The sequence below is a fragment of the Myotis yumanensis genome, unplaced genomic scaffold (assembly GCF_028538775.1).
Source record: "Myotis yumanensis isolate MYYU_CA2020_CCGP unplaced genomic scaffold, mMyoYum1.0.hap1 SCAF_4, whole genome shotgun sequence".
Classification (NCBI taxonomy): Eukaryota; Metazoa; Chordata; class Mammalia; order Chiroptera; family Vespertilionidae; genus Myotis; species Myotis yumanensis.
In genome coordinates, this window is record NW_027223755.1 from 80,950,687 (window position 1) to 81,011,634 (window position 60,948).

The following is a 60,948-nucleotide window of genomic DNA, read 5'->3' on the forward strand; positions in this document are numbered from 1 at the left end:
ATGATGGTCTTGCAAACTCAGAGACCTAAAGTAACCACAAAGGATGTTCTGAAATTAAACTTTATCTAAAAGCAGTTATGGTGGGTAGTCATGTCCTAGGCCAGTATCTTCTCTGACAAAGGTTAAACTTTTTTTTCTTCTTCTTTTTAGTTTTTGTTTTGTTTTGGCATATATATATATATTTCAGAGAGGAAAGGAGAGGTAGAAAAAGATAGAAACATCAATGATGAGAGAAAATGATTGATTGGCTGCCTCCTGCACGCCCCCAACTGGGAACTGAGCTGGTAACCTGGGTATGTGCCCTTGACTGGAATCAAACCCAGGACCTTTCAGTCCACAGGCCGACGCTCTATCCACTGAGCAAAACCAGCTAGGGCAAAGGTCAATCTTTACTTAACTGAGCCTATTGTCTTTTTGCATCTACAATATCAATATTGTTGGTGAAAGGGTGAATCAAGATACAGGGCTCTACTTTAGTAGAGGCTAATAAGAGAAAGCTCGCTCTGCTGGCCTAAGCCTTGCACAACATGCTCCCCTTAGGTGGTTATTTTACAGAAATTCCTGAAGACCATAACCCCTGCACAGCCCCCTGAGAAAGGACGTCTGGCGCCAGCAGAAGGACAAAGGGCGACTAAGGTCCTGATACGTGTGTCCAGCCGAAGCCCCGTCTGCAGCTCTCCCTGAGCATAAAAAGCCTGCTCCCTCCCCAGTTCGCCACTGGCTCTTTCTCTCAGGCCACCTGCGCCCAGGTGACAGGAATAATTATCATTTTGATTACACTGAGCCTTGAGTCTGTTCTGTGTGACCCCGGCCCAACCCCGAACTTTTCAGGTGGAATTTCAAAGTAATTTTCCTTTTTCCAGACCCCTCAAAGTACAGGCACCATGCTTCAGAGACCACAAATCCTCTCATTGTTATTGAGTTCATTGTTGACTGTTAACTATCCTGCGCCCACCTGAGTAAAAGAAGTACGTGTCTATCATTTTACTTTTTATCCAATCCAGAGGTTTCTCCACTTTGCTTTCTCCCGCCTCCCTAATCTATCACCAATGGAGTTCATGTAACCCACTAGCGCAGTGGTTCTCAGCCTTGGCTGCACATTAGAATCACCTGGGAATCTTTTTAAAATCCTGATTCTGGGCCTCATCCTCCAGAAAGTCTGTTTCTTTGTTATGGGGTGAGGCCACAACATTAGTACAGAGGGGCCTTGACTTACGAGTTTAATTCATTCTGAGACCGAGCTCGTTAAGGAGCTCGTTAACTCAAATTACTCTGTCAACTCAATGCAAAAAACCAGCCGAGAGACAGCTGGTATCTCAAAAAACTCTTAATCGGGACACTCATAAGTCAAGGCCCCACTGTAACAAAGAAAGAATTTCCGGAGGCTGAGGCCCAGAAATCAGGATTTTAAAAAGATTCCCAGGTGATTCTAATGTGCAGCCAAGGTTGAGAACCACTGCACTAGCGTCTCCTCTTTTGATTGTAATGTATAAAACAAGGTGAAAAGACCACCATTCTCCGGAGCATTATCTTAATTTGTTGAGATTCTGCTTCCCGGACATTGTCGATAGTTTGGCTCAAATAAACTCACAAAAATTCTTTACAGGGTTGAATGTTTCTTATGTTAACATTACATGTAGTATGTATGCTTATATAATAGTTTTTTTTTTTGTTTTATTTTAGAAAAAAACACAGGATTTTATTGTTCTCATGTCAAAGGCAGGTCTTTGCAGGACGAGGGAGTGAGTTTTGACAGCAGGGAGCAAGCCCCTACTTGCCAGCGATGAGTGGGTTCCGCAGGACCAGTGACCGAATCCCCGACAGGAATGTCTTGAGATGAAGCGGTCCTTGCTGACTGGCTGGGACTTCTTCTTGCCCTTGCCCCGCTTGGGGACCTCGGCCCACATCCGTCACATTCCCCAGCGCCATGTTGCAGCGCCTGTCGAAGCCTTCACCCGGCCGGGAGCTTCTTGTTGCGACAGCTGATGAGCACCTGGTGCTGTTCTTGACTGACTGCGTGAGCACGGAGAGTGGGTTCGTGGTAAACTCTTCCTCCTCCTGCTCTGCAGCTCCTCCGGGGTCACCTCACTCTTGGGCTTGTCCTCCGCATTGTGTCGGCCTCTGAAGAGCTATAATAGGTTTTTATATATTACTTTTAAAAAATCCTCAACCTCGGAGTGAGGATATTTTTTCCATTGATTTTTAGAGAGTGGAAGGGAGGGGGGAGCGGAAGAGAGAGAGAGGAGAGAGAGAGGAACATCGATGTGACGTGATAGAGACACATCAATTGGTTGGCAAGGATTGAACCTGCAACCGAGATATGTGCCCTTGACCAGAAATTGAACCCGTGATCCTTTGGTCCGCGGGCTGACGCTCTAACCCAGTGGTTCTCAACCTTCTGGCCCTTTAAATACAGTTCCTCATGTTGTGACCCAACCATAAAATTATTTTTGTTGCTACTTCATAACTGTAATGTTGCTACTGTTATGAATCATAATGTAAATATCTGATATGCAGGATGGTCTTAGGCGACCCTTGTGAAAGGTTCATTCGACCCCCACAGGTTGAGAACCGCTGCTTAACCACTGAGAAAACCAGCCAGAGCTATAGTACATATTTGTATGTAATAATATTAATATATATTCCCTGCTGTGTCCTCTCTTCCTGCTCCTGATGTCCCCAGCCCAGTGGGTGCCAGTGTGCCAGGGGTGGGCCCAAGATGCTCAAAGAGGCCAAGGTGGTGGGGAGCATGCCAACCCCTGGGAATATAGTCTATTTCTAAGGACCTTCTTTGCTGTATAACTTAGGGTGACTCATGGGACAGGGTGGGGCTCCCACTCACCCCCTCACATAGAGCAGCCAGCAAAAGGCTCCCAAAGGCCCACCCAGTCCTGTGTCACCAAACAAGGCCCAGACTCCTGACAGCCGTCACACCCTGTCCTCAGGAGGTGCACAGGGCAGCGGAGCAGGGCTCTTCCTCACCCTTCCCCAGCACAGAGAAGCCCCAGATCTGTGGCCTCAGACTTTGTCTGGGTAGAGAGGGGAACTGCAGGTGACCCAGTCCCTTCCTCCTCCACTAGCTTGGCCTTGGGGTCCCTCACCAGACCCTGACAGAGACCCATTTGTGCTAATATCAAGGGGAAAGACCTCACAGTTCATCCACCCTGCCCTGGGCCTGACTCTCTCCTGCCTGGTGGTCAGGCCCCTTCCCTGTGTGTTTGTACACTCCTCTCGACAGGCAGCTCACCACCTCCCCAGTCTAGTTAAGGCCTCATACACATGGAATCATAAACCAGAAAATCTCTTAAGAGGTGAAATCTCACAACGTCAAGGCCATGAAACAGACAACCCTGGCTGGTTCCTGATCCACCGAGCCTGGAGCCGGATCCTTCCTGTCCTGAGCCTGCATCTCCCGCTCTGGATACTGGGAGCTGGAGGTCAGAACACTGAGACCTTTTCAGCTGTTCCATTTAGTTCAGCTGTTCAGTGAGGGTCTGCTATGTCCCAGGACCGCTGTACACAGTGGGCATGGGCTTCGGCAGGGCAGAAGCTCTAGGGGAGAAGTGGGGGTGGGGAAAAGGGCAGGCACTTTATCCATTTATTCCTCTAGCACAGCGGTTCTCAACCTGTGGGTCGCGACCTCTTTGGGGGTCGAACGACCCTTTCACAGGGTTGCCTAAGACCATCGGAAAACACATATATGATTACATATTGTTTTTGTGATTAATCACTATGCTTTAATTACGTTCAATTTGTAACAATGAAATTGGGAGTCACCACAACATGAGGAACTGTATTAAAGGGTTGCAGCATTAGGAAGGTTGAGAACCACTGGTCTAGCAGGTCATGATAGAGCCCCTGTTCTGTGCCAGGCTCTGGGGTACCTCCGGGAAAATAAACCAAGTCTGACATCCTGGTGGGGAGGGACAGGCAGTAAATAAACAAATACAGGTATGACAGAAAGTCTGGGAGTGATACGGCTGCAAGGAAACAAAAGTTGGAGGTTAGAGTTATAGAAGAGGGGCTGTTTTAGGCAGGGAGGTCGTGGAACCCTCACAAGGTGACATATAAACATAACCTGGATGAACCAGAAGAGGGCGAATCATGAGACCCCTTGAGAGAGTACTCTACGGGCAGAGGGGTCATCAGGTGCAAAGGCCTGGGGGTCAGTTGTCTATTGCTGTGTAACAGATGCCTCCAAAGCTCGGAGGATTTAAACAGCAGCCATGTAATCATATAACAATTCTGTAGGAGGGCTGGGCTCAGCTGGGAGGTTCTTCTGCTCTGTGTGGCGTCAGCTGGAGTCACTCATGTGGCTATGGCCAGCTGGGAGCTCAGCTTCATTCACATGTCTTGAGGGACTGGAACAACTGACCACTGGCTGGGCCTCTCCTCTGTCTGCTCCCCTCCCCTTTATCTTCCCTCTCCCTCACCTCTCTCTCCTTTCCTCTTTTTCTCTCCATGAAGTTGCTCATTATTCGGTGATCCAGTCTAAGCGTCTTTACATAGCAGCAAGAACCTCAAGAGGGCAAAAATGGACACTGGCAGGCCTCTCAAGGGCTAGGCCTGAACACTGTACAGCGTCAGTGCAGCCCCATTCTAGGACCAGAACAAGCCAGAGGTCAGCCCAGGGTCAAAGAGAGGGGAGGGGATGTCACTTGGAGGGAAGTGCAACATCCACACAGGGATGGCGGAAATGCCAGTGCCGTGATGGAACAATCCATCATGGGCCCGAGCGGTCACCCTGCAAGAAGCGGGGGGGTGTTCATGGGAGACCCTGTCCCCCAAGGCCCAACTCAGGCCACCTCCCTACTCTGCTCATCTCTCCCTGCCGCTCACTCCACCGAAGGCCTTCCTAAAACCCGGTCTGCCCCACCTCACTGGGACATCTCTGCATTGCTCAACTCCTCCGCTGGTATGCAGGGCCTTCCACGCCTTGCCCCGGGCCATGTCTCCCCACTTTTGATGTCCCCAGCTCCACACCTCCCTCTTCCCGGCCACCTGAGGCCCTTGACACACCTGTTGTGCTCAGACACCACCTCCTTCAGGCAGTCCCCCGTGTGCCCCCACCCCATGTTTGATGCCTCCCTCAACCCTAACTCTAATCCTAATCTTAACCCTAACCCTAAACCTGTCTTGTTGCCCCCACCACAGGTCCCCTCCCCCTGAACTGTACTTCCTGTGCCCAGTTTTATCTGCACCCCAGCTGTGTCCAGCAGAGGACCCCACATGGAAGAGGCGCCCATAGATGTCTGATGACCTGAGCCCACTCTCAGCTTCCCACCCTTCCTGCCCATCCCCCCACCCTTAGCCCCCATGTCCATCCCACCTGCCCTGGGAACTCCCACTGCCCTGGTCCCTTGGAGTTAGGGCTCAGACAGGGACAGGGCTCCATGCACAGGGCTGAGAAAGCAGAGCTGAGCCTGGAGTTTTCATGAGTTACTCCTGGGGGCTTTGGGCCTCCTCCACGAGGAGCAGGGAGGGGTGGAGGTGGGGAGGGAGAGGCCAAGATGACTAATGGGACATTCTTCTCTGTCCCTTAGAGGGAGAAGTCAAGAAGAATGGTTGTCAAGGGCAACACATTCTTTCCTGTGGCTGTGGGTAACTCTGGCCTGCGCCACCCACAGGGAGTGGGGTTTCGGGGAGCTGGGGCTGGAGTAGTGTCTGGGCCGAAGGAGCCTTGAGATCTTCCCTCACTTTACAGAGGGAAAGCTGAGGCCGGGAGGTGAGCAGGGCTCACAGCAAATGAGGCATAAAGGGAGAACCCTGGGCTCCTGTCTCAGTCCTGGGGCCGTCTCCAGCGTTCAGGAACATCCAGGCGGAGGTCTGCGTGTGAGACAGCAGAGGTGGGCCAGGATGGCTGCAGTGGCTTCTGGCATCTCTAGCTGCAGGGAAGAGAGAGAGAGAGCAGCCCAAAAAGCTGGGCCGAGGGTCCAGTGTGAGCAGGGCCAGGGCCAGGGCCAGAGAGCAGGCAGGCTCCAGCCTACACTCGTCCAAGTCCATTCTGAAGGCCTTAACCTGCCCAGGCCCTTTCTTACCCCCGAGCCTCTGTACAAGCTGTGCCTGCTGCCTGCAAAGCCCCGGCCCTCTGCCTGCCTGTGGGCTCTGTCAAACATCTCACCGCTGACCACCTGCTCTGTGCCTGCCGCCCCCATTACCACTCATGCCCATGACACCACAGTGGTGGGAGGATGGCTCTGATTGGGCTGCCATAGCAAAATGCCACCGACCGGGCGGCTTATGCAACAGAAATTTATTGCTCATTGTTCTGGAGGCTGGAAGTCCACGTTCAAGGGGTCGGCAGGGTTGGCTTCTCCCAAGGCCTCTCTCCTTGGCTTGCAGGCAGCTATCTTCTTGCCCGCTCTTTGTGTGGCCTCTGTGCTTGGCCCCTGGTGTCTCTGTGTCCTAATCCGTTCTTGTAAGAGTTTGGGTTGTTGTCTTAGGGCCCAGCCCAAAGGTCTAAATTTACTTAGTCACCTCTCTAAAGGCCCCATCTCAAATACAGTCACATTCTGAGAGGGGATTACGGCTTCAATGTAGGAATTTTAAAGAACACGATTTGGTCTATAACAGTGGGTGTACCATCCTAGTGAGCGGGGCACTTTCTGAGAACAGGGACTGGACCTGAGCCTCTGCATGGCCTGTGGGTCTCTGGGCCAGGTCTCTAGGCCTGTTGCCCTGCCCATAGTGGGTGTCCAGCAACTGCCCCCTCCTCCTGATTCCACCCCATTCCTCTCCCTCCCCCACCTCTGGGCAGGGGTGGGGTGGGCAGGCCGAAGAGTGCACAGTGAGGTGTAGCTGTGTCCCTTGGCTCCTGTTTCATGCAGGTCCCTCCTGAGAAGGCGGAGCCTGCCCGCCCTCCACCACAGCCCCTTCTCAGAGCAGACTCGGCCCCTCATCCACACCGGGGCACCCTCGTGCACGGCCCATCTCTCACTGCAGCAGTCAGGGTGGGTGACTTTCCAGCCTCTGATGCAGCCAGGGTGCCCACCAGTCATGCATCCACACCAGACAAGGAAGTGGGTGCCATGGCCAGTGCAGCGGCCACCATGCCCAGCTCCCAGGGGTGACAGAGCTAAACACTCCCAGGGTGGGACCTGGAAACGCAGCTTCGTGTGGTCTCCAGGCCCTGCTCTTGGAGCCTTCAGGAGCTCCCCGATCTCATCCCGAAAGTTCCTTTCCCACCCAACTCTCCAATTTGCAGCTGAGAATACAAGGGGTGGGGGTGGAGGAGGGGTTGGGGCCCCTGAGGAGACTGAGCCCCCGTGATAGTTGTCCTGTGTCCTGGGTGAAAGAGACCCTATTTTCCCAGAGGCCGGACACTAGGTTGCAGTTCTACCCAGTAATAAAGGATTAAGAAACAATTCAGCCAAGTGAGAGGAACAGCGAGTGACAGGGCCCACGACAGCAACGCCAGGGCTCCTGTTCCTCCCCCCCCCCCCCCCCCCCCCCCCGCCAAATTGTGCTCAATGACACGAGCCAGTCACAAAGGATCACATGTTATGTGATTCTATTTCTATGAAATGCCCAGAAAGCAGGCGAGGAGTTACCAGGAACGGGACTAAGGGAGGTTGGAGAGGAATGGGGAGTGACTGTTTAATGGGTACAGGGTTCCTTTTGGGGTGATTAAAATGTTCTAAAGTTGATAGTGGAACAACTCTGTGAATACTAAAAATCATCGAATTGTACACTTTAAGTAGGCATATTGTGTAGTATTTGAATGATATCTCGATGAAGCTGACATTTTAAAAAGAGTGTAAAATGCCTTTGATAAAACATTCAGTCAACAGTTATTTATTAAGCACCTGCAGGGCACTGTGCTGGCTCTGGGAGCACCCTGGTGAGCAAACCAGATCTGGTCAGTCCCTTCCCTCCTGAAGTTCACAGTTTACTGGGGAAGATGGAAAAGCTCACCGTTTTACATGTCTGATTGCAAATGGAAAATGTGCTGTGAAGAAAAGGAACACAGTGTAGGAGAGCTGAGGGATCAGGAAGGGCTTCCCTGAGGAAGGGAATGGGCCAGAGGGAAGGGAGTGGAGGAGTGTTCTACATCGACAGAAAAGCACGTGCAAAGGCCCTGTGGCCTGTGTGGCTGGAATGTAGGGGATAAGGGATGGATCATGGGACCCCACGACTGAACTGTTGAATCCAGATTCTATGCTTATAGTAGGAAGTCTCTGAGAGCTGTGAGCAATGGTGTGACACCTTCAAGTTTATAATCTGGTCCCTCAGGATGCTGGGAGGAGGATGGGGGTGGGGAGCAGCAACACTGGTGTGGGGAGACCAGCAAAGGGCAGCTACTGACATCCCAGCGAGAGACAAGCTGCCGCGTCTCCACCTGCTGTCATTCTGATTCCTTTGATTTCAGGTCTGATGAGTCACCTGTGAGTCATCACACCCACAATGATTGCTGTGTTTTCCTTTTTAACAATGAACTTGTTTTTAACCACTGAGCCATTATGTTACGGGCCAATGGAGTCCCCAGATACAGCCCTGGGGAGAATTTTAAATGCCACTTAACAAAAGAGTCTCCAAAACTCCATTTAATAAACAATTCTGAACAACACGGCTGTCGTGGTGCACGCTGCTCGGGGCCGTCATGAGCTGGCCCAGGAAGGGCTGGGTTCGGCTGATGACCCTCTCGAGCGTGACTCTGGGCAGAGGGCCCTGGCGCAGCCGCCCAGGGCTCAGCGTGACGGTGACAGTGTGGCCATGTGCGGTCCGCTGCCCCCGCTGTGTGGATTCTGTGACACCCTGGCATGCTTGCCAGCACAACCCTGGGGCAGAACCCCCACAGTTATGTGGGCTCACAGGGTGGCCTCCTGCTGACCAGGGTAGGCTTCCATCTTTGTAAAATATTAACCATTTGTTGACGTGCTGTGGACTCACCCACCTGCTAAGACGAGGTCCTAGGACTCCCTTTGCTGGGGATCCGCTGAGGCAAGTTAGGGTGATACCACCACATACAGGCTTCCATTTTGTATTCACACCCATCCCCATGTCAGAAACCCAGGCATAGCCTTCTCCTTCTGCCTCATCTCCCACACCTACTAGTAAGTCCCCAGTTCCTCCACCACCTCCTGAATATTTCTGAACTCACTTCTTCCTCTCCACCCCCTTTGTCTGCCCAGGTTCAGGGCCCCAGGACCTGCTCCCCCCCCCACCCCGCCCCAGCACCATCTATACCACCAAAGGACAACATGGTCTCCTTTCTCCTTTCCTGTCTACTTGACTAACTTCCACTTACCTTTCAAGACTCAACTCAAGGGCACATGCCCGGGTTGCGGGCTCGATCCCCAGTGGGGAGCGTGCAGGAGGCAGCCGATCAGTGATTCTCTTTCATCATTGATGTTTCTATCTCTCTCTAACCCTCTCCCTTCCCTCTCTGAAATCAATAAAAAATAAAATAAAAAAAGAAAGATCAGCACAGAAATCACCACTAGGAGCCCCGTGACCCTCGGGTGGGTTCAGCTGCCTCCCTGGGCTGTCCAGCCTCGTCACAGTCTTCTCCCAAGTGTTGCAATGTCTGTTTGGAGTCTGTCTCTCTGCTCAAGCCCCAGCAGCCAGATGGGGTGAGAGCGGCTCCTCAGAGGGCGGGGTGGGGGCTGTTCAGGAAGGAGGGGCGTCCTAGGCGTGCTCAGCCTGTCACGGGCTGTGCCTGGGACCAGCGCAGACGCTGGCACTGGGAACAAGCCGCAAGAGACCCCGTGACTTGGAAGAGCCCGGAGCACGTCCCCTGGCCAATCCCCCTGCCCGGAGGGTTTGCTCATGGTTTCACTCAGCAAACACCAGCAGACGCTCTCCCTCCCCACCGCGCCCTCCTGGCAGGCCCCAAGTTGGGCATCCGGGGCCTCAGCACCTCCTCATCTGGAGTTGGAACCAGGGCTGGACAGGACAGTGTGAGATAGACTCTGCCAGGGGCAGCTGGTGAGGGGGAGGTGGGGGCATTTTGAACCCTCCTCCAATTCCAGGTCAGGAGGGACCTGGGCTCTAAAGTAGTAGAATTTCAAAGGAGGCTGCCCAAAGGGGCTGGCTCCCAGGAGCAGATGCTACACAGGACACCAGGGCCTGAGCTCCTGGCTGCATCTGACTGCTCTGTCTGCGCCTGGAGAGGGTAGTGTGGCTGGTGGGGTGCAGACAGGATAGGGGTGCAGGCAGGAGAGGGGAAAGACCACCTTGGAGCCAGGAGTGCATGGGTTTTGAAAGCAAAGCCTCCCCTGAAGTGTCTGCCACAGAAATGGCTTAGTAGCTGGTTCCTGGCCCTGCAACACATGGGTGGGTTTTCCTGGGCCTGTCAGGAGATGGGGGCACCCCAAAGCACAGTTAGGTCTAGCGATCAAGGGGACAGGCTCAGGGCAGCCCTGGGCTGGTGGCGGTGGGGCTGGACAGAGCACAGCCAGGCTGGACCCCAGGCGTACATGCTCCTCTTCTGAAATCAGCACAGGCACCACGCAGCTGGGAAAGCCAGACAGCATTTATTCACCTCGAAAGAGAGGGCACCTGTGCCCGCAGGCCCCCGCAGGGCACCGCAGTCAGTCTAGAGTGGCCAGGGTATATGGGGTCAGGTGGCAGTGGACAGAGCACAATGGGCAAGTCACTGAGCCTCAGTTTCTCCATCTAGGGCTGTGTGGATTGGAAAGCACACAGTGGGCCCTCAAGCGGGAGCGTGGCTGCTCATCCCTCTGGCTCGGTGGAGATGGGGCCTGGAGCCCTGACCTCCGGCGACCCTGCTGAGGCTCCAGGCCGGAGCCCTCCGCCCAACAGAGCCCTGCTGGTCTGTGAATGGGAGTGAGCCTGCGGGGCTGTGCGGCAACAGCTGCGGTGCACTGGCGCCCTCGTGTGGCCATGGCGGGTACCACAGGTTCGTGGGCCAATGGACGCGGGGCGGGGGGGGGGGGGGGGGGCGGGCGGGGAGGGGAGGGGATGAAACCTGTCCACCAGCGAGGGCTGGTCACGGAACCCAAAGAGCCATTGGGGTGATTGTCTGGGGGAGTGTGAGCCCCAGGGTATGTGACAATCTGAGGGCGTGACCACCTCCCAGTGACAGGTCACACCTGGACATGAGGTCATCTGAGGTCCCCAAGATTTGTCTGAGGCCCCCGGTCTAACACTGTGCATGGCATGCAGCAGGCACTCACCAAATGTTTGTGGAGTAAGAGTGCGTAGAGCAGTGTGTGAGCCCTCTGTGTGTGCAAGGAGGTTGGAAGCGGTGGCCCAAATCAGTGGCCGGATGGTCATACATGCACCTACGCCCCATCTGACCTTCTAGCCACCCCCAGGAAGGGCCTGTGCCCAGGGACAAGGAAGGGGCCTCTGGAGACTTCACTGCAGCCCCAGACACTGGCAGGTGGGACAGAGGGACAGGGAGGCTCAGGCCTCACAGCCTCAGTGATGGGCTCAATTCAGCTCCCTGCACAGGACAGAGCAAGGCCTGCTCCTGGGGCCTGGCAGCTTCCAGCCAGGGTGGCCTTTGCACAGTACCTCCAGCCTCAACTCGCAAGAGGAAGGGATGGAGGTGGGGGGCTGGGTACCCAGCTTGACCATAGCCTTCGCCCAAACTCCCCTGCATACAACTTCAGTTGCCTGGAGAGAAGGGGGAGGGTTGGGGGGGGTGGGCAGAATGGGACCGCATTCCAGTAGCTAGTGGTGGGATTTCAGGGAGGGGGAGTGTGATGGGTGGGCCATGTGGGTGAAAGGGCTGAGAAGGAGCACTGTACCCTTGTCTCCCCCTCACCCCCGCCCAGTGCCCCAGCCCCAGGCACAGAGTCCAGGCTAGGGACTGAGGCTGGGGAGGGGGTCCAGGCCAGGCTCGCAGCCCACAGGCAGGGTGGCCACTTCACTGGGCGGGATGTGGTGGGTCATGTAGCGCTTGCCCATGAAGGAGCCAATCCGAAGCTGCTCAGGGACCTCCTCAGGCCACCACAGGCTGGAGCTGGACAGGGAGAGGAGCAGCGGCGTCACTGCTGGGTGAGGCTGGCTGCCACTTCAGGGCCTCCTCCCCACCCCCCACCCCTCCTCCTGCCGCCTCTGATCTCCCTGCCCTCCCTTCTAGAACAAGCTGGAGGCCTGCCTCCTCCAGGTGGCCACCCTGATTACCCCAGCATCAGTTCACTGAGAAACCAAGGCCCAGGAGGACAAGGGCCAAAGCAAAGGACACATTGATGGACAGGAGCAGAGCCAGGTGGCCCCTTCTCTGAACCTGTGGTTAGAAGAGCTGCTGGACCACCTCTCTGACCGCCCAGGGGAGAGACTCAGGTGGGAATTCTCTGCACAGCCCTTCCAGGGAGACTTCCCAGCTCAAAACCACAGGGTTAGGGAGGCTTTCCCGGCTCAGGGGGCAGGGACAGGGGAGGGGTTCCAGGTGGGAAGGGGCCCTGGGAGTGTCACCACTCACAAGCGCACAGTGGAGGCAGCCAGGAAGGCCAGGAGCAGGAGGCCGGCCAGAGAAGAGAGGATGGAGGTGATAACGATCATGTCTCCACTCCGCCGCCCCGGCCACGTGTCGATGGAGCCTGGAGACTTCCCTGCACACACAGCGGTGCTCAGAGGCTGCCCTCGGACCCCAGGGCAGTTGCCCTCACCCCTGCTCATACCAAGGCTGGGCTCTCTCCTCCACAGACATCTGTCCATCTCAGAGGGCATCTGTGCCCTGTAGCCTGGACCACCCATCGCTCCAGCCTCCACCCTAGCCTCACCTTCTAGGCTGTTCCCACCAATGTGCCCGCCCCTGGCACACCCAGCAGCGGCAGACCTGAAGACTGACCGTGTGGCTGCCCTGCTCCCTGGAGCCTGGCATACAACAAGCGCCCGCCCCATCCCCGGCTCCTGCAGCCCATCTCCCAGGCATCGCCCACACCGGACATCTGGTCTTCACACAAGCAGTGTCCTTGGCCTGGTGACTCATGCTGGCTTCCTGGGGCCCTGCTGAGGGAAGCCTCCCAGAACCCGTGGCCCTGACGACTGCCCTCCTCGCTTTGGCCCTTCTTCTCACCCAGCAATGCTGGGCCCGGGCTGGCTCCCATAGGAGGGGAAGGCTGCTGCTGCCCATGACTGAGCTGGGGCCTGGGCACCCAAGAGTGGCAAACGTGGGGCTGGACAGAGCCAGTGCCCCACCCCAGCACCGGTGTCTGTGTGGAGGGTTCGCCAGATTTGAACACTGCCACCGGGCACCCAGTCCCACGGCAGCGGGGGGTGGAGGGGGCAGCTGAGCACAACCATTTCACCGAGTGTAAGGGACAGACTGGAGCCAGGACACCCCCTCCCCAGCGTACCTTGGTGGAGAGTGATGGGGCCAGACCAGCTGGTCTCCGCCTGGGGTGAGCCCCCAGCGTCCATCAGGAGGAACTTCACCCTGAGGAGAGGAGGAGGGGTGGGGCTCAGAGCCTCAACTGCCCTAGGCCGGGCGCCCAACACAGCCAGACTCAAGGCAGCTCTTCTGGGCCAGGCTGTGAGCCTTGGCTCTGCGGGGAGTATGGGCTGGGGCTATAGGCCTCCCAGGGGAGAGGTGCTGGCCCATGGAGTCTCTGAAGCCATGAAAGCCCCCCCAATAGGGGCAAGCACCCCAGATAAAGGCCTAGAGAGGGAGGGGTGTGTTGAGAGTGCATGCAGAGTCCAGGATCACAGAGAAGGGCAGCTGGCACTGAGGGCACCAAGGCTGTGCAGAGGAGGTCGTGTCTTTGAGGGACTGGGGAACTCTGGGAGGTTTCTAAGCATCAAGAGGCTTGGGCAGCCCAGCCAGTGTGGCTCAGTGGTTGAGTATCGGCCTATGAACCAGGAGGTCATGGTTTGAATCCCAGTCAAGGTACATGCCCAGGTTTCAGGCTCAATCCCCAGTAGGGGGTGTGCAGGAGGCAGCCTATCAATGATTCTCATCATTGATGTTTCTAGCCTTCTCTTCCTCTCCCTTTCTCTCTCTGAAATCAATAAAACCATATTTTTAAAAAGAGACGCAGGCAGGCTGGCACTGAGGGAAGCTGGCTCTGGTGGCTGCTAGGGATGGAGGCCAAGCCAGGGAGTGGGCCTGGGTGGGGGAGGTGGACCTGGCAGGGCTGGGTGAGAGGGCAGAGGGAGGCGGATGGAGATGCTGGCCCAGCGCACAGCACACCACCTTCCCTGCCCGCCTGCGAACGGTTCTCCCAGTCGGACTTGGCCTCCCTGAGGACATCTGGCCTCATCCTGTGGCCCGGGGAGCCCACGTCCGGACACCTGCTTTGCTACCCCGGCTCTAACCTGACCTCGGCAAGCTGCTGGGCGCTTCTGTGCCTCTTCCTTTGCTTCCCCACCTTGTACCCACTGACGGGGTCTGAACTCGGCCCTGTGCTTACTCTCCCACCAGACCTACCCAGGGGAGAAACAGTGGGCCCAGGAGTGCAGCCCTGCCACCCCACCCCACCCCACCAGCTCTTCCTCCTGGGCCCACCTGGAAGCTGGAATTCTGCCTGCCCCAGCTGTGATGAGCGCTGCTCTCCCCCATCCCTCCCAACCCAACCCCAGAGGAAGAAGCCAAGGTTTGTGAATGGAAAGGGCCTGCGAGGCCTGCAGCCAGGATGGGGCCTGGGGAAAGGCCAGGGAGGGCAACCCTGATCCCCGAAACCTCTCCTCTCCCAGGCCCCACCCCAGGCTCCAGGCAGAGAGACCCACCTGTAAGGTCCGGGGCCAGGGAGGGGGGTGTTGCAGTAGGACGGCTGGTGGAGGTCAGCCAGGCAGTCAGGGTCGTTGCCCACCCGCAGCACGGGGATGTCACCCACGGGATCCTCGCAGGGCAGCTGGTCCAGGGACAGGGGCAGCGTCATGTAGTGGCCGTCGGTCAGCAGCTGTGGGAAAGCTGGGATCTCAGCCAGTGTCTTGGGGTTCTGGAAGTCCCTGGAGGCTGTGGAAGGGAGGGACAGACCGATGGGGCTGGTCAGCGAGTGAAGCCAGGCCTTCCTCGCCACAATCCCCGGCTGGGTCCAAGGCCTGCAGCCCTGGCCCTTCAGCACCCAGAGGGCCCCTGTGACACAAAGCAGGGCTTGTCACCCTCTCAGAGGCCCCTCTCCATACAGCCCAGCTCCCAATCCACACCCAGTTGTGGAACATCACAGTGAGGGGCTCCCAGACCCGCAGCTTTCCTCAGCCCCACCCCTCACCCCAGGCCCACACCTGCACTGGGACGCACCGTTGCTAAAGGCCACCACCAGCCAGACCGTGTCGGCAGCCCTGGCATGACCGTCCAGCACACAGCGCGGCTGCTCCAGGGAGAATGTGGTGGCCGTCACCTTCCCTTCCAGGTCCCCGGGTGTTATCTGCGGCGTGTAGGGGATCAGCTCTGTGGCCATGGAGAGAGGAGTGAGGGTCCTGGGGCTGCCTCTCCCAGTTAGAGGATGTGGGCTCCCAGGGTCCAATCACACAAGCAGGTGCCCCAGACCCTTGGGTCTGGGTAGGTGCACCCAATCCCTGGACCCCCACTCACCGAGGCTCGTGCAGGGCTGGGGCCAGACCAGCGCCACCAAGAGGCACAGCAGCCGTGAGTGAGGCTGCCTCTGGGGGAGCCCCATGACCGCCACCTTCTACCACAGCCACAGCCTGGGGCTGGGCTGGCTGCCTCCTGACGCGCCCCTCCCCCAACACCTAGGCCTGGAGAAGCTGGTTAGTCAGGCTGTCAGGCTGGCCAAAGGCTGGAAAGACCTGAAAATATGAATGCACCCAGCCCCTCCCCTCAGCCCAGTCCCCCACAGGGAGGGGCCTGGGCAGAGCACTAGTGTGGGGCAGGCCAGGGCTGAGGGAGAGGCCACTGGAGCCCAGAGCCCCATGTCTGCATTTAGGACCCACCCAGCCTCCCAACCCTGGGGAGGAGGACCAATCTCTGGAACCTTGGGCTCAGGGCCACATGCCTGAGATTCCTGCACCCCAGGTGCCAGGAGACAACCTCTGGCCTTCCATCCCCACCCAGGAGCAAGCCTGGGGCAGCTCCAACCTGTCCAGCTCCAACCCCCTCACAGCCCGCCTGGCCCCGCAGCCATCTTGTGCCGCACCCTCCCTCCTGGGGCCACATCCTCCCTGGTTCTTCAGTTCCTTTGTCCGAGGGAAGAACTTAGAGAAAGGTGTGTAGAGCCCTTGACAGCTGACAAGCCCCCCACTTACATTATTCCCTTTGGTTCTCACTACATACATGGGTGGGGCAAAAGTAGGTTTACAGTTGTTCATCAATAGTTAATACAAGAATAAACTGCTTTGCTCACTCACAACTGTAAATATATAAACCATATATATTTTTTACTAAGATATAATCCATCCTATATAATAAATAGGCAATACGCAAATTGACCCTCATTCCGCCATGCCATCACAAGATGGCTGCGCCCACAGTGAAGGCAGGGTTCTCGTAATGAGCCTTAAGGAGCGATCAGCAGGGACCTGAGGCTGTGCCCGTGGCCCAGCGGGGCTTGAAGGGTGACTTCGGGTCACATCCCCTGCCCGGCGGGGTTTGATGGGGGACCTGAGGCTGTGCCCCCCGCCTGGTACCAGGCCAGAGGACCTGAGGGTGTGCCCCCTGCCTGGCAGGACTTGATGGGGGTGGTGCTGGCCAGGTCTGGATCTCACCCAATGGGGGTGGGGCCGGCCGGGTCTGGGTCTCGCGCAATTTCAAGGTGCACGCAGGTGGGCGGGGACTTGACTCTGGGTCCTGCGGCGTGCCCCAGACTCTGACAGGAGGAAGATTTTCATATACATTTTACTAATTTTCTTTCATCTCTGACACTTCTATTATAGAGAAAGGGCAAATAGCAATATTAAAATATTTCCTCTAATTCCCCTTTAATGTGCATGAATTTTATGTACTGGGCGGTTAGTGTATTATAAAATTCACCCTTTTAAAGTGCACAGCTAACTGGTTTTTAGTATATTAACAAGGTTGTGCAATCAACATTAATTCCAGAAATTTTTCGTTTCAAGAAGAAACACAGTACCCATGAAAAGTCACTCCCCCTCCCTCCCCTCGGGGAACCACTCCCACTTTCTGCCTGGATTTGCCTATTCCAGACATTTCACATAATGAAATCACACAGGATGCGGCCTCTCAGGTCTGGCTTCACTTGGTATCATGTTTTCAAGGTCCATCCATGCTGCCGTAGGTCAGTCCTTCATTTTCAGGATCATTCCACGGTACGGACAGACCACATTTAGTTTCGCCATTCATCAGCTGAGCAGTTGGGTTTCCCCACCTTTTGGCTGTTATGAATAATGCTGCTAGGAACACTCGTGAACAAGCTTTGGTTTGGACATGTTTTCAGTGCTTGGATGTGAACCTAGGAGCGGGATGGCTGAGTCACATGGCAACCACTTTCTGAGGAACTGCCCAACCGTTCGCCAAAGCAGCTGCATTTCACATCCACCAGCAGCAAAGGGCTCCGGTTTCTCCACGTCCTCCTCAACATTTGCTGTTTTCCCTTTTCTTTGTAATAACCATTCTCATTGGGCTTGACATGGTATCACACTGTGGTTTTGTTTCCCTGATGACACTGAACATTTTTCATGTGCCTGTCAGCCATCTGCATCTTCTTTGGAGAAAAGTCCTTTGTGTTTTTGTTTTTTTTTTAAAAAAGGGTATTTTTCTTCTTGTTGAGTTCCTTATACAGTCGGGTACCAGACCCTTATCAGGTAGATGATTTGCAAACATGTTCTCCCCTTCGGATTCTCATTATACTTTAACGGTGGGAGTCAAGAGGGCAGCGGCACGCAGGTGCCCATCCAGCTCCCGAGCCCTGTGAGTCTGTGGAGTGGGTCTCACTGTGAAACCAAACAGGTTGGGGGGCAGCCAGGCCTCCCTGCCCTCCCTAGGACCAGCTCCCCATTAGGCTCGTGGGCACTGCCCAGGGCCCACAATACATTCAGGGACCCAGGAAAAGTCCTAGTTTCTTTTAAAATCAGAAGGGAACAAAATAAACTTGTAAATGGAAGAAAATGCTCAAACATATTTTCATCTTTATATCAACACATCATAAAACAGAATTTAACTTTTCTTTTTTTAAACACATTTTTACTGATTTCAGCGGGAGAGGGAGAGATAGAAACACCAATGATGACAGAGAATCATTGATTGGCTGCCTCCTGCACACCCCACACTGGGGATCGAGCCCACAATCCAGGCATGTGCCCTGACTGGGAATAGGTTCAAGGTTGATGCTCAACCATTGAGCCATGCCAGTCGGGCACAATTTTTCTTCTTCTTTTAATCTTCACCCAAGGATACGGTTTTATTGATTTTAGAGGGAGAAACCCACAACCTAGGTATGTCCCTCGACTGGGAATCAAACCCACAAGATTTTGGTGTATAGGACGACACTCCACCTGACCAAGGCTAACATTTTTCTTATAAAGGAAGGATCCACAAAGGCAAAATTGGCCCTGGCCCAAGTGCGGCTGTGTGTGCCTCCAGGCTCAGGCCACAAGCACTCCACCCCACCCCACCCCCGGCAGACAGCGAGTCTGAGAGTATTTGATCCTCTTTCTGAGAGGGTTCAGAAGGATTATGACTTTGAGGATGATATCAGACCAATCCTGTCCCGGATTCCAGCTCTGGCTCTACCACTAGCTGGGACCTTGGGCCAGTCACTATATCCTTGAACCTCAGTTTCACCATCTGTAAAATGGAGGCAGCAGCACCTGCCTCCTATGAGCAGTGCTCCCCAGAACTTGGGGAGGTAACAGGATGGTGGGCTCAGAGTTGCTGGACTCCACAGTGCAAGGACCAGAGTGGGGGATGGGAAGCAGCACAGGACAGTGCATGGGCTCTCTGGCTCACTGCAGCCTGTTCCTTCATTTAGGAAATGGGAGCTGCATGGGCAGCCCATAAGGTCCTTTCCAGCAGGACACCTGTGCGTGGGCCTTCATACATCTCGTACGCACATGCACGAGTGCACACCTATACACACACATCGTCTCCACTGACAAACACACTAGGGCCTGCTGACTTTGGCTATTGGACATTTATTGCAAACAGAACATCTGAGGTATGAGAAGCTGACCCAGACCCATGCCTGCCCCTGGCTAGGGGTGGGGCAGTCTCTCCTCAGCCCATGCCAGGCCCCCAGCACTGAGGTAGCTGCATCTTAAGCCCCCACAAGTACAACTCCCCAGGCTTGTGGATTCCCATGCAAATCCAGGCCTGGAGGGGAAGAGGAAGGAGGAAAGGCAAACAGGAGAGGCCCCAGCTTCGGTGGAAAATGCCCACCCCCGATAAACATGTCAGCTCCTGCGGAAAGCACCTTCCTGCCGGTCCATCTCAAGAGCAGCCCAGCCGGCAGTGGGGATGGGCGGCTGGCTGCCAGCTGGTGGTCACTGCTGCTCCAGGCAGTCCTCGGTCACTCCCTGGGCAGCCAGCTCAGCCAGCACATTCTGCAGGTAGTTGGGGTCAGGGTAGCCATGGCCCGTCACGTTGCGGTCCATCTCTGTCTTGTGATGGATCTCGTTCCACACCACCGTGTCCGTCTCGCCTGTGGTGCTGGACGTCCCCACCGTGAAGATCAGTCGCCTCTTCCAGGCCACCTTCAGCAGCTCCAGGACCTGCCCCAGGAGGAGGAGGAAGAGAAGGAAGAGGAAGTGAGGGGGAAGGAAGGGTGAATAAGCGCTGGCCTTCACAGGTTTTTCCACCCTGGGGAAGAGTTTGCCAGGAGACAGGTGGGAGCACCCACTGCCCTCCCCTAATTTGCCCCAGTAGTAAGGATGAGGTCAGCAGCACCAGCCACCCAATGTCAGCTGTGGGCTGTGTCGGTGCTGCCTGCTAGGACCTTGGTTCATTCAACATGTGCCATTAACCGCCAGCAGGGTCCCTGGGAGCTGGGCCCTTTCTCCTCTCCATTCTGTTCTGTTGCCACCTTAAGTGGTGTCATCCACAGTCCCAGATGAAATCCCATCTGTGGGGGTCCCCAGTTTTTAGCGCTAACCCTGACCCCTCTGGAATGCCAACTGCTGTTCTGACAGCCCAATGGACCTCACACTGAGCACTTCCATGACTCAAGTCTTGGCCCTCCCACCTCGGACAGTGCTGCCATTTACTCAGCCCCTGACACCTGATTAGTCTCTACTTCCAAGTACATCCTGGATGAGCTTCCTTCTGTCCCTCCTCATCGAGTCCAGGCTCCCTGCTCTCTCCCGTTCCTGCTGCTCTCCACGTTCAGCCACCTGGAGTCCATCCTCTCACAGCAGCAGAGAGAGCTTTCTCAAACCTAAAATCTGTAGCTTTTACAGCTCTTCTGACACCCTCACCTCATGGCATCATGCAGTGCTTAGAGCCCCAGTCCCACAGGCCAGCAACCACCTTCGCTCCTTGTGCACCTCACTCCCCCTCACCCACTTGGTCCTCCTTCAGGCTCCTCACATCTGCCCAGCCTGTTCCCATCTCAAAGCTGTCACACTAGCTGTTCTGTCTCCCACAGGCAAGGAAGTCCTACCTCGGGTATCAGTGCAGAGGCACAGCCTGGCCCACTAGGCTGCTCGAAGACAGTCTCTCCTCCCCACGCCCCAGGAAAGTATGACCCGGTACTCCCGGCACCTTGAGGATGCCCAGCCCACAGCAGGGTTCCTGGGAAGGGAGTGGCCTTGCACTGGACCAGCACTTGGCACAGGCCTGCCAGCAGGCAGCCCTTCCCAAGAGCGGCATGGGGCTTTACCTTGCGGCCCTGGGCATTGTCGGGAAGGTAGCACTGGCGGGGAAACCCTCTGGCAGTAAACGGCTTCCCGGGGTTGGGGTGCTCAGGGCCCTGCAGGAGGAACACAGACAAGGAAGTGGGGCTGCTCTGAGAGCGGCTCACCCACTAGAGCTGCACAAAACATGCAAGGCCCAGCCTCGCCCCTTTACCCTCCTGGCTGGGGCTGTTCCTTAGCTCAAGCGGCCAAATAAATGGCCGCCTCTCTCAAATCTTGCCCCTAGAAGACCCAACGTGAACATGGCTGCCCTCCCTGAATGCATCCTACTCCGCCTGGCACCAGACACTCCTAACTTCTTCTATTTCCCTGATGAGAACAGAACCCCTCAGAGGCTGGACGGAGGCTCCTACTTCCTTCGGCAACCCTCCAGGCACGGGGCTCTCTGGACTGGACAGCGCGTCTGCCAGCCTTCAGGACACCCTCACTCCAGCACAGAGGCCCCTCCAGTCTTCACTTTAGAGGTGGCTGGAGCAGGGCCCTGAGACAGTGGCCGTGGTCTGCACAGGAGTGTGGTCTGCACAGCCCTTGCTCCTGTCCTCTGACACACAGTGACGCGTCGCGTATGGCAACAAGTTTCCCTCTGGCCCTATGGTTCCAACCCTGTCTAGAATGCTTTAAAATTTCACTCTCAGCCAAAGAGAAGAAGTAGAAGGCAACCAGGGAAGAGCACATGATTAAATAAAATAGAGGGATGGGCCCCCTCGGTCTCCTGGTCCCCACTGCCCTGCATCTTTCCAAACTGCCCCAGGCTCTGAGATCAACCCTGGCCCACGGAAGGAGGCCTGAGGGGCCAGTGCTCCTATCTGGGTCTCCACTGGGACCCTGCGGCCTTCTGCTAGGATCTTTGTCTTGTTTCTGACATCGAGACTCAGCCCTGCCACTCCCAACCCAGCCTCATCTGGCTACTGAGCCGGTCTCTCCATCAGTCTTCACTGCTGGCACCTCCCCCGTCCTGTCCTGTGGCCCCAAGAGGGTCCTGCCCCTCAACACAAGTGTTCTTCCTGCTTATACACTTGACCTTCTGCCAAGTACAGATCCAGCTAAGACGTCTCTGCCTCCAGGAAGCCTTCCCTATCTCAGGAAAGAGCTGAGGGCCATTTTTGCTTCCTAAGAGCTTGCTGTAACCCCCTGCACTAGTGCCTCCTGGTTCCTGGAGGCCTGAACTTGGCAACCCGGACATCCCCACAGTGACAGGGGACAGACTGCTGGGACAGGGCTGATTCCAGGCAGATCCCAGGAGGCTCCTCTTTGCCAGGCCCTTACCTGAATGCCATGAGGAATGTTGTAAACTATGAGTATTGTCCCGCAGTCCTCGTGGCCAGGGAGGGATACCTGGAAGCTGAACACCTCCATCTTCCCCCGAGGCTGGGTCCCAGTTTTCTCTCCATAGATGGTTTTGCAGGAAGGACACTGTAAACTTCCATCCTGAGACAAGGCAGAACGCCACACACTGAGCTGGAGGCCCCGAGGGAGCACCTAGGCACAGCCACCCACCATCTAGATGGGAAGGAGGCCTGCAGGGGGGCAGGTCGGCTGGTATCACACATCGGGTCTGGGCAGGTGGCCCAACTCCCAGGCAGCCTCCTCACACAGAAACTTGATTCCAACAGCTTCCTTAGAAAGGCAAGTTTTGTACCAGAAACTCGTTATATAATTTTCATTAAAGGAGACTGGCATCAGGGAGAAAAATCAGGTTGATGAACAAAAGTCCCCACAGTCTATTCACATTTCAAGTCAAGCAAGAAACCCTGTGACTGATCAGCTGTTGGTGCTGGCACCCTACTGGTACAGGATGCACAGGGATACTGTGGAGAAAGGCCAGGCCACGCCTGAAGGTCTGCCACATGTCTCAGTTCTCTCCGTCCTCCCAACCTCTGTCCATTCTGGCTAAACGCCACTGAAGGAAGAGCAGCCAGACATCACCTGCCACCCCCAGCCCCCAACCCCATCCTGTTGCAGGGAAGGGGCTGCCTCTGAGCACACCCCAGGTCCTTCACAAGGCAGCTACAGTCACCCGCTCAGATGCAGGATGACCGGGACAGGTCACCCCTGGCCCCCACCCTGGGTCAGCATGTAGCACCTTATTTCCATTGCAGTACATGGCCAGCAGGCAGAGCAGATGGAAGGCATGGCTACACTTGGTGAGGCGGCCCACAGCCACTGGTCCAATGGTCGTGCTGTTGGTCACGTCACTGTACCCAGACACCATGGACAGTTTCTCCATACAGATGATGCAGTCCTGGAGGGGGACCAACACAGGGAACGTTTGCCAAAAGAGACACTGCACCCAGAGGCGAGACTTGTAGGAAAAGGCCTTCATCTGCTGACCTGCCAGAGTTACAGTCAAAGTCAATTCAACAGTCATTTGTTCCAAGAGGCTGGGAACAGATGAGTCACTGGGATCTGTGCCCTCAGGGGCTTACCATAGTAGGAGAAAGGATAGGCAGCACTGAGCCAGGGGCCAGTGCAGGAACAGAAGCAGAGGCCAACACAGCAGCAGGAACAGCCAGATAGAGAAGAAAATAGGAGAGGCCCTCCAAGCTGGGTTTACAAGGAAAAGGGGAACTTGTTGGATGGGTAGGAGTGGGAATGGACGTTCCGGCTACAGGGGAGAGAATGATCTGAGGCATGAACCAGCGTACAGTCTGGGAGGGGTGGTAGCACCTGTAGGGGGCAGGGTGAACAAGGTGTAGATGAGACAAGACAGGTGAGGATCAGATCCTAGAAACTTCTGATCATGCTCAGGAGTCGGGGCTTTGTCTTATATATCAGGCCTCATGGAGGGGTTTTCAGCAGGTTTTTAGCACAAAGGCAAAAAGAAAGAAAAATTAGTGCTGTGAAGTGGGAACAGAGAGGACTGGAGGGAGGATGGGGGACACAAGGATGCCTTTCAGGCTTCTGTCTAAACCTTTACCGACCGTATGTTTCTCACGTACTCAACTTGCAGGAGAAACAGGCCAGTGAAGAGTCCTCGGTTCTGTACGGGAAGGACTGACATTTAGCCCATCTCCTCCAGATTCTCAGGACTCTCCATCAAATCAGAGACAAGTGGCACTCATGGCCCCTCAATGTAGCTCAGCAGAGAGAGAGGTTCGGGTCCTACTGACGCTTTCACAGGGTCTGGCAGGCCCTGTTAATTAAAGGAACCCTGACCTGCTCTCCCACAGCCAAGGGGTAGGACTGCTATCTGGACAAGGCCACTTCCCTTGTACACCAGCGTCAGCCCTTGGGGAGTGGGGCAGGCTCTCCCATTCCTTGTCTCCAGGACTCTCAACCCCCAGGATGGCACAGGACTACACAGAGCCCGGTACAGCAAGCGAGGAGCTTTGCTCAGGATCACACTTGTTTGTGACAAAGCTAAGATTGAAATCTAAGTTTCAAAAGCTACAGCCGCCTCATCTTGGTAAGGCCTGCCTCACAGGGAGGCTGGGAGATTAACCCCAAGTGCCCAGGGCATGGTGCAGGCATCGGAGGTGCCCTTCTAGCACAGACCAGGTTGGCAGCCTTCTTGTCTGGAGCTGCCCCTTGTATCCAAACAAAACGACAAGCAGCCTGGCTCCTGGCACCTACCTCATCTGGGGCTGTTTTCAGCTCTTCAGTATAGTTTCTTACCACCTGCTCGGGCTCTGGCTTTGGAGTCCCTCCTAGAAGAGAAGAGAACATCAGCTGTGTCCCAAGGAGTAAGAACTGGAGATGCTGAAACCACAGAGAAAGGAGGACAAGGGAGAAGTCCAAGCTGCCAGGAGGGGTCAGGAGGGCTGAGAGGAACATGAGCATGCAAGAGGGAGACCTGGAGTCAGGCGCACAACACTCTGCTTGGCTGAGCCCTATCCAGGCCCACGCACTGGGAGCCCAGCCCAGGAGCCCCGGAGGCAGAGGAAGAGGAGCAGAGACAGCAGCTGGTCACAGCCCTCAGGTCCCTGTGCACATTCGGTCAGGAAACCAGACCCAGGCTCCTTGGAGGACATGTGGAAAAGTCAAACAGCAGTTTTTAGAACAAATTATTCTGGAGCGTGTGCTGGCAGTGTTATTTCACTCCAGTTTCATTATTCTTGTAATAAAGTCACGGTAAGAGAAGTTTTATGAGGCTAGTGTGTAGTGGGTGCCTACCCCATGTGAGCGTCTGTGTGCACGCTGACTGCAGACGACGGCCACACTGACACTGTCACAATAAGCTGCCAAGTCTTCTCGAGTCTGTCCCCGGACTGTGGAATCTTAGTGACACACCTACTTGGTTCCTAAGGCGAGTGATCTGGGAAGCAGCCAAGATATGCAGCAGGAAGGGTGTCCTGGCTGCCCGCTCCTCTCAAAACCTCCCATTCCTCTGTGCACATGTGCAAGAGGCTGGGAGGGGAGCCCTGCACCACTGACCCCGTACCAACAGGCCTCACCCAAGGACAGGAGGGAATCCATACAGCCAGGGGGGCTTGTCCAGACAGACAGCGGCAGAACCAGAGAGAACAGTAGCAAAGCCTGTGCGAGAGCAGAGAGGAGGGGCCAGGGAGACCAGGGCAACTTGGGAACACCGTCCTGCAGGGCTCCTCATCCTGCCTCAAGGTCACTGGGGAGATCCTAGCCTCCAACACCAAAGGGCTGTGGCTTGAACCCAAGCTCATGGCCATCAGTTTGTGGCTGCAAAGACTTACAGGCCTAAGGCTTCAAACGCTGAGCTCCCTCTAGACCAGAGGCCAGGTGACAGTTGTGAAGGGAGCAGATAGGCTGGGGTCAGGCAATGTCTGGCTCTTGTGGTGGGACCAAATCATGCTACCTGAGTCTCAGTTACCTCATCTAAAAAGTGGACCTAATACCGACCAAAGCTGACAACTACAAAGGCATTAGCTGTTATTACCTGAAAGGCAGCTGCAGGCAAAAGAATACCATACTCTACACGCCCCCACACACACATACCAATAAGCCCCCTCTCCTCCCATACATACCCATACATGCACAGACACTCACAAACTTCGAGGACCTGACTCTGGTGAGAAAGCCAGGCCAAAAAGCACAATGACCACCAACACTGGGTGGCTGTCTGGAATCGGAGACTATTCAGATTTGTGGGAGGAGCCTCGCAGAAAAACCTGGTGGCTACAGGCCAGTCTCCAGATGAGCTTAGGAGCCCAACCACCAGGACCAGTCACTGGCCCACTTCTGGTGAGGCGCAGCTCAGCCTCCCATCCCCCACCTACCCACGCTGGCCCAGGCAGCCTCTCTAACTGAAGGTAGCTTTCCACGAGCCACATTTCTCCAAGGGAGCCAGCCAACCCCATGAAAGGGACACCTGAGCCCAAGAAGGCCAGGTCTGCTAAGAGCCTAAGTGTTCTTTCAGGCAAACCTGAGTGCCTCGGAAAGCTGCTGGCCTGTCCTGCCCACAGACCTGTCTGTCTCCACCTCCAAGGAGAGGAAGAACTGGACTGGAGTCAGGAACTGAGCCTTTGTGGACTGCTGGGGGTAAGGGGGAAGAGTGGGGTGGGGCTGGGTAGGTAAAGCCCTGCCCCCTCCCTGGGCCTTTCATCTGTCCTAGGGGTGCCTGTTAGACAGGCGGTGGACATGATCAGAGCAGCCACCCCACTATGTTCCAGGTGCTTCCTGTGTATACTGTCTACTCCTCCCACAACCAATCCGCTAAGTAGGAGGCATCGGCTCATGAATGGAGGAGACACTTGTGTGAGATCACAAAGCTGGTGAGTGCTGGAACCAAGACAAAACCCAGGACTGGCTGAGCCAGGGCTGTGCTCCCTGCTCACATCATCCCAAAGGTCACTGGCTCTCAGCAGTCCATGCTCCCTTGGCCCCATGATGGAGCTGGAGCCACAAACAGCTTTAGAAATGACAGGTTTAGAACTTCTCACCCAAATCTTGTTAAAACTCACAGTGGTTCTGAAACCACTTCTTCCCCAGCAGGGTGATGGGCAGGGCAGTGGTCATGGGGACCCCTGTGAAGTAGACCCACCCGGGGGGCCAGACAGGTCTGGGGGCCTTTCCTGAAACACACACTGGCCCCAGGGAAGGGACAGTTATCCCTCATCCTGGAGCAGGCCTCACCCCACACCTGTGTTTACAAAGTCACAGTCCATAAAAACAGGCCACTTGCCATCTGTGCCAGGGAGACAGGATCTGAACTCTGGGACGGCAGGGATTAGGGCTCGGAGCCCACGTCCCAGCAGGTGAAGGAAGCGGAGAAGGGCCATGGGAGTCAGAGAAGAGGGACTGATGCGAAGTCAGAGGCAGCAAGACTTGGAGGCGGCTGAGCAGAGGCCAGAGAGTATTTGTGAGCAGAAACTACCTTTCATGGACATTTTCCTCAATCTCTTAACTGAGCTGTGACTTTTAGAGGCCAGACAGGAGGCGGGAGGACTGGCAGGCTGGGGTGCGCGGCTAAGACACACAGGGAGTCCGATGGCTGACATCAGAATACTCGTCATGCCTACACGGGGTACGAGATCAGACATGCAGAGGGGAGAAACATTAGGAGTCGATTGGTGCGTGATGTCCACAAACCCCAGCTGGGTCCAGGCAGCACTGTGAACGGCCATCAGGACCCACTGGTCTCCCTGGAGAATCTGGAGGCTCGAGGCTGCCAGGACCTATCCAGGCTGGCAGGGCAAAGCTCCAGGCAAGCCAGTGAGATGCCTGGCTCACTGGAGTCCTGGCCCCAAGTTCCACAGGTGTCTATCCAAGGAACTGATCAGCTTGCACCCAGAGCATGCAGGAGTGAGGCCGTTTGCTTCAGGAGGACGTAGGGCACAGTGCCACCCTAGGAAGCCTCCTGAGCAGTTCCAGGTGGCGTCTCCCCATGCCAGGCACGGAGAAAGAGCAGAAGGGCAACATGGAAGGGTGCAGCCAAGCTACGGAAACATGGAGGGACTCTCAAGCTCACAAACCTCCCCATGTTCTCCCTGCACACCCCCTTAGCTCCCAGTCACTGCCTCCAGGGAGCACTGTATGCTTTCTGTACCCTAACCGGACTGCAGTCAGCGGTCGCCAACCGGTGGTCCGTGGATCATTGGTAGTCTGTGAGGTCCGAAAGGTTGGCAACCGCTGGTCTAAGTGGCTTCAGTGCCATTGCTGGGGTGGGCAAGCAGGAAAGCTGACCCTGAGCCTACTCCCCAGCGAAGGTGTCCCCATGGCCCAGGTGACTGCTCCTCTAGAGCAGCATAAGTCCCAAGCCATGGCTTCCTCTTCTGGTAACCTCAGCTGAGGCTTAAATAGCCCTTCAGCCCTGGGTGGGCATGTCCACAGGGGGAGGGAGCTATAGCAGGCAGCCCAGCTGAGATGGATGTCCATTCTTGTCATACTTCCTGGTGCCTGCAGGGGGAGGCCTCACTCCTCAGCCAGGTGTTCCACCTGTCCTACCCGCCTCTTTTTTTTTTTTTAATATATTTTATTGATTTTTTCAGAGAGAGGAAGAGAGAGAGAGATAGAAAGTTAGAAACATCAATGAGAGAGAAACATTGATCAGCTGCCTCCTGCACATCCCCTACTGGGGATGTGTCCGCAACCAAGGTACATGCCCTTGACCGGAATCGAACCTGGGACCTTTCAGTCCGCAGGCCGACGCTCTATCCACTGAGCCAAACCGGCTCCGGCCCTACCCGCCTCTTAACTGACCCTCATCCCACACTGCTCCCTGAGCACTCCCTGAGGGTCCAACACTTCCTGGAACACAGCATGACCTCCTATTGGAGTGGCTATTCCTGCCACCCTCTCAGCCTATTCTGCCGTCCACAGCACCACTTCCCCAATCCCTCTGGTCCTCAGTCTAGCTCAAAGCACCTCCTCCTGAGGGGAGCTCTGGGCTTCTCTTTAAGTACCTCCCTGAGTGTGGCATTCTGGATGCTCAGAATCTGGCTAGGGAGCTGGGCACAGCCTGGGGGAGGAAGTGGAGATCCTGGACTTGCTGAGCCCTACTTCCCCCCCTACCAAGGCCGACAGAGCTGCCCACTCCAGAGGCAATCAGAGGGCCTTAGGATCCATCATGCCAGCCACTGTGGCCTCTACCCCTGGGGCCACCATCACCATCCCCAAGAGGCCACACATGAACAACACTCCTGCCCTCTCAAGGCCGGACCCATTCTCTTGAATTCAAGGTGCAGACACAGCTCTCCACTTAGAAGCCTGCAGAGGTCTGCCTTCTTGTGGAAGAGTGGGAAAGCAGCATGTGCTGGACAGAATGGTCAGGGGACACCAAGACGGACCATCGTATCTTCCCCAACAGCAAGGGCTCAGGACAGCCACCCAAAGTCCTAACATCCCCAAATAACTGTAACAGCTCAGAGAGCCACAGCTTTTCCTCCGTTCATCTGATCTGTCAGAGCCCCCGAGATTTCAGGCCTTTACACAGGCAGATGTGTGAACACCCCTTTCTGGCACCAAAGATCGGCCTTCGTCCAGTGACCAGCTCAGGTCTAAACTTATCCTCCTCTGGCTCTGGCCTTACCAATCAGGGTTCAAGCCCAGCACCTCTCCTCCCTGGATGACTGGTCCTGGGCAGGTTGCAGCAGCATAAAATGTAGATACACCTCCTCCCTCACAGGATGGGAACCAAGCCCCAGCAACGCCCACTCCCCAAAAGAGAGGTCCAGCCATGCCACAGCCAGTGAAGCTGTCATCTGAGGCTGTCGCTCCTGGCCTGGCCTGGAGGTGGCTCCTCTGTGGACCTCCTCCGCCAGTGCAGAGGGGCACAGTCCAACGGTATGGCCACTTGTTTGTAAACCTACCTGCACAACCCTGTGTCTAAGTACTCAGCTCACTGCAGCCGTGCCTGAATCCATACTGCCAAACCCACAAACCTAGTCCAGGCTGAGAGAACACTCTCCAGACCCTGCTTCTTGGGGGCTGGCCTGGGATCTCTGGTCCCGGTGCCCTAGACAATAATCTCAACAACAGGTATAAGCCAGAGGCTGCACTCAGGGTAGGTGGCGTCTGGCCATGGGCTCCAATCCAGTCTCTACTCTTTTCTAGCAGGGACCAAATTCCTGAACCTTGGGGTCTGTTTCCCCAATAAGGAAAGTGAAGGTTAAAATACCCGCTTACTTCCAGGACTGCTCTTAGAGTCAAGGAAGGGGGGACAGTGAGAACAGTTTCAGGTACTTTCACTGTAGCATTTTTGCCATAAATATTCACTGCATAACTAATTGGACATTAGGCAATTTTACCAAATAACTGTAACAGCTCAGAGAGCCACAAAATCATGACAAAAGAGGGACATTAAAAAGGAATAACATTGCCGAAACCAGTTTGGCTCAGTGGATAGAGCGTCGGCCTGTGGACTGAAAGGTCCCAGGTTCGATTCCGGTCAAGGGCATGTACCTTGGTTGCGGGCACATCCCCAGTAGGAGATGTGCAGGAGGCAGCTGATCGATGTTTCTCTCTCATCGATGTTTCTAACTTTCTATCTCTCTCCCTTCCTCTCTGTGAAAAATCAATAAAATATATATATTTTTTAAAAAGGAATAACATTAAAAATATGTATTGTGAAATATAAAATATTTGACGACCTGTGTGTGTGTGTGTGTGTGTGTGTTAATCCTAATCTGAGGTCATTCTTTCCATTGCTCTTTCAAAAAGAGTGGGAGGGATAGAGGGAGGGAGGAGGGGAGAGAGAGAAACATTGATGTGAGAGACATACATCAACTGATTGCCTCCCACATGCGCCCTGTCCAGAGGGCAGGGAGGGAACCTGTAACTCAGGTACGTGCCCTTCACCAGGAATCGAGCCCGTGACACTGGTGTGTGGGCCAGTGCTTTAACCGCTGAGCGCACCAGCCAGGGCCATTTGACTACACCTTTAAAATGTGTGCAGGTTCATCAGGTACAAGCCACAGAATCAAATCAGGCACTGCACCAATACCTGATTTTATTCTGTGGCTTGTACCTGAGCACTTGTCTTTGTCCTATGGGAAATGTGGGTTCAACTCTCTTTCTCTACCCAATGTTGTGTGATCCAAAATAAGAAACCAACTATCTCTCGGGGCAAATCATCGTCATCTGGAAGAAATGCTATTTTAACCACCACTATATTTAAGTACTTTGTTCATGGAGAAATAAACCAACTAAACAAAAAAGAAACCAAACCAACCAAAACAAAACATGTCAACCAGTTATTTTATCTTTTTTATGGCAAAACTGCCTTATGGCCAAATAGTTAGGTGGCAAGAATGTCTACAGTAAAGATGCTATGGTTCTCGGCCTTAAGAGTAGAAGAAAGGGAACTAGAGCTACTCAATACCCAGACCACTTCTGGAGGTTCTTATAACATGTGTGTTAAAACCTTAGTGATTAGAGAGCGGAATGGAGCCATGTAACGTGCAGGCCAAGACTGTTCACCCACAACCTTTCTCCAACAAGACTGCCACCAAACACATGCACTCATGCACATGCACGCACACACATGCACGCAGGCGAACACGCACCCACACAAGTCTGATTCATCCATGGCAGCTGATGTCACAAGAAGACCTAAACTGGGCAGAAACTTTCTAGTCACCACCTTGCTCACTGTTCTCTGTTCTAGCAGAGGGTTAATGACTGAACAGCTGAAGCTGGTGCCAGAGGGCCTGCAGGGCAAGGCCACCCCTCCTGGGGCTTTCCCAGACACACTCTCCCATCTCCTATTACCTTCCTGATTGATCCTCCCATTTCCTTCAAGGGCTCTTCTTCCCATTGTCCCACCCATGGGGGGAAGAGGCCACCCTGAACTGCTTGTCCGAGCTGCACATCCAAACTCCCACTGCCTCTAGGCCAGTTCCATCTATCTATACCAGCCATTGCCCCCTTCCCCTCCCAATGTTCCCACCAGACTCAGGAGCAGCACAGTGTAACAGCTGAAAGGCTAGATTCTGAGGACAGAATGCTTGAAGCTGCATCCCCGCTCTCCAAGGAGAGGCTGGCTGATCTAGAGAAGTTTTGGAATTCTCTGAGCCTCAGTTTCCTCAAGTGTAAAATCGGAATAAAGTTCCCACCTCACAGAGCTATGGTTGGGATGAAGTGAATCAACACACATACAAAGCTCCTAGTGAATGCTCACGAATAATTTCTTACAGCACTGCCATCAGCAGCTGTACACCAGGCCTTGTTCTAGCCTTTCTCTCTCACAATCAGGTCCATCACCAAGTCAGAGCTCTTACCTCCATCCCACTGTCATGGCACTACTGGGGCCTTGGCTGGCTTACCTGAGGCATGAAGTCAGACTCCACAAGGGTCTCCCTGCCTCCAGGACTGTCTTCCCCATGTTATCACAGCAACTCACCTAACACACACACTCCGCTGATCTTATTCCCCTGTTTTGACCTTTAAATGACGAAGGTTCACTACATTGAGTCTACCTTTCTAGAGCACTTTATATTTCTCATAAGGTAAAAAATAACTTTTAGTGCCTCCATAACATCTGTAAAAAGAACTTAAAAAACAGTTCCAAGATGTATGGTTAACAAAAGATCTAGATAGACACAAAAGCCACTTATTCATAATGTCACTCCAGCCAAAATAGTTCTGGAACTTTCCCAGAGGTCCCTTTAAGGAAATGACTAATGCATTTCAGGATAGGAACGTGATTCTTGAAACATAATTCAAGATGATGTGAAAATTTAAAAGATGGCACCTGGCCCAGGAGCTTAGTTGGTTAGAGCAGTGTCCTTGGTCAGGACACATACAAGAATCCTATATAATAAAAGGCTAATATGCAAATCATCCAGTCACTATGACGCACACTGGCCACCAGAGGGCAGACGCTCAATGCAGGAGCTGTCCCCTGGTGGTCAGTGCGCTCCCACAGGGGGAGTGCCACTCAGCCAGAATCCAGGCTCACGGCTGGCAAGCGCAGCGGCGTGGCGGGAGCCTCTCTCGCCTCCACAGCAGCGCTAAGGATGTCCGACTGCCGGGCCTAAGCCATTGGTCGGACATTCCCTGAGAGGGCGCAGGCCAGGATGAGGGACCCCCACCCCCCAGTGCATAAATTTCATGCACCAGGCCTCTAGTCAACCAAAAAAAACAGAAATGGGTGGAGCAACAAACTGATGTTTCTCTCTCTCTCTGTCCCCGACCCCCCTAAAAATTAATAAATTAAAAAGAATCTTTTTGAATTTTAAAGATAGGGAAAGGTCCACACCAGGGTACCCACCTCCTAAGAGAGAAAGGAAGGGTACCCCAGGCTCACTTACCAGGTGTACACCATCACTGACAAGAGGCACTGCCCCCTCAAAGGAGCCCATTTAGGTTTCCATGAGAACACAGAGGGTAATGACCCTCACCCCACAATCTCCTCCCACTGCCCCTAAGTCTTGCCAAACACAGTCTGTTCCAGACCCCAGAGCCCGAGAGCAGCATGCCTACCTGCAAGGGCTTGCTGGACCCTGCTGGGCTTCGGCATCTGCACGGGCACAGTGGTGGGGATGCTCCCAGGGTTGCTCACAGGACCGCTGGGCATGGAGGCACTTGGGGAGAAGAGAGCAAAGTTTAGTGTGTGGAGCTGACTTAGCAGAAAGGAGAGTCAGAGAAACACTGGTTAGAGACACACTGGTGCTGCCGAGGTCCCTTCACAGTTTCACTTTTCACAGCTGCTTCTGTGTGAGTGAGGGCTTCTGCTTTTTTTTTTTTTAATTAAAGATCTGATGAAAAGCATCTGAAAAGAGGAGCAAAGAAATCTGAATTTCACCACTCTCAGACCCAAACTAACCTATAGAATCTGAATACTTCAAAATGTTAAGCCCAGAGCCCGGTCTACCATCGCTTCCTCTGCAAAATCACCTGACAAGAATCAAACTTCAGGCCAGGCAGGGACTGCTGGGATATGAGGTGTCATCATTTTACAAAGAAGCTTAAACTATCAAAAAATGTTTTCTTGGCAAATCCAGAGACTCTGAAGACAAAAAATTTTGAGCTTGCTAGCTTCATAAAAATGAGAGCTCTAGAAGGAGAAACCAAGATGGTGGCATAGGTAAACACCTGAAATTAATGCCTCGCATAACCACTTCAAAAATACAACTAAAAGACAAAACGGACATCATCCAGAACCACAGGAAGGCTGGCTGAGTGGAAATTCTATAACTAGAAGGAAAGAGAAAAGCACACTGAGACTCAGAGGAGGTGCAGAAGTAAAGTGCAGAGGTACAGAGGCGCATGGGGAAAGGGCTGGCAACTGAGGACTCGGTTGTCTTTTCCAATAAGGAGGGAGACACAAGCTCCCGACGGCTCTGAACTCCAGTTCCGGGCAAGTCTCTGGGGACCCAGACTCATACGGGGAGAAACTGGACTGTATGGCAGCCGGCGGAACTTGAGGGTGGTTTTCTCTCAGAGGTGCTTGCAGCGATTACCGCGGGACACTGAGACCCTGGACATCTTAGGGCAGGACTGAGGATCAGCCATAGCTGTTTGCTCCGCCCTGTTGATTCTCTGAGACCCTGCCTCACCCAAGCTGTGCGCAGAGGCTTTTGCATATGAATGACCTGGCCCTTTGCAATCTAAAATTACCTAACAAACTGCAGCTGGGTCAGAGAGTCCCAGAATATCCAAAAGAAGGCCCAGGGCCCCACAGCGCTTGCATTGCTTCACAGCTGGGCCTCATCTGGGCACCTCCAAATCCCAAACAAAGAAGAGGAATCTGCAGATCTCTCCATAGCTCCTGCTGGGTAGCCTCAGGCAGAGGCTAAATTAGCACCTCCTTAGAGGTCCAAGTGCCAGTGTACCCAGTGGTCAGAGTGGGACCATCCAGATTACAGTAACTCCTCAGATCCATAAGGGACATACTCAGGAGGCAGACTCAGTGAGCACCAAAGCCCCACTGAAGCAAGTCTTGCCCCATAAGGGTGTCTCCAGCACAGAAGTTCTCCCACCGTAGACACAGCTGATTCTCACAGCCAATTGGCCTGGAGGTCAATTCCTCCCAGTGATACCAACTACAATCAAGGCTTAACTACAACAAGACTGTGCACACAGCCCACAAAGGGGTGCACCAAGAGTGTCCACCTCAGGTAATTGGGGAGACTGAGCCACTGGGCCCTATAGGACAGCTAGCACAGAAAGGCACTCTATCAACACAGGAAAGCAGCCAAAATGCGGAGACAAAGAAACAGGTCACAAATGACAGAAATGGAGGGAAGCAAACTACTGGATATAGAGTTCAAAACCACGGTTATAAGGTTTTTCAAGAATTTTCTAGAAACCACCGATAAATTTAGTAAGACCCTCAATAAGTCTAGTGAGACCCTCGAGGATATGAAAAAGGACCAACTAGAAATTAAGCATACACTGACTGAAATAAAGAATATTATACAGAGATCCAACAGCAGACTAGAGGATTGCAAGAATCAAGTCAAAGGTTTGAAGTACGAAGAAGTAAAAAACACCCAACTGGAAAAGAAAAAAGAAAAAAGAATCCAAAAACATGAAGATAGTGTAAGGAGCCTCTGGGACAACTTCAAGCGTACCAACATCCGAATTATGGGGGTGCCAGAAGAAGAGAGAGAGTAAGATATTGAAAACCTATTTGAAGAAATAATGACAGAAAACTTCCCCTACCTGGTGAAAGAAATAGACTTCCAAGTCCAGGAAGTGCAGAGAACCCCAAACAAAAGGAATCCAAAGAGGACCACACCAAGACACATTCATCATTCAAATGCCAAGAGCAAAAGACAAAGAGAGAATCTTAAAAGCAGCAAGAGAAAAACAGTTAGTTACCTACAAGGGAGTACCCATACGATTGTCAGCTGATTTCTCAACAGAAACTATGCAGGCCAGAAGGGAATGGCAAGAAATATTCAAAGTGATGAATAGCAAGAACCTACAACCAAGATTACTTTACCCAGCAAAGCTATCATTCAGAATTGAAGGTCAGATAAAGAGCTTCACAGATAAGAAAAAGCTAAAGGAGTTCATCACCACCAAACAAGTATTATATGAAATGCTGAAAGGTATTCTTTAAGAAGAGGAGGAAGAAGAAAAAGGTAAAGATAAAAATTATAAACAACAAATACATATCTATCAACAAGTGAATCTAAAAATCAAGTGAATAAAAAATGTGATGAACAGAATAAACTGGTGAATATAATAAAATCAGGGGCATAGAAAGGGAATGGACTGACAATTCTCAGAGGGAAAGGGGTGTGGGGGTGCGGGAAGAGACTGGACAAAAATGGTACACCTATGGGTGAGGACAGTGTGGGGGGGGGGGGGGTAAGGGTAGAGGGTGGAGTAGGAACCGGGTGGAGGGGAGCTTTGGGGGGGAAAAAGAGGAACAACTGTAATAATCTGAACAATAAAGATTAAAAAAAAACATGAAAAAAAACTATAATAAGCACACACACACACAAAAAATGAGAGCTCTATGGTAGCTGTACAAGAAAAATCCAGCAGAAGCCACTCTAACAAGTGATCAAGACCAACATTGCCATTAATATGACCAATCAGTATCAGGAACCCCAAGAAACAATGCTCCAAGGACACACCACCATTTTTGCAGTTCCTGCCAAGATTGCAAAAACTCAGTCCAAATTATAAGAAAACATCTGACAAACCCAAATTAAGAGACATTTGACAAAGTAATTATGAAAATGTCAGGCTTATAGGAAGATAAAGAAAGACCAAGGAACAGTCATGATGGTAGAAAGAGGAGAATTGACAACTGGATGCAAAGAATGAGATGAGTGGTTGAAAACTGGTTTAATTAATAGTACTGCACCAATGACAATTCTTTGGTTCTGAAAACTGCACTATGGTTATGAAAGTTGTTAACATGAGAAGTCAGGTAAGGGAGATATGGAAACTCTCTTTACTCTTTGTAACTTTTCTGTAAATATAAAATTGTTCAAAATTAAGGGATTAAAAAAAAAGGTCTTGCTTCTCACAGTGACTATGTCCAAGTCACTAATTTGGGTTTAGGCCATTATATCTTTTTAAAAATACACTTTGAGCCCTGGCTGGTTTGGCTCAGTGGATAGAGCATCGGCCTGTGGACTGAAGGGTCCTAGGTTCGATTCCGGTCAAGGGCACATGCCCAGGTTGCCGGCTCGATCCCCAGGTGGGGGGGAGAGGGGGCGGTGTGCAGGAGACAGCTAATAAATGATTCTCTCTCATCACTGATGTTTCTCTCTCTCCCTCTTTCTTCCTCTCTGAAATCAATAAAAATATTTTTAAAAATACACTTTTGATTTTAGAGAAAGGAGACAGAGAGAGAGAGAAACATCAATGATGACAGAGAATCACTGACTGGCTGCCTCCTGCACACCCCACATTAGGGATCAAGCCTGCAACCCAGCATGTGCCCTGATTGGGAATCGAACCCTGACATCCTGGTTCATGGGTTGATGCTCAACCACTGAGCCACACAGACCAGGCTAGGCCGTTGTATAAAGCATTTAATTTATTGGTCTTTGGGGGGAATCTGATGCATCACTAGGTGCATTACAACTGAGCCATTAATCTTAGAACTTCATCAACACTCACTGGTCTGTTTTCCTGACTCAGCTGAAGAGCCAGCTATTTCTGCAGATGTTCGAGGGAAAGGCCTTGAGAGAAGTGAGCAAGATCCTTCTGTATGTCCACAAAAGCTTCATTCATTCTTTTAGCTTTTTCAGCATTCACAATGTTTATCTTCTTAAGATTCGTGGCATCTGGTTTTGCTTTACTTTTACCCTTGAAGGTTTTTTTTTTGGCTGGCTATGTGAAACACATTCCTGGGCTTCTGCCCTTTCCATTTGTTCTTGGCCATTGTCAGGCCAGCCTCTCACAACCTTGCGCTAGGGGCCATTATATTTTTAAATGATAACAAATCCATGCCATTATGGCTGGGGGGAGCCCTGCACTGGAGAATTGGTGTAGGTGGCCCAAGGTAACAGCCAACACCCCCAATCCTGGTTCCTGTGTCCTCCCATCCATCCTTGCCCCTGTTAAAAATGATGAAATAGGAAGAGTTATGAAACCCTTCCACCTAATCCATACACTGGAACTTGTCAAGGACAGGGCCTTTGTTTCTTTTCTACTGAGCTTAGCCATGAACCAGGTACTGGGAAGGTGGCTCAGGAAATGATGGACAGCTTCAGTCTACTGTGCTACCCTTACATCTGCCAGTAAACCAACAACTAGCCTGATTACAGCAAATGCTTCCAGAAGCTGCCCCAGATCCTTCCCTTACCACCAGCCATAGGTCATAGATCCTGCTGGTGGAAACTACAGGGAGCTGACTGGTTCTGATCCAAACCAGAAAAACCTCACACCGCGCTACTGCTGAAGCTGCCAGCGCCTCGCACAGGGTCTGTAGCACAGCAGGTGCTCTGGTATGTCTGAGTGAAGAAAGAGGTTGTCTTGTTTTCATTCTTGGATTGTTCTCCCAATCAGAATATCCTGTGTGACCATGCTACCTGCCCTCCTTATCCACTCTGATCCCCAAAAGAACAATGGAACTGGACCTAGAGTGCTCTGATAATGCAATGGAGGGGCTGGGTGTTCAGGACACCTGGGCTAAGGTTTTGGCCCACTAAACTCTGTTTAATTTGGAACAAGCTCCACCTCAACTCCCTACCCTAACTTCTGAGCCTCTTCCCCCATTTGTTTTCTTATTTTTATTTTTGGTGTTTTGAATTTTTTGTTGTTGTTGTTAATCCTCACCCGAGGATATTTTTCCATTGATTTTTAGGGAGAATAGAAGAGAGAGGGAAAGACAGAAACATTGATGTGAGAGAAACATATCGATTGTTTGCCTACTGCACAAGCCCTGTCCAGGGCCCAGGCCAGGGAGAAGCCTGCAACCAAGGTACGTGCCCTTGACTAGAATCGAGCCTTTGGTCCACAGGCCGACACTCTATCCACTGAGCCAAACCGGCTAGGGCCCCCATTTGTTTTTTAAAAGGAAAGTAGATTATTTTTGCAATTCTCAGGTTCTGTAAATGAAGGAATTCAAGAAGATATAGCCCTCCCAGTCATCTTTCATCTCCAAAGCCAACTTCCAGGGAGCGCGGAGCTTGAGCCCTTAACCAGGAAGCCAGAAAGCTGAAGCTTGGCTCTACAATGGCACAAAATTAATGGGCTACTGAGTGGGCTCAGCACGACCGGCCCAGAGGGGCTCCAGGAAGTGGGGTCTTCCTTCACCAGAGAGAGGCACATATCCAAGGGAGAAGACCTAATTTTGTGTTTCATCCCCTCAAAAACTAGAGCAGAAAACAGATATGCAATGAGGCTTCCAGTGGGCAACTCACCCTGGAACAGGGACCAAGAACCAGAAATCATGACTAAGTTTTATTTGCTTAGGGGTCTCCCAATGTGGCCACTTCCCCCATGAATTATCCTAGCTCCTCCCCCCATTTCCCTGCTCTGATCAGAGAGAATGAAGCAGAAAAAGGATCTAGTGGTTCCCAAGATGGGAAGTCCCAAGAGTGGACAGAACCTTGGTGGTCATCGATCCATCCCATCATCTTCAAAGGGCTCAGACTAACAGCAGGCTCCCTCTGTGGGGCATCGTGTGCAGTGCCCTTCTCTGAGAATTCCCCCAGTCACTGCCTCAAGCCTCCCTCTCTGCCTCTCACCTTCCTGGGTCTACCTACTAAGCCTACCTGGCCTTCCTGTCTGAGACCACCTCCTGGAGCTTCCCAATGGAGATGAGAACATGACACATGAGGACAGACAGAATTTGACAGTCCCAGGTAAGGGGCAGCGCTACGAGGCTGAAGAGTAAGGAAATGTAAGGCCTCCCTGCAGCTTCCCAAAGACCAGGAAGCCAGCACCAACCGGCATGTACAGGACAAGGAGCGGCAGATGTGGAATCTGACACCCCACCTCCAGTGCCTGCTCCTGCTTAAAGCTGTGTGCCCTTAGGCATGTCGAGTCCCCTTCCTGAGCTTCCATTTCTCTATCTGTAAGATGAAAATAATTCCAAAAGGCCCTCAGGGCAGTTACGAGGCTGGATCAGCACCCACTGTTTCCAGGTCTCAGAGGAGCAAAGGAGGTACAGGAAAGCTGACGGGCTGCCGAACACCTTTCTGCAGAGCCCTCACTAAACCCTGAAACCAACAGCAACATTAGAGCAAAAGGAAACTTCAGAAACTGGCCAACCCACCTCCTTAATTTTAAGAGGTGGAAAGAGAGACCTGGAAAGGGAACAGAGCTGGCTCAGAAACCTGCAGTGAGTCAGGAGGAAAGTCCCACTTGGAATCCAGGATTTCAAATCACACAAACCTAAAGAGCCTGGCCAGCAGCAGGAGGGAGTAGGGTGCCCTTAGAGCAGCGGTTCTCAACCCATGGGTCGCGACCCCTTTGGCGGTCGAACGACCCTTTCTAGGGGTTGCCTAAGACCATCCTGCATATCAGATATTTACATTACGATTCATAACAGTAGCAACATTACAGTTATGAAGTAGCAACGAAAATAATTTTATGGTTGGGTCACAACATGGGGAACTGTATTTAGAGGGCCAGAAGGTTGAGAACCATTGCCTTAGAGGGAGGGAGACAGGCAATAAGAACAGAACAAATGAAAGCAAACTGCAAGAGCCATTTTCTAGGGCAGCTTAGTGCAGAGACAAAGCGTGCCGAGGCTTAGTCACACCTGAGCAGCAACAGGCTGCTGGGCGTAATCACCACCTCAAGTCATTAAAATGCACAAGCTGGTACACCCTCTATTAAAGAAGACAGAGTATGCATGACACATTTTGGAAAGTTTTCCATCCAACATCATTAAAACGTAAGTTTGGTGCTTAAAGGGATAAACTTCAATGACCAGGAATTTACATAAATCCAGCAGCTCAGTGACAAATCGTGTACCTTCTCCATGTACTGCTGCCTACTCAGAAAGCCTCTGAGGGCACAAGGAAATCAGTCCGCCAAGGTTTTACCCCGATTGAGCAAGAAGCTATCTGAAACCACATGGGTTCCACACATTTTTATTTTACTCATGTGTTCTTTCCAGTGGCTACCACTAAACACAGCCGGTCCTCAGGCTTCTCCAGTGCATGGCACTGCCTGCCCTGCTGCCTTCTCCTCTCCTCCACAAACATGGTAACTTTCACCTAATGCTGTTGGCATTCATTTGGCTTCAAGAACTATATCACAGCCAAAGCCGGTTTGGCTCAGTGGATAGAGCGTCGGCCTGCGGACTGAAGGGTCCCGGGTTCGATTCTGGTCAAGGGCATGCGCCTGGGTTGCAGGCTCATCGCCAGTGGGAGATGTGCAGGAGGCAGCTGATCAATGTTTCTCTCTCATCGATGTTTCTAACTCTCTATCTCTCTCCCTTCCTCTCTGTAAAAAATCAATAAAATATATTTTTTTTAAAAAAAGAACTATACCACAGACCCTAGGGAGACCAAGTTGCCAAGTGTTTTCAATCCTCCCACCCTCAGTGGGTTAAGAAGTCAGCCATTTATTAAGCCCCCTCTGGCTCTACAACACCCATCAGAGAAGGGTTAACTGAAGAGGGCCCCACTACAAATTAGATGCAAGAAAACCTAGTTTCTCTAAGTGAGGATAGGCCCATGCAAGTAAAGATCGCCCCTCCCTGTTCCCAAAAAGTTGTAGGAGATAAAGATGAACATCCACCTTAGGAGGCAGGTCCCTTTGAGGCTGTTTCAACTACAGAGCCAGCTGGCCTGGTTCCCTCCTGGCTTACAATACAGGACAAGCACCAACACGCATGGCCCAGCAATAAAGGTAAGACCGTCTGGCCCAGCCACTTTCCCTTCAGTAACTTGCTTGGCCTGTACCAGTTGGGCCCACATCAACAGTCTCTCAGGCCTCAGGCTGGGGAGGTGAAAGCAATGGAAGCCCTGTACTGGGAGAAAGCAACCAAGCTTATAAATTGCCTGGCTCAATCCCAGATCCCACCTCTAGAATCATCCAGAAGTTTGCCTTAAAATAATTTGTAAGAACTTAAGAAGCCCAGGAGGCTAGGCAAAGCCGAACTAGAAGCTCTAGCCCTACGGACAATCCTTCTGGGCTGGCAGATATAGCACACTTCTCTCTAAAGGAGACTGACCCACATATTGGAGGGGCCTCAAAAAGGCACTGGGTGGAATTGGGCTCGCACAGAGTCCTACTTGCTAATGTCTGTGTAAAAGTCCACAGAGAAGGCTCAAGTAAAACCTCCCTGGTCTCCCAATTCCCAGAAAAATCTTAGATCCACATGCCCCAACTCTCAGGAGAAAATGCCCAGGAAGATGCCCTGACCACCCAGGACCCATTCCTCTCCTGTCTGTCGGACTCCTCCACACTCATCCCTCCAGATACCGTCTATCTTCCTCTCCTCTGCCTTTAAGAGAACTTCAGGAACTCCATGTGTCCCACATGGCCCACTCTGGGGCCTCGGTTTAATCCCAGCTCTGCCACTTGCTAGCTGGGCTGCCAACCTTGTCAGCCTCAATGTCCTCACCCGTAAGCTGAGGACACCACTCACCACATGGCTGTTATGAGGATGAATGAAATCACTCACAGAGCCTGCTCAATGGGACTGGCTTAACATGTACTCAGTGAATGGCAGTTGTCACTGTGTCTGCTAGAAGTTGGCAGGGTCCTCTGAAACCCAGCTTTAAAAAATGCTGCCAAGGCCTTGGACACACTAGAAAGCTTCAGCCCTCACTGTGGTCAAGTGGGCAGGGATGGAGCTGGGTGAGTGAGGCAGCAACAAGATGCTGACTGGCTCACAGCAGTGCAAATCAACAAGATGCTGACTCCCTGAGAAACGGGGCAGCCATGGGCCCACATGTCCAGTCACTACCTGCCCAGGTCACCCTATCTCAGAAATCAGCCCCCATCCCAACTACCACTCTGAATTCTCAAAATGTTCTCCAAACCCAACACTCTCAGTAATGATCAATGACAAGGCCCTTGTCAGTGACAGGTGTCTGAGCACCCCAGGAGCACAGCCCAACTGCCACTCCAGGAACTTTTCTCACTTTCAAGTGCCAACTGGTCTGGATGGGGCCTGTTTCTCAGGTGCAGAGAGCTCTGATAGACAGCGGGCTGGAATGCATCAGCACAGAGGGACTGTCCTATGTCACCTGTTGCCACCTCCTAAGTGCCCCTCCCCAACATTTTGCTCTCCCCTCAACCAAAGCTGAGCTCAAAACTTTCTCCTGGACAAGATTGTGGACTTAGGGAGGGGACTGAACCTTCCATGTCTATGAGGTGAAATGTTCTCAGGCACATGGTACCAGCTACATGGCACACAGGCACAGTCAAAAGTGGTTAGCTGCTCTACACAGAGAGTGCGATTCTCCTGAGTGAATGGAGGGATTACTGGTTTTAACCTGTGTGGCAATTATCAACACTCAAGTCCCAGAGGTCAAGGCTTTGTGGGATGCAAGGCTGTGGACAGCTGTGGCACCACAAGGCACATGCAAAGCAGATGACATAGCAGAAACAACAAAAGAAGCAGGTGCTAAGTCTGCAGCTATTTGGGTGAGTCTTCCCAACTAAGGAAAAGCAAAACTCAAGCCTGCTGACAAGGTACACAGGTGGACAAAACGACCCTCAATAACACAAGATACCTGGCTCCACTGGCAGTGGATGATCCTGGGGGCTGGCGCTGAGGTCCCAGGTGGGAGAGGCTGGAGCAGTAAAAGGGCTGGTTCCCCAAGGAGGGCAGCACCCCACCCCAGGGGTTGGTGGTGTTCAGCCTGGGTGCAGACCTAGCTCCAGAGAGTGAGGGCTTATTGTATGGGGCAAAGGCCTGGTGGGCCCCAAAGATAACAGCAGTCCTTTGCGGGGTCTGAGGGGTAGGGTATGCAGGGAGGCTGGTCATGGAGTGGCGATAGCGACCTGACACAGGGCCAGTTCCGCCACTGTTGAGGCACTGATGGCAAGAGCAGGCGACTCCCGTGTGGCCTGGTGGAGCGATGATGGTGGTCACTGGGTAAGGGGGCCCTGCTTGGCGCCGCACACTACGGCAGTAGTTCGAAACCTTGTTGGTCTGTATGTGGGTGGCATAGTTGACAACGTAGTTGTACCCCAACGGTGCCAAGTCCACAAGCTGATTGCCCCTGGCCACCTGCTGCTCCAGATAGTCACAAATGCTGGCTTCATAGGCTGTCCAGGAGCCATCGTCGTTCAGCCACTCCCAGACAATGCCCCGGCCCGGGGCTGAGAGCTGGGAAAACAGGTGTCTCCGCACAGCCCGCATGGTGCCTGTTTTGTAAGGAATATTACATATAAATGGTTAATCTGCTAGCACCCCAAAACAAATGGAGTTTTATTTTTTCCTACAACCAAGTTAAATTAATATGATCACAGTATATAAGGGGTCATGGTGCCATCTGACCTAAAGTCTGGCATTGGTTGTTCTTCCCAACTTTTGGGTGAAGGATAGAGAGCACTCTTTAGATAAAAAACCTGTGGCTCAAAAGGATCAAGTAGCAGCAGGGGATCCATGCTCCTGGGCAGGAGTGGGGGATGCTGAAAGTTTAGGTAAAAGAATTGCTGTGGCGCAGACTCAATGAGGCTTTAAAAACGATTTCTAGGCCTGGCCAGCATCGCTCATGGTTAGAGCATCGGCCCACACACCGAAGGGTCTCGGGTTCGATTCTCAGTCAAGAGCACGTATCTGGGTTGCAGGTTCCATCCCTGGCCTGGTCGGGGTATGTGGGAAGCAACCAACTGACATGAGAACATGGCTGTGTTTCTCTCTCTCTTTCCCTCTCCACCCCCCCTCCCCCCGTCCCCCACAATCCTCCCTCCCTTCTACTCTAAACATCAATGGGGGGGGGGGGGGGGGAATATCCTCTGGTGAGGATTTTTAAAATAAGTCTAATGATGAAACCTATGCAGCTTCACTTAAAAAACTGAAACAAAAAAGTATAAAGAAAATGAAATCATCCATAATCTAACCACCAAAGGAAAGCACATCATTTATACTGCAATGCATTTCTTCCCATCTAGGCATACACATCCAGGTAGCTGAGAATCATACTGAAAAACCTTTCCTGCTATTTTCACATATTATGCTGTAAGTATTTTATGTGTCTCTAAAACTTTGTAAAACTCATTATTGTTACATAATTCTCTTACATGGATGTACCATTACCTTTGACTTCTTAAGTAGCAAATATTGGGTAACACCCTGTGCTTAGCTTAGCTTATATAAATAAAATCAAACCTGAAGATTACGGAGAAAAAGAAAAAAATAAATTTAGGCCATGCTTCTAAGCACTTGCCAAAAGATGATCACTGCGATTACCTTGCACCTGGTCTCCCGACTGCAGCAGCCCTTACCTCCATCCACAGCAGCCAGAGGGATGCTCCTTACTCCAAATTAGATTACATCACTCCTCTGCCCTAATCCTTCCTTGGCTCCCTCTTTCAGAATGAAAGCAGTCCCTCTGAGTGACTGAAAAGCACTGCAGGACTTGCCCCTCTCCTGCCCTTCCTTCAGTCTCTCCCTGTCCCTTGCCAATGCCACTGAAGCTCAAACTTCAAATCAATCTTTCCCAACCCTCACTTCCACTCCCTGATTAACACTTACTGCTTGCTATCTAACATAAAACACAATTCACATATTATTTATTTTGTGTGCCACCTTTCTCAGTTTCCTGCAAACATCATGAAGGCAGGGACTTTCACCTGCATCCAACTGATTGGAAGCTTTAGTCTCACTAGCCTGAGGATGCTGCTACAGGGACCAGAGCAGGGTTCCTTGAAACAAGTGATTCTCTGGGTAATAACTGTTTGTCACGGGGCCAGTCCTGCGCACAATGGGATGTTTAGCAGCATCCCTGGTTTCTACCCAACAGATGCCAGAAGTGCCCTGCCCCACAGTCATGACAATCAGAACTGTCTTCAAACATTATCCAATGTCCTGGAGGACAAAATCACCCCCAGCTGAGAACCGCTGGGCTAGAGGAACAAGGAAAACTCTGAGAGGAAGTGGTCGGCCCCATTCTCAGCAATACCGATCAAAACCTATAATAAAACCAAACACACGTGCACAGGAGAGTGAAGTAACCTGCCCAGGTCACACAGCTCCGGTGCACTGGAGCCAAAACTAGCACAGCACACCACCTCCATGCTAGCCGCCTGACAGCGAGATCATCAAATCTCTGCAGGGAGAAACAGGCATTTTTGGTTTGGGAAAGGGGCTGTGAGGGCCTCTGCACTGTGCTCCCAAGGTGCCCTCTACTACTAACAGGTACAGCAGCGACTCAAATAGCATTATCTCATTAAACTGTTGATGGGATGCCACAGAAACTTAACTCGTTTATATCAATTAGCCTGTGGTAAAACTGGTTTCGTTATACATCATTTCACTTAAAGTCATAGAACCTATCGATGATGTTAAGTGAAGACCTACTGTACATCGCACATTGTGTGGTACCTGCTATCACTCACAGTACCCACCTCCCAACTGTATGCATATCAGGGGCAGGACTAAGCTCTGAGAGTCAATTCTGTAACTCCAACATCTAGTGTGGCAGCTGACACAAAGCAGGTGCTTGGATACATACTAGAAGCAGAACATGTCTTACCAGTGTCCTGGCGGAACTGGGTCCAGCTGGGGAGGTCGATGATGTAAGGGGCCAGCGAGGGGTCAGCTTGGCCTAAGGGGATGCTATGGGCCAGGCTCCCCAGCCCAAAGCGCTGGCCCTTCTGCTGGACAAACTGCTGCTCGATGTAGTTACAGACAGTGGCACTGTAGGGGTGCCAGATGCCCATCTCATCCTGCCACTCCCACACGACCACTGCCACAGGGCTGGTGTACACCTGAGCCAAGGAAGAGCTTGGGGCCATGGCCATCTTCCCCAGGATCTCTCTGCTTTCCCAAATGGCTTCAGACCACTCCGGGCTGGTGTCTCCGGCTCATTGCCCAGTGTTTCCAGCAGACCTGTAAACAGGACAAACTCACAGTTACCAATGCACACAATGGCTCTGCCAGAGTCAGCCTCAATGCAGAGAAAAAAATCATGCTTTTCCATAGTCACTTTTTTCCCTAATATCTTAAAGCATCTTGAATCAAGTACCCAACCTTGTCTCTTTGCTCAGGCAGCCAGGAAGAATTGTCAATCTAGCAGCCTACCTACTTCTGCAAATGTTCAGGAAGATACAGTGAAGTGAATTTTAGGTGATCATCAGGCCAGCTTCTGTCTTTTTACCAAGAACTTCCCTCTGACCCAGTACTAAATGTATCCCTTTATACTGTATGTGTTTTCATGAATCACCCCAAACCCCTAGTGGACTGAGGTTATCAGGACCCCTTACACCTGTGTGAGGATGCTATGGTTTCCAAAGCAGGTTTGTTTTCTCCCATGCTACAGATGGGAAAAGAAAACTGTCTCAAAAAGGACCAGGGCTCTAGGACACAGGGGCTCAATGGCAGGCTGAGACTAGACTCACAGCACGGGTCCTAGCTCCACTGAGTCTCCAGGCTGCCCAAGGAGGCATCGTTAACCATGAAGGATGCCCTTGATAAACACTAAAATCTCCTGCCTGCTGAAACCTGGTCTCTGCACTCCACTCCCTGTGCTTGGGCCTCACTGACCAGTGGGTCAGGTCCAGAGAGTTTACACCCATCTTCCAAGACATTCTTTTCCAAGTCACTCCAGCCCACCTTCTTCCCTTGTACACTCTATTCATCCTTCAGGCCCAGCCTGTCACTCAGGTAGCCTTTCCCAAGCCACCCAGAACATGAACTTCTTCACAGCACCGGCCAGTATTCTAGGCCCATATACATGTATGTATATGATGATGTTCTGTGTCTTTCTATCCCCTTTCTCCCCACCAACAGCAACCTGGTGAGTCTGCCCTGTCCACAGCCATATCACCAGCCCCAGCAAAGACCTTGTCACACAGTGTTATACACATGCTAATTCAAAACAGCTGAATGGAAGGGGACAATGGTCCTATGCACCTGCAGCTGTTTGAAGAAGAAAAATCTGTGAATGCACTATATCGTGGCGGTCCCCCAGAGTGTGTGAGGAACAGGACCAACATTTAGTGGCAAACACCAAATGTGCTTGTGTCATTTAAGCTAACAGACCAACAAGGTGCTTTTTCTTCTACTTTATGGACAGGAAACCAAAGCTCAAAGAGGTCAAGGTCTTATTGAGGGTCACACACATACTGCTAAGTGTCAGCACTGAGAGTAATCCCAGATCAATGCAGCTCTGACACCCATTTTCTTAGAGAAGAAAGATTAGCCTGAACTCTACCTTGGGGTCCACTTATAGGGCCCACTTAGAGACAGGGAAGGAGGAACAGAGAGAGGAACCCGCATCTCAAGTCTGCTATAGCATGCTCATGCAGGCCTGGTGCCAGCAGGGTTCCCAGTCATACCATCTACTCTGATTCCCATACAAACCACTTAAGTACAGACATTGAAATTTATCCCCCTTTTGCAGATGAGGAGACTGAGGCCCAGTCAGTTGTAGTGACTTGCTTATATGGCTAGTAATAAGGCTGGGACCCTGGGCTTTCGCTGATGTCCCTAATATTGCACTACACCATCAGGGTTTCAATAAGAAGGCCCCACAGGAAGGTAGATCTGGAGCAACACATGAAAAGGAACAGGCATGGGCTCTGGTGTCAACATGCTGCTGACTGACTCTATTCAGGTATCATCCTGATAAAGGTACCTCAATTCTTGAAGTTTGCTTTATTTTTCTTTCATTTGGAAATGAAGATACCAACATCTATTCTAAGTGCTTTTCATGGGGATTAAAGCATAGATGTGTATAGAGAACCCAGCAAAGCACCAGGGACACAGCAGGTATCAGCAAACATTGGCCTCCCTCCCTTCGCCTGCTCCCCTCAACCTCTGTACCTCCCCACCCCTCAAGTCTGGGTGAGGAGTGGCAGCCTGCGGCAGCACTGAGCCACAGAGCAGGAGAACACAGGCGATGAGTCAGACCTGCAATAACTGAGCACACCTGTGAGTGCCAAGGCTGCCACTGAGCTGCCAACTGCTCCAATAAAAGGACACATCCCGCACTGGAGGACTGGACCTGGGATGCCCTTGGGATAGCAGGCTGGCTTATTAGTTCAGTGCCTGCAATTAGAAGTTTCTGGAACTACATCCGGTACAAATCCCAGGACCAGTTTCAGAGCCAATTACTCCTAAATCCAGACTTCCCTGGCAACTCCTGGCAGGCATCATTCACCTCTCAGGCAGCAGAAGCCTCCTATATATCAGCACACATAGTATGTCCACAGATTCCCAGATGAACCAACTCGTACAACTTTGCCAAACAGCCTGAGAAATACAGTTGAGAACTTCAACTAAATCTTTTCATAAAAGTGTTCAGTCTCCATAGACTGAGACCACCATGGTCCAGGCCCTGTCTGGGTACTGGAGACCCAGAGATGAAACAGTCATGGCACACAGTCCCTCTGTGCTCAGCTGCTGTCCCCACTCATTGCAAGGCCTCCACCTTATGTCTAGTCACATTAAATTCTAGCAAATGCCACAACATTCAGAGCTATTTCCACCTCTCAGTTATTGATCCTGCTGGTGCATGTCTAGACTCCTGTCCTCTTTCCACCTAAGCACTAAGCAAATTTGTCCATCTTTCCAACTCAGCCACAGCACCCTCCTCCTGAGCCCTCTGACCTCCACCCTCATCAGTGTCTTCACACACATTCCACTTATGCTTGGTCTCAGCGTCTATCTCCCCACTGGAACAGGAGCTCCAAGGGCACACCTAGGGTTGACCCAAAGCTGCGCTGCAGCTCTTCAATATCCAATATCCCAGAGGGTCCGATACACCAGAGGACAAAAGAGAGATGAACCTTCAGCTGCAGGAGCCAGGCGTTTGAGGCACTGACCAGAAATGGCCAGCAATTATGCACATATAGCAGCCCTGTCAATGCACCCATTCTGTACAACTACCTCAGCCATTGGGGAGCTACTGTTCAAAAACCTAATTTGTTTCAGCTCCTAATGACAGGGCTATTTAGTGTTCTTAGTTATGAAAATTATTATTATTATTATTGGCCAAGGAAGAAATCCTCAATCTGGAAGCAATCTAAACACCTTAAAATAATGAAATTCCTAAATAAATTATGGTACATCTTAATGATAGACTTTAAGTCTTGAAAAATGTTTACGAAAAGCTTATAGACCTAAGATAATGCTCACAACAAACCAAAAATACAGGCTATGTAAGTGGACACACTATATTCTTAGGCAGCGGATGTGTCATTTATTAAGCACTTACTATGTGGCACATACTCTGCTTGGTGCTTTTGTCATCCAGTTCTCTCAACCCTCAACCACCCTTGAAAATAGAAATTATTTCCATTTTGCACACAAGGGAACTGAAGCCAAAAGAAATTAAGAATTTTACTCAAGGTCAGGCGGCCAATCTGTGACACCATAAAGCCCATGTTCTTTTTACCTTATATAAAGTAATTTGTAAAAGGCCAGAAGGAACCACTCTGAAATATTAATAAGAGTGATGGAATTGTAGGATTTTTTTACCTGTTTTTATACTTGCAAATGTCCTACGGTGGCCATATTACTTTGTATGATCAAACAAAAAAAATTTTTTTTTATATCAACAGCTGTGACCACAAAAAAAAAGCCACCATCCTGCTTTCCCTTGTATTCTCTTGTGGGATTTAGCTTCAAATCCCTGTCCACAGCACTGCAACCAATGAATACATAAATAAATGGAACAACAAATTGATGTCTCTCTCTCTCTCTCTCTCCCTTCCTCTCTAGAATCAATCAATCAATAAAACATTTTTAATCCAGATTTCCAGCTTCTTGAAAACCAGAAAAGTTGGCAGCATTTGCAGGCCTGACCTAGATTCATTATTCATCCAGAAACAACTTGCTAGTACACACTCTCCAGGTTACACAGTTACCATGACTCCCCATGGCAGGAGTCGGCCAACTTTTCCTATAAAAGGTCAGAAACTACTTATTTTATGCTTTTCAGAACAAAGGGTATTTGTTGCAACAATGCAACTCTGGTACTAAATGCAAAAACAGCCATAGACAATGTGTAAACTAACTGGAGTGGTTGTGTCCCAATAAAATTTTTTTCCCCTTTTTATTGAATTTATTGGAGTGACACTGGTTTACAAAATTATAAAGGTTTCAGGTACACAATTCCAATACAACTTTATTAACAAAAACAGGCAGTGGGCCGAATTTGACCCATGGGCCATGGTGTGTCGACCTCTCCCCTACCACCTAGCCAACATCTATCACTGTGTTCCACTTCTCTGAACCCATTCTTTCTACTAAAATAGGACAGTGCCTCTGTCTAGCCACCTCAAGGATATGCCCTTCCCTCTGCAGACATGTTGGTCTTTGCCCAACATCTGATGATGAAATGCAGCATCCAATAACACAGCAGGCAGCATGCTGTCAGCGCCACCCCTAGAAACCCCAACTGCTTCCCAGAGCCACACCAGGCATTAACACCTTTCCCTGTGTAAGGAAATCAGGTCCTGCCCTCCCTCTCTACACTTCCTCTGGACCCTCTTATCTGTTATAATGCCACGCACACAGATTACATAAATCTTTTTTTCAGATGAGCCCTCTGCTTCAGCCATCAGGAACTCAAGGAAGGACCCAGAAGAGGCCAGGCTGTTCCATGCCCCTCAACCCCACTGAGAGAATGTCTACCCCACCTGTCCACCTACTCCTCTCTTAATTCCCAGCTTGAGACTCTATACTGTGAAATTATTCCTACATCAGCTCCTGCCACACAGGAAGAATTGGTCACTCTTAACAATCAATGTCCAGGTAATATCTGAGTGCAATTATTGGAGTGACACTGGTTTACAAAATGAAATTCCTCAATAAATTATGGTACATCTTAATGATACCACATTTTAAAAATATATATTTTTATTGATTTCAGAGAGGAAGGGAGAGTGAGAGATGGAAACATCAATGATGAGAGAGAATCATTGATCAGCTGCCTCCTGCATGCCCCCTACTGGGGATCGAGCCCGCAACCCGGGCATGTGCCCTTGACTGGAATCAAACCCAGAACCCTTCAGTCTGCAGGCCAACGATCTATCCACTGAGCCAAAGTCTTGAAAAATGTTTACAAAAAGCTTATAGACCTAAGATAATGCTCACAACAAACCAAAAATACAGGCTATATAAGTGGACACACTATGTTCTTAGGCAGCGAGTGTGTCATTTATTAAGCACCTACTATGTGGCACATACTCTGCTTGTCCTCTCCACTAGGGCATAGGCTTCTTCCAGGCAAGGATATACTCAGGAAAAGGTATCTTAAACCAGACACAGAACACTGACTAAGAATGAAAAAATACATTTCACTATATTAAAACTAAGAATGGTGTGGCTCCGTGGTTAAGCATCGACCCATGAACCAGGAGGTCACAGTTCGATTCCCAGTCAGGGCACATGCCTGGGTTGTGGGCTCAATCCCCAGTAGGGGGAATGCAGGAGGCAGCCGATTGATGAATCTCTCATCATTGATGTTCTTATCTGTCTCTTCCTCTCCCTTCCTCTCTGAAATCAATAAAAACATATAAAAGAGATCAACCAATGAACTTGTATGCATATATGCATAACCCACGGACACAAACTATGGGGTGGTGAGGGCCTGGGTGGGGGGAGCGGGAGAGAGCTGGAAGAGGTTAATGGGGGGAAAACGGGGACCTATGTAAAACTTTCAACAATAAAGATTAAAAAAACAATTTGAAAAAATAAAAACATATACAAATATTTTTTAAAAAGTAAGAAAAAAAACAATGGTCATTCAACTAAATATGCCTTAAAGAAGGTAGAAAGACAAGTTATGAGCTGGAAAAAAATATTTGCCTTATGCATTAAAAATTAAAACAAATATATAAAGAACTCCTACAAATCAATAATAATAATAAAGCACCAAAAAACCCACAGAAAAACTGGCAAGAGACATGAACAAATATTTCACAAAAAACTCATATGCCAATAAACTGATGAAGAGATGTTCAGCCCTGCCAGCATGGCTCAGTGGTTGAGTATCAACCTATGAACCAGGAGGTCATGTTTCAATTCCCAGTCAGGCCACAAGGTCCACCCCCACCCCCACCCCATCCCAGGTTTTAGACTCAAACCCCAGTGCAGGAGGCAGCCTATCAGTGATTCTCTCTCATCATTGATGTTTCTATCCCTCTCACCCTCCCCTTCCTCTCTGAAATCAATAAAATATATATATATATATATATATATATATATTTTTTTTTTTTTTTTAAAAAAGATGTTCAATATCAGGGCTCAGAGACATAGAAATCAAGAATCCAAAGATACCATTTATATCCATTCAATTGGCAAAAAATAAAATAAAATAAAAAGTCTGCCTATATGAAGTGTTAGCAAAAATGTGGAGCAATTGGAAGTCCTCTACACTGTTGCTGGCAGAATGTAACTGGTACAACTACTTCAGAAAACAGTCAGGCAATATCAACAAAAGCTGAACGTTTATTTACCTGATGACCCAGCAAAATACCACCCCTAAGTTTATACCCACGAAAACCTTTTGCACATGTTCAACAGGAGATGTGTATATGGAAATGTTCAGAGCAGCACACTTGCAACAACTAAAACCTGGAAAAAACTAAGTGCCCATCAGTGAAGATCAGGTGATAAACTGTGGTGTACTTACACCATAGAATATTAGTAGTAAAAACAAATGACATAAAATAATATGGACGACAAATCTTAGCAAAATTAAATTATATATGTTTCCTCTGAAATATATAGGTACAATAAACCTATATTAAAATGAAAGCAAGGGGATAATGATTATCTGAGGATGAAAATGGGAAGATTGCATGCTTAGATGTATACTTTTTTGTTTCAAACTCCAAGCTTTTGTTTTGAGTGGCTGAGATACAGATGCTTACTACATTCATTAAAAAAAGCTTAGTAAATAAATATAAGCAAGTCTGAGGTAAAAATTAAACACAGAAAAGAGACCATTTAATTTATCTCTGTACTCCAAGTGCCAAGCACAAGCCCTGGCATACAATTTCTGCAGGCATGTGTAGAATGAATCAGGGACTTTTCTCCCTAGACCACCATCCCCTTCCTGTTGGCACCTTAGGTACTTACAACATGTCTGAGGCCAAATTCACCTTCCTTCTTCCCAATTCTGCTTCTCCTCCTAGATTCCCTGGCTCCACTCTGACCCAGGCAGTTAGAAGAAAAACCTGGGAGACTTGCTCCCCCTCAACCTTCTCTCCCACTGCCCCGCAGCTGCCATGGCTTGCTCTCTCCTCCTTCCTCAAGTCCTCAGAGCCCTCTGGTTGGGACCTTTATGCCTCTCACCTTGATAAGTATTCTTTCCCACTGGCTTTCCCCAACTCTTATCTCTCCTTCTAGTCCACCTCAGAGACAGGTGCAAGATTGAGCTTCCTGAAATACAGTTCTGATCCTGCTTCTTCCACATTTCCATTGGATTTCTGGAATAAAGTTCAAGCTCCTTGGGTTGACACTGAAGCTCATCACAATCTGGTCCCTCCCTATCAACCCTATTTGCCAGTGCACCTCCCTTCAGTACCCTCTTTCATCTATACCTCCCTCTCCCCAACCTCTCCCAAAGATCTTAAGTGATGATCTACTATCACATATACATCCCATTTCCCCACCTCTATGCCTCAGCTCCACACAGAATCCCATTCACTTGGCCACCCACCCGCACCTGACCCATATTCTCAAGGCCCCATTTAAATAGTACCTCCAGCCCTAGCTGGTTTGGCTCAGTGGATAGATCTTTGGCCTGCAGACTGAAGGGTCCTGGGTTTGATTCCAGTCAAATGTATTTTAACCCTCTGAGTGCCAACCAATATCCGAGGAACTATGCCAAAATTGCCAAGGCATTTTTGCTGATTTTACAGCAGTTTACGAAAAAAATTATGAATCGCAAGTAAATGAAGTTACATATTCAATATCTTCCACAAAAATTGTCAACTTCACAGCAAGAATTGACATATTTAGCAATATCATCATCACTAATAAAAGCAGACTTAAAACTGGACACTGCAGGAGGAGCGCGATAGCGCTCCCAGCACTTTTGGCGAAAGACAGGAGGAACGCGATCATTAACCCCGGCACTCTAGGGGTTAATAAATAAATAAATAGCACCTCCATGATGCCTTGGTGTGCCCAATTGAAAGGAAATACCCTTCTATCAACCTTCACAGCATTCTGTCTGTCCTCCAGAGTTCTCTATGTTCATCATCAAGCTGAGGGCAAAATCTCCACCTTACCAGAAGCTGGCATGGTGTAAGAACAGTCACAAAGATAATAATCCAATCAAATCCAACCCACACTTTCTGGCGAGTATGTAAACTTTAAATGCTCCCCCTCCCCAATTGGAATTCTTCCCCTAAAATCCTTTTGCCCCCCCCCCCCCCCCCAGCCTTGGCATGGCTCACCAAACCCTCCACACTCAGACCTCTGCCCTCCTACCCAGCATCCTCTATCCCACACCGACCCTTTGTTGCTCTAGCCACTGAGCTACGTACAGTGGTCCAGACATGCCAGGTAGCTTCACAGCTTTGCCCACTCCTCTGCCAGGCTACTGCCCCTACTTTCTAAATCCTACTCCTTCACAATTCACTTGCTATCATCTTCCAGAACCCTTCCTGAGCTTCTCACCCTCCTTCCTACCCCCTTCCTGGAGCGGTGGGAGTTTTGTCCTGTGAGTCCCCCTCCTCAACGCATATCACACTGACAAAACCTGTCACTGTCTATGGCTTGCTGTCTTTTCTACCAAAAAACCAAGTTCCAGAAGACAGAGCTCTTGTTGCTCCTCACAGTACCCCCAGGACTGAGCATGGGGCTTGACAGAAAGGAGGCACCCAGTAAAAATTCATGCAACAAAAGAAATAAAAATTTACCAGTTCAAATGCAGAAATCATGGCTTATGTCCTTCATCCCATAAAGCATGTCTTAAAGTGCAAACCATATAGAAAGCACCCTCTAAGACTGGTTAAACAGGAGAAGTCATTGGCAAGAAGCCACTTGAATTTCTTTGAGAGAGCAATAGCAATCTACTCCCAGGGCTCACTTTCATCCTGGAGATCTCAAATTCTACCCTTCCCAGTCCACCTTTTCTATTGAAAACCAGATGAAGAAGGCAGCAATGTAAAGTCCCCATGGCTCTCACCTTTTCTCTCTGGAGAGCTGGCACAAACCGTCCCTTCTTGGTGGCGACACCCGATCCTTAGGAGAAATGACTTGTCCGAGTTCCCATCTTGATAGAAAACGCAAACAACAAAACCCAGGCAAATCTGAAAGGCTTGCTGACTCAGCAACACAAATTTCAAGACACCTTTGCCAACAAGGAAGAAGATGATCAGGTTTTACATTGAGAAACAGCAGTTAGTGAAAATGAATGCACAGATGTTGGGTCCGTGTGACTGGGGACTGGAAACCACCAGATTTACTTTCTGAAACCCTAGGCAGAGCGGACTGTACGGTAGTCTTCCTCCGCCCACTCAAATAATCAAGGGAATGGTCAAAAACAATAATATAAATAAATAAATAACCTGCGCCCTTTCATAGAAAAGCCCAAAAGGATTTTATAAGCCAGTCTGCTGTGTACGCATCAAGGAAATCAACACACCAGAGAGGGTTCAAGTTTAGCCACAGGCACACAGCAATGAACAAGAGGCCTAGTTATAGTTACTCTGATGGCTGAAGTTAAAGCCTAATGTTGGCCACCAGAAAGCCCCCCTTCTAGAACTCCAGAGGAGCTGGGACGGCATGCAGAAATATTTTGAGTTTCTGAAGGGTCCAAGCGCCTGTGCACACACTATTTCCACTGCGACCGACACTTAGGGAAGTGGAACCAGTAGCTAGCTGGCTGAGAAAGGCGGGATGAAAGGGTAGCTCCAGAAAAAGTCTTCTAAATCCTCTTCAGCATACATTACGAACCCCGCAAAAGTGACCCAGGGTCTCTGGGAACAGGCGATTCCCGGAGGGCGGACCCCGCTCGGGACAGGAAAGCAGAGTTCGGAGGCAGAGTCCTCTCTAAATTACAGCCCCGCTCCAGCGAGTCGATCACTAGGAGGCAGACCCCGACAGAAACCACACCCTACCCCGCAGCCCGGCGGCAGGGTCACCCCGCTTCCTCCAGGTCCTGTGGGACGAGGGTCGCTCCAACCGACCGGCTCAAACTCCCCGGCTCTGCGCCCCTCCACCTGCTAGCCCTTCGGCTTCCACCCCGGCGTTTACCCTCCCACCCAGCACCCAGTCTGAGCTCCCCGCGCCTCCCATTGCCCCCCACGCCAACCTCAGAGCCCCCCAGTCTAGAGACCGGTCCTCCCAAACCCCCTCCTGACCTCGTCCCGGGACGCCCCTCCGGCCCGGCCCAGCCCCCCTTCACTTCCACGCCCGCCCCCTTCCGGTCCCAGCACAGTTTGGTCTCCCCCGCGCCCTCGGGACCCCAGCCCTGGCGACCAGCAGGTGGCCTGACCGCCCCCTCTTACCGAGGCTGAGGAGGGCGAGGGGGCAGGAGGAGGGCACCGCTACCCTCGGGCCTGGGCACAACTCCGGCGGAGGCTCCGACTCTCTGGAGACAGCCAGAGTGAAACTCCGCGTCGCAGCTTCCTTGCGCTCCAGTGCGCATGCCCAGGACGCGGGGCCTTCTGGGTTATGTAGTTCAGTGGGGTGGGGGCGGGGCGGGGTGGGGCGGGGGGCGGAGGCGGGGCAGACCTGTTCAGCTGTATCTATCCTTTCTCCTTAGCCTGTTTGCTCATGACTTGCTCCTTCATTAATTTACTGATTATTTTACATCCTGTTTTTTTAACATAGTTTTTACTGGTAGATACATGGTTCCAGGCCCTGTGCTGGGTACCGGGGATTAACACGTCAATTGGAAACTTGGTTTCTCTCCTGTATGAACTTCGGACCTACTAGTAGTTGCGGAAATAGACGCAAACACACAATTACAATATAGTGGGATAAATATTATGTTAAAGGAGTAGGAGCATAGAAGGATGCCCCTAATTTGGGGGTTGAGTCAGGAAGACATCACGGAGGGTGACGCTTGAGTTGTATTTCCAAGCCCACATAAGGGTTTGCCTGATGGACTGCAGGGAACCTCATGCAAAAGAAGAGAGATGTGAAAGTGCCTGATGCACTCAGCAAGCCGCGAAATGTTCTTTGTGGCCAGGGCAGAGGATTCATGAAGGGGCTGAGGACAGAGAAAATAGATTAGGGTGTGACAGGATATGAGTATGGAGAGAAGGCTGGGTAAGATTATAATGGTCTTTAAATGGCATGCAAGGAATTTAGGCAACTGGAGCCAATAGAAGGATTTTTAGCAGGTCAGCATTCACCTTAGGAATGCTGTGTGGTGGGTGGAGGATAGATTGAAGGGAAAGAGAAAGTAGCGGGGAGACCAGTTTGGAGACTGTTGCTCTAGTCCAGGTCCAAGGTGATGAGGCCTAAATAAGGCTGGTGACTAATCTTTTGAGATCACAGACCTGTTTTCCAAAGCCATTCCCAGAAAAATGCCCAGGTGTCAGTTTTCACACATGTATGCCTACACATCACACACACATTTTTCATATAGTTTCAGGGGTACAGAGTCCTCTGACTCTTAAACTCTAGTTAAGTATTTTTACATAATCTAATGTCACTCATACTTTATCAGGGATTTGAAGAAGACTCAGACTGCTGGGGATAGAGGAAGAGACATCCCCAATCATTCAGTTAAAAAACTTCACTTTATGGAACAGGAAGCTGAGGCCTAGGAACGGGGAGTAACCCACCCAAAATTAGTGAAGGAGGAGGAGTGCCTGTAGCAGGGCAAGTGTCTGGTACCCGGGACTCTCCCATCCGCCTGGGAGCTGACTTAAAGGACACAGGCCTTGAGTCTGGGAGACACCAAAGTCAGTTCTCCTAATTAATTTCAGAGCCAGAAATCCATTGAGAAATAAAGGGTAGCGTTTTACTTGTGATTTACACCAGATAACTTTATTGGCTACAGTTTAGGATGGGAACATTTCCCTTCCCCACTCAGTCTCTGTGTTCTCAGCTATAACCACCTACAACATTTCTAAAGCACCTAGTATGTGCCAAGCACTTGACAGATATACCTCCCCGAATCCTCTCAGTGAGATAGGTGCTATTGTTATCTCCATTTTAAAGATGAAGGCTTTGAAATGGTAGTTATTGATAAAAAACAAAACAAAACACACACACACAAAAAAAACACCCCACTACAGCACTGGCTGGTTTGGTTCAGTGGTTAAAGTGTTGGCTGTGGACCCTAAGGGTCACAGGTTCGATTCTGGTCAAGGGTATGTATCTCGGTTGTAGGTTCCCTCTCACATTGCTGTTTTTCCTCTCTCACTCCCCCTCCTCCTGCCCTTCCATCTCTCTCTAGAAATCAACGGAAAAAATATCCTCGGGTAAGGATTTAATAAATAAACTGTATGCCCATATTATTATTATTTTTTAAATACCCACTGCATACACGCCTAGAGACTCCAATAGAATACTGGTGGGAGGGTAGACTAGAAAGGTTCTGGAACCACGGCTCTGGAGAGGAGAACAAGTGGAGGAGGTGGAGCTCTGGGGAGGTTTGCTGAGGCTGCCAAGGTTAGGGATACTGTGGGATCCAGGGGAGGCTGGGGTAGAGAAGCTCCAAGAGGCAAGAAGGACACTGCCTGGAAGACTGGGTTGCATGACGGAGAGAACCCTAGAAAAGGGGGAAGTCAACAAATTGAGGGGAGAGGGAAGCACTGCAAGGTGTGAGGCTCTGGAGAGATCTGGGGTGTAGATAGGGATTGGGGAGTCGCTAGCAATGACATTTCCAGGTCATCTGGAAAGACCACAGATGAGAAAAAGTGAGTCCAGGGTTGAGGAACACTGGCCTTCAAAGAACAGGTGAGAGGTAGAAGTGTCTGGGAAGAAGGCTGGACTGGGGGACACTGGATGAGCATGGTGGCAGAGAACCCATGAAGGCGGTGCTCAGTGGTAACAGATACTCCTGGGAAGCCTAACAGGCTAGCCTCCTGGGAGGACAGCCTATCTCTGGGATAGGGGCTCCTGCCTCCCAGTTCTGGGCTCTTTCATCTTTCAGTCTGCCAGCCGACTTCAAGAAAGGTTCCAAACTTCTGACCTTACTACACGGAGGCCATTGGTGACCACAGAGTGTTTCCATTGACAGGTAGGAGCTGGAGCAGATATACCTGTGGTCATGAAGGTCAGGAATGCAATCTAGGAGCAGACAGCTCTTTCAAGAACAATCTTTGTGTTCCACACACTATGGGGCAGGGTGGAGGGGGCAGCAGAGGATAAACTCACTTGTGTGTAATGATGCCACTTACATAAGGTTGCCCATGGCTATGTGCGCCTGGAAGGACACCAGCCAACACAGTAACATCCAAGGGGCAGGATAGCGGGTGAATTTCACTTTCTTTGTACTTTTCCTGTATCATTTGAGTGTGTCCCAATGAATAGTTTCCATTTTTATAACCTGAAAAGAAAGACTATATTTGGGGGGAAATAATGAGTTCTGATCATGAAAAGAAGCAAAATAGGACAGCAGCAAGAGGGAGCATGGGGAGAAGGGACTTCTACTTTTTAGACAGGAGAGAGGGATGTGCTATGTCCTGTGGCTGCAGCAGGATGGCCCTCAGGAAGCTGGAAGTGAGGGAAACAGGATTGGCCACCTGCAAACTGAACTGTAAACCAATCTACAGAGCAAAGGGTCAGGAACACCTGCACAGCTGAAGGAGGCTGGTTAAATAACCCTGGAATGCTAGGTAGAAAGACTGAGGAAGACTCACAGGTCTATTGTTAAGTAAAAAGCGTAAGAAAGGTGAAAAAAGAACTTTCCAAGCAGAGTGTAAAGTAGAACATGTACCTATTTGTGTGGGGGATAGTGCTGGGGGGAATGTTGTTTTGTTTTGTTTTTAATGCGCAAACAGGCTTGTAGGCATAGAAAATTTCTAGGAGGAAACCTAAGATGCTCCAACACAGTAGGGGATGAGCTAAGATTTTTATTTACTATGTACTTATGCTATTTGTTTTCTCTTAGAAAAAATGTGACAATGCACACACACACACACACACACACACAGTGGATTAGGTTTGCCTTGCACATAGGCATGAAGCCTAGGGGTAAGTGGGAGCTGAAACCTTTCTGGCTGGGGCTCTTTGTCCTAAATCAACTTTTTATTTTTTAATATCTCAAAGGCTGGAGTTTGTGTAGCTCTCAGGTCTTCCCGAGCAACTGAGAATTAATGACATGGCCCAAGATGGAATGTGGCTATTAGCCATGGAATGGCGAGTGGTGGCTGCGAGAAACTAAGAGAAACTTAAATTTTTTTAAAAAGTTCTTAAACCTTACTCCAGGTGTCAGGGTT

General features: G+C 51.0%; 2 protein-coding genes and 2 pseudogenes across 5 annotated transcripts; all 4 read right to left on the bottom strand.

Moving 5' to 3' along the window:
- Nucleotides 1-1,677: 1,677 nt before the first annotated feature.
- On the bottom strand, nucleotides 1,678-5,779 carry LOC139008208 (small nuclear ribonucleoprotein Sm D2 pseudogene; annotated as a pseudogene).
- A 4,677-nt stretch (nucleotides 5,780-10,456) lies between these two features.
- UPK3B (uroplakin 3B) lies at nucleotides 10,457-15,701 on the bottom strand. The gene is made up of 6 exons (XM_070412751.1): nucleotides 15,449-15,701; nucleotides 15,155-15,304; nucleotides 14,641-14,869; nucleotides 13,272-13,351; nucleotides 12,395-12,524; nucleotides 10,457-11,932 (listed from the first exon to the last, which is right to left on the bottom strand). The coding sequence occupies exons 1-6, from the start codon at nucleotides 15,531-15,533 to the stop codon at nucleotides 11,773-11,775; spliced, it is 834 nt and encodes a 277-aa protein (XP_070268852.1). The 5' UTR covers nucleotides 15,534-15,701; the 3' UTR covers nucleotides 10,457-11,772.
- Nucleotides 15,702-18,947: 3,246 nt separating this feature from the next.
- On the bottom strand, nucleotides 18,948-57,155 carry DTX2 (deltex E3 ubiquitin ligase 2). Of its 4 annotated transcripts, none has more exons than XM_070412748.1 (10): nucleotides 57,058-57,155; nucleotides 46,119-46,474; nucleotides 43,149-43,785; nucleotides 33,016-33,116; nucleotides 26,969-27,109; nucleotides 24,253-24,326; nucleotides 22,763-22,921; nucleotides 21,946-22,107; nucleotides 20,646-20,735; nucleotides 18,948-19,539 (listed from the first exon to the last, which is right to left on the bottom strand). In XM_070412748.1, the coding sequence occupies exons 2-10, from the start codon at nucleotides 46,384-46,386 to the stop codon at nucleotides 19,312-19,314; spliced, it is 1,860 nt and encodes a 619-aa protein (XP_070268849.1). In that variant the 5' UTR covers nucleotides 46,387-46,474; nucleotides 57,058-57,155; the 3' UTR covers nucleotides 18,948-19,311. The 4 variants fall into 4 exon arrangements, with proteins under 4 accessions (XP_070268849.1, XP_070268848.1, XP_070268851.1 ...); XM_070412747.1 differs by lacking the exon at nucleotides 57,058-57,155 and adding an exon at nucleotides 55,734-55,818; XM_070412750.1 differs by lacking the exons at nucleotides 26,969-27,109; nucleotides 57,058-57,155 and adding an exon at nucleotides 55,734-55,818.
- LOC139008941 (ribosomal biogenesis factor-like) lies at nucleotides 37,081-37,619 on the bottom strand (annotated as a pseudogene).
- Nucleotides 57,156-60,948: the final 3,793 nt, after the last annotated feature.

Bases quoted from the DNA above. Each gene is read 5' to 3' on its own strand.
- UPK3B (XM_070412751.1), bottom strand. From the start codon at position 15,533: ATGGGGCTCCCCCAGAGGCAGCCTCACTCACGGCTGCTGTGCCTCTTG. The intron at 15,305-15,448 runs GTGAGTGGGGGT...CCATGGCCACAG, and splicing joins CCAGCCCTGCACGAGCCTCG to AGCTGATCCCCTACACGCCG. The intron at 12,525-13,271 runs GTACGCTGGGGA...CTGTGTGTGCAG, and splicing joins CCCCATCACTCTCCACCAAG to GGAAGTCTCCAGGCTCCATC.
- DTX2 (XM_070412748.1), bottom strand. From the start codon at position 46,386: ATGGCCATGGCCCCAAGCTCTTCCTTGGCTCAGGTGTACACCAGCCCT. The intron at 43,786-46,118 runs GTAAGACATGTT...CTTACAAAACAG, and splicing joins CCAGTTCCGCCAGGACACTG to GCACCATGCGGGCTGTGCGG. The intron at 24,327-26,968 runs GTAGTTTCTGCT...CTTCTCTTCTAG, and splicing joins GAGGAAAATGTCCATGAAAG to GAGGGACTCCAAAGCCAGAG.